The sequence below is a fragment of the Serinus canaria genome, chromosome 3, assembly GCF_022539315.1.
Source record: "Serinus canaria isolate serCan28SL12 chromosome 3, serCan2020, whole genome shotgun sequence".
NCBI lineage: Eukaryota > Metazoa > Chordata > Aves > Passeriformes > Fringillidae > Serinus > Serinus canaria.
Window position 1 is genome coordinate 24804079 of NC_066316.1, and position 72089 is coordinate 24876167.

Sequence of the window (72089 nt, forward strand, 5' to 3'; positions counted from 1 at the left end):
AGATGAAAACATTGCAGCCTCTGCTGCAGGCTGGTCCCAGACAGACTTTCCTAATGTGATGTGCCAGAACCTTAGGGCAGAGCAGAACTCATTTTTCCTTCCCCCCCTACCATGCTGGCAGGCCAATCAGTCACTCAGATATCCCCACAAGGTGCCCTGCATGCCAGCAAAGCTTTGGAAACTTAGGATCTAATTGCTCTCTTCTTATGTCTGCCACTGAAAATGAACCCCTGGCTCTGGAGAGCATTTATTTCCAGCCCTGTGCAGTGGACACAAGGCTTGTATTAGTGGTTCAAAGCTTTGGAAAATACCTAGGAAGTTGTTATTTTCTAGAGTTACTAAATATTCTTGAATTAGCCTCTTGTTCCATGGACTTTTCCAAGAATTTAAAAAAAAAAAAAAAAAAAGTCAGTTTTGCAGCTGAGTAGAAATGCTTTAATTTGGAAGGTTATTCATGTAGTTTTTAGAAAATTATTCAGATACACACACAAAAAAAATCTCTGAAGATGAGCTCTATGGAATCAAAATAGCTCCCAGTGTCTGAAGCTCAGCATTGTTCCCAGCTCTGCTTTTACTGTGTGTAAATACACTGGATAGTAGTCACTGGAAAATTTTATGTACCTATAAAGCCAGATTACTTTTTTTTTGCATTGCTTTACTAAATAAGGTCTGTAGTGGAAAGCCTGGGGAAGGAAGAGCTTGCTGTGGTCAATTTTTTGTGAATTTTTTGGGGGGCCTGCAGCTCTGTTAAGAGGTCCCCATTGACAAAAACTCTTTAGGAAGCTTCTCTTAAAATACTGGAGAATAAGCAGAAATGACAGGATAGGTCAGGCCCTGCTGAATTTTTGATATGTAACAGTTTGGCATTTTAGTCAGATACTGTTAAAATTTAAGTTTGCAGATAAAATGCTGTTGTTGCTGAGTAATATAAGAGCACAAGAAGAGTCCTAAATGTTTTAAGATTCTCTCATTCCACTCCCTCTTGCCCCAGCTCTAATTAATCTTTCTTTCTTTGCCCAAAGGATTCTAGGCTGGAGACAAGAGTTAGGCTGTTTACCCTGGAGCTTTGCATTACATGTGGGTTCTCACAGTTTCTAGATGGGGCTTCAAACTTCTGCTCTTTAATTTTTGTCCAGGGAAAACCAGATACCACCTGGGCTGTTGCCCTAAACAGCTGCAAAGGAACCACACCAGAAAGCTAAACCTGAAAGCAAAACCCTTACATTTTACTAATTCAGTGCAATTACCCAGACTTTAGTGGAAAAGATAAAATGGGAGAATAATTTTAAAATGATGAAAAATTGATGGGTCAGGCCCTGTGTTCATTATCAGGAAAAAATTGCCAAGAAAATTAAAAGAGTTTTTCTTAAATCTTAAAGATTCTATCTGGTGTTTTAACAATTGCAAATCTGCACTGTACATGGGCTAATTATTTTTTTATAAATGTTGGCTCACATGCAGCATTTGGATTGAAATCAAATTTGGAATATGTCAGAATATAGGGTTTTACTTTGGCCCATTGCTAACTTTTGTAATTCCCAAGATGCAATTCAGATTTTCAGAGGCTGGAGAGGGAGAAAGTAGAAAATCAGTGTTAAGGATGACAGAAGGTTATGATGAAGGTTACAGAGTAGTTAGAATATTGCCACTTGTAAAAACATTTTAAAGTGGATAACATTTTACATCATTAGAAAAATATATTAAATGCAGCTTTGAAGGACATTTCTTTAAAACAACTTCAGTAGAAATCACCAATATAACAGGTAAAGTTTAGAAAAAAGTATTCAATCTTACCAATGCCTGTAAGTTCTTTTAAATAGATGTTGTGCACTCTGATTCTCAAAGAATGTGACAGTGATGTTTATCATTTAATTTATGTAACAAATTATAGTGAGATGCACAATAATTATATAGATAGCTAGGATTACACAAAAATATAGTAAGCAAAAATGTGTATTTATAAATGCTAACTTCTCCAACAGGGGTGGGAGGAGGGATTATTTTTTAGTTTGAGAGACTCCTCTTTATTTTGTGCTTCAAGTCAAAAAAAATCAGGATTCAAGATCAAGGAGCCATATGGTGCTTTTTGTTGTTTTGAGTAAATGGTGTTTGGGAAAATAAGAAATTAGGTGGAAAAGATGCTTTGACCACACGAAAGATCCTTGTAGTCAGAAATAGAGCAAATATTTTCTAGAAAAGTGTATTTTTAAGATGTTGCCAAACACCATCCAAATAGAACGATTTTGTTATACAAAACTTAGTTGATCCAGACCCTTCTGCTTGTGGTTCAAAAGGAGCATGACAAAGGATAATATTATTGTGAAATTGAAATCTCTGAAATAGGATGGCAGAAAAGAAGTGAACAGTGTGCTGCCAGAGCACAGAAAGCCTGGGGGATGCTGGGTTGCATCAGCAGCAGATAAAGGCATTCTTCCATTCTACTCAGCACTCATCAGGCCAAACCTGGAACCAAAACTCTTCTATTTTAGTCCCCAGTGTACAAAAATGTGGTGAGTGGGCTGGAGAGGGTCTTAGAGAAGGGGCAAGAAAACAGTGACCAGTGCCAAGGCCCAAGTGAATGGCCTGAAGTTTTGTCAGGGATATTAGAAAGAAGTTCTTCCCTCAGAGGGTGGCTGGGCACTGGAACAGGGTCCCCAGGGAAGGGGTCCCAGCACCAAATCTGACAGAGTTCAAGAAGTGTTTGACAATGTTCTCAGACACATGGTGTGATTCTTGGTGTGTCCTGTGCAGATCTAAGTGCTGGACTTGCTGATCCTTGTATGTCCTTTCCAACTCAGAGTATTCTATGACTCTGTGAGGATGTTGGCCTTAAACATTTCAAAAAGCATATTCTTACAGAATCATTTAAGTTGGAAAAGACCCTTAAGATCAGTGGGTCAAATCCATGGCTGTTAAGTCAGGTATCATCCCAAAGGTCAAGCCACCTGAAATAACCATTGAGTAATAGCTGCAGCTTCAGTTTCTGTGGAAGAGGAGAAGACATCTGTTTTTTCACTGTATAGGGAGGAATTAGCACAGGAAATGAATATAAATGGGAAAGGCTTTTAGAACCGGGGTTTTCTTGTGTGTGTGTCCCTGGCCAATATCTGCTCTTAGGCATTAGTTAATATTTCAAGTGTAAAAAACCACAGCTCATTGCAACATTTTTCTGGCAGCTGACTAAGTTTGTTCAAGTGTGAGAGAAAAGATAGACTTGCTATGGGGTTATTTTCCTGATTGGTCTCTTGCCAAGATTAAACTGTTCGGCTGAGTTTAAATGATAACGAGCTTGCAGCCAGGATTGTGGTCAGGAACACATTTAAGTGGTAGAGTGCAGGGCAAATAACTGCTGTGGTAGAGACAAACCCCTGTCCTGCAATGTGCTGTGAACCCAGTGGCATGTGGCTGGATCCATCCAGGTTGCATTTTAAGGAAGGTGAAAGGTTACACAGGCTGCAAAGGGGAAGGCTTTCAGCAGAGTACAGCTGCTGGAGGGAGGGAGGGGGAATGAAGTAATCCTTTAAAGCAAACAGAGTTGGTTAAATAATGCCATGAAACTTCCAGTTCTCAACAATGATCAGAGATCAAGCTGTGTTTGTATATACAGGGTTGAAGGTTAACCAGTAACTAAAGTCTTCCCTGATTGCCAGAGGTTTACATTTTCCCTGTCACTGATGTTTGCCAAGTGGGATTTTGTGAGATTAGAAATAATACAGCTGGGCAAAGGGGTATATTATAGGGCTTACCCAAACAGAGCTGAGAGGGGGACCACGGTGATAGAACCCACATGGCGGCTTCAGACCGCTCCAAGAGGCCTGATGGCTCCTGTCTCCAGCAAGGGCTGAATGCAGAAAATGTTAAAGCTAGCTCCATAGCTGAAAGACCACACTTCCCTCTCATTTCATGTTTCAAAGCAGTTGCAACAGTACACAAAAATATTGCAACTAAAAGAAGTTACAAAGGGATGTTTTCTTTTTGTTGTCCCAGTGTGTTCTCCTTGCGGTTTGACAGCCCTTCGCACAAAGCTGGTTTCACTCTTTGCAGTCTTTTGTTCTCACGTCATTTGTTGAAAAGCTGCTGATAGTCAAAAAGCAATATAAATAACTTCTCTTGGTAAACAGTAGTAACAGTAATAATAATAAACAGCAAATGATATGTAATTAAAATGGTTTTGTCTAGTAATTTTCAAATAACTGCAATGTGCAAGATTAATTCCCTTAAGGAGATTCTTTCCATTGGCACTTTGTTCTTTTCCTTTCTTTCAGCCAAGCAGAACTGGCTAATTTATCTCCATTCTTTATGCTCCTGCTATTTTTCTTTGAGCTCTAATGAGAGCTTATAAAAGTTTATTGATTAGATATGTGATCTTGATGCCAGTTCATTTGGCTGTTGAACCTCTTTACCCATTGTTGCTTACAGGAAAAATTATTTGCATTAATCTAAATTCTGCTGAGATAGAAATTAGTTCTGATACTAATAAATGATCTGGCAACAAACAGCAAAAAAAGAGTATTGAGATGTATAAGTCTGTTTCCTATTCCAGCATGTCTGTGCATCCAGCACCCAGTGTGAGGTGACTCCAGTTACCCATGGAGCTGCAGGGATGCTCTGGGACCACAGCTGGGAACAGTAAGGTTTTGTGCAAAGGGGTGAACTTTGGTAATAATTTCTTACTCAAACTTCTGAAAGTAAATACAATTTCTCATGTCTAGCAGCAAGAATCACTAAAGGTAGTCTCAGTGTGTTTAGCATGTGGCAGGATAGGCTTCAAGACAGACTTCTGCTAAGGGCAATTATGTTGTCTGAATAACACTCAAGAACGAGCCACAAAATACTGACTCTCATTATAATACAAAGTCTAGCCTTGATATATTATATACATCCCTGGAATATGGTAAGTTTACTTTCTAAAGCACAGCTTAAAACCCTGAGTAAATGAAGTCTTCAAAACATGTCTGCATTTTAAATGTATTAAAGGCAGAGAAATAAAACAGAAGGCAACAAAAGAAGTTACAATATAACTGAACTCCTCAAGAAGGGATTATTTCTTTCAAATGCTGTATAACATTTCTAAGATTCAAATGCCTTCATCTGTACCTACTCTTGATGAAAAAATACTTTGGACTCAGAGGCTAGCACTTGATGCAAATAAAGGCAGCCCACACTATGCCTCAAAAGCATCTTTAAATTTACTAAAATTCTTTTTCACAGACTGTTTGGTTTGTAGAATTCTGAGAACTGACATGCACTATTCATTTGATTCCTTAACCCAAGCTAAACTCCCCTCACTTTTGCCCTTTTAAACTCCTGAAGAAATAATAGTTTGAACAAGGCTCTTTGTATCATGCAGCAAAGGATTGAGCAGAGCCTGTATTGGTACAGGGGGCTTCAGTTCTGTAGTGTCAGCTGAACTCTGTAACATTTTCACCTACTGAGCTTCATGTAACTTGTGCATGAGGCATTTTTGCTCCATTTCTGTAGTATTGCTTCAAAGATGAGAATTTTCACCTCTGCATTTTGTCCAAATCCGACTCTCAAACATTTTGATGCTTTTCCTTAAATTAAAAATTTATTTACACTTAAACATCTCTGTTTCTGTTCTCAGTTAATGCCATGTAGAAACATGTCCAGTCACTTAAATCTCTCTTATCTCTTGCACTTTTGTAGAAATGGAGTGCAATCAGGACCTTGCAAGGCTGTTATGAAAATTCTTATTACTTTTGGGTTGTGTATACTGCTTCCAAAGTGTGAAAGACTTGGCATGTATATCTTTTGTTCCACAGAGTAAATTCCTTAAAAGATGGAACTATAAGTTTTCACTTCATTTTATTTGGTAGAAAACCAGGAAAAAATTCAAGAACTTCAGAATTGTAAGGTTAAAGTCCATCTATTGTTAACACTTTATTTGCTGACCCTCACACCATAGAAAGAGATAAGTAAGTGATTAAGGCTTTTTAAAATTAACTTGATTAAAATGCTAATATCTTTTATCCTAACGGTCTAACACATAGTCAGCAAAACAAAAGACCTATGAAAGCATTTAGCAAGTAAATATTTGTGCATGAAAGACTAAACAAAGATAATGTTAAAGCTTAGTTACCATTAGCTGTTGCTTACAAATGAAAGTTAATAGGTAGTATTCAAAACCAGCTTTCAGAACACTTCAGAACTGCTTTCAGCATTGTCAAGAGAAAAATACCTTTTCTTTAGGTACCCTTGCCTTAACAAAGGAGTATGAATGTTTCAATGTTAGCACAGTTGGGCACCTTCTCTTATTCTTTAGGAAAACTTGTATAAGAAACATTTAAGTGGTTGAGATCCTGAGACCATTGAGAAGGTTGTCACATATTCCTATAATGCATGTTTTTAACCACTTGAATAAACAGCTGTATTTCTGTTGAGACCACACAAGTTACATCTTCCCAGAGCTGGAGTCAAGTTTGTCAGTTTGGCACTCCATGTGTGTGTACTCTTGAATAAATTCTTGACAATAGGATTTTTCATGTGCTGTGGTGCCAGGGGATCTCTTCCATGGGAATAAGTCAATTCATATCATTAATATGGACCAAAGCTTCCAGAGAAGTACTGGGCAAAAACTGACCAGATTGATTAAATTGCTGAGATAAAAATATGCTGTCTGTGTCAGCAGATGTAGCTATTAAGTAATGTTATTGTGACAGTGACTTCAGTATTAGAATAATGTGCATGGAATTTTTGAGTTTATGATTTTAGTGTTAACACTCATGGGAAAAAAAAAGGTCAAATTTCTGAAGTTACTTATTAACAGTTTGTTCAAGGTGTTTCTCTGGGTGGTCAGGGAATTTCTGTGTGAATATATAAATTACCCATAGCCTCTTACAATGGCCCCTTTATATTTTGTAAAACTACTCAAGAATGTTAAGTCTCTTCGTTGTAATCCAATTTACAAAATTATCCTGTAATCTCTTAGAACATGAACCATTCACTTTAATGTGAAACCTCTTATAAGGTAATAGAAACATGATTACACTATGTAGAGAGAAATGTGGCTGGTTTCAGCCTTTTTTTTTTTTTTGTAATCTGGAAGTGAGTTTAAAATGGAATTTAAAGTCTCTTGCTGATTAGTAAATTATAACAAACACACTGGCAATAAATTCATTGATTGTTCTGAGAGACTGTCAGTTAGTTATTGATGCATGCTAGAAAATATTCCCATAAATATTCCCATTTCTTTTAATAGCAAGATTCACAGGAATAAAGATGCTTACATCATGCTTTACAGAAGTAGATCCATGTTTCCAGTTTAGCATGGATTTCACTGATGGAAAAGGCAAAGAGCAGAGCATCATGCAATGTTCATAGTAGATGAAAGAGCTGCAGAAGTCCAGTGACATAGAGACCTCTTGAACCTCTCTCCCCTTTCACATTTCTTTTGAAATTTTCATCTCCACAAATTCAGCTACTTTCAGGTTAATTTATTTTCATTTTGTGTGAGTGACAGGCCGAAACTTTGCCCACTCTTTCCCTGTTTATGGTTAGCAAACAATGGATCCAGTCTTACCTAGCCAGGCTCAGTACTTGAGACACCTACAGAGCAGAATTATTGCTCCCACTTCCTTCACCTGCACAGTGTAAAACCAAATCCCAGTCACCACTGGGAATTAACTGCCTGTTGCAATCCTGTTGTCCTTACAATCCATTATTTCATTTTGTGCAGATGTAACTGACAGCAGCAGCCTTGTGAAGTTTTTCTTGACCATAACTGACTTTGAAAAGTTCTGTGAGTTTGAGGTAAAAAACTTCTCCTTCATCAGGAGTGATTCCTAGTTTTTAGATTTAAAAAGAAAACCACCTGTAGAAGAAAAACTGATTCAAACTCCTGTGTTTCTTTTGTACCTTGTGTAAAGATGCAAGTGCTCATGAAGCTGAACCTCTTTAGACTGCTCAGTTCACTCAGGTATTCTGTGTCTGCAAATAATCCTAAGGCATGTTTAAATCCCTTATAAAACAGCTTGGTTAACATTATACTGTTGAAGAATTTTCTAATGTGCATTTGTGACAGTGGGAGATTTGGGAATTGGTTTATGGAGTTTTTTTAGTCTCCTTGGAAATGTTGGTAGATGAATTAACATCAGGATAGCTGCTTAAGTTATCTTCCTGTTATTGGAGGTGGATGTTAGCTTCTTATAAAATGCTGAAGTTCACCTTTAGAGAAATCAGCTTGCAGGAGTTTAGATGGCTATTATTTTAGGTGGCTATTATTCCTTTCTCTTTAGCAGCATGTAAATTTTATGTTGTTAAAGGTCAGCCTTGAAACCCTCTGAGATGTCAACATGAGCAGCCAGGGCATTTTTGTGACAGACTTTTCTAAGTGGAGACCCTATCATTCATTTCCAGTGGAGGATTCCACTTGCAACTGAGCCAGAAAGAACAAATGCTTTTAAAAGAGCAAGTCTGGTCTAGACTGAAGTACACAGAATGCCAATCAATATAGAGAGGGGTTTGCTCTGCTTAAATAAAGAGCAGTTTTCATAAAGTGTCAAGTCAGAGTAGATAGCTGACAGTAAATCTTTGATCAGCTCCTGGAGCATGTAAGCATTTATGAGGAAATTCTCTGCTTGGATGTGTGTGCTTAAGAATTTACTCCTACAATTTTACACTGATGTTAGCTGCTCATTTTTGGCTGTTATGTATGGGTGTGCAATTTTATTTACCTTCACAAAGATAAAGAGGTATCCCATAAAGGCACTTTGTTTTGCTTGTCTGGCTTTGATATGTTTGATTTGCTGGTAGTTCTGTTCTGCTGTGATCCATTTCATAATGCTGCCTATGTGTGTTTTTCTGTTTTACTGCTAGCTCAGAGCAGACTGACCATGACAAGAGTAGTCAGAAAACATAGTTCAGCAAAATGTTATGTTGATATTTTGAAGTCTGGATCTGTTATCAGTCTCTCTGATTTCAGAAAGATTGTTCTATGTTTGAAAATTCTGACATGCTGTTGAATTACAGGAAAAAAACTCCAACAACAAAACAAAAAACCCAACTCCACCAGGTATGCAGCTGGTGCTAAGCAGCAACCTGTGTTGGTTTATTATATATTTATATATACAAATACATATTTGTGTATATAAATATATAATAAACTAGAAAGAAGTTCAAACCATAAGACAGTATGGAATTCAAATGTCAAGGTCTAGCTATCCATTACAGTACTGGCATCTCTTCCACAAGATCTTATCAGTCACCTCCTTCTGCTTGGACATGCAGGAAAAAAGGTTCCTGAGAGGACATGCTTTTGTAAAATTAGTAATATTGCAAAGTGACAAATTATTTTGTCTCAAGTATTATTCCTAGTCTTTTTTTAATAGGTTTTTGTAATCCATTTGTGTGATTACATAAGATGAAAACTTAGGTTATAGAAATGATGCTTTCAGAAATGTCCCTTGCAGTCTAATTGGCCATTCTATGTCACGATGTGACATTGTGTGTTTTATTCTTTAAAATTATTTTTGGTTCTTTACATTATTAAAACAAAAAAAATCAGATAATTCCACAGGGCTGTTGCGACAAAAAATTGAGACATTTGATATTAATTTCTAGCTGGTATTTATGAGGAGGGACATTTTCTTAGGAGGAAAATAGTTTTCTGATTTATGATCTTCATGTTGAAACATTCAAAAACAAATAAATGGACTTGTTGAAATATAAAATCAATTTGAAGACAGAAAATAATGATTTTGTTTCTGTGAAAAACATGTTTTGGAAGGTTGTAAGGCAGATGCAAAAGCCACGGCTCAGTTTCAATAAATAAATAAGTAAAAATTAAATTTAGCCACAAAGCAAGTGTAATATTCTTTAAATAATTGCTGTCTTCCGGAATTATCCCTTAGGTAGTGAGTAAAATATATATCAATAAGTTGAAGGCAAGAAGGATACAGCAATGCCTGTCACTGAGGAGGTAGCATAACTTTATATAATAAAATTGCTTTGCCTATGTTACAACAGAAGGAAGATTTTCACATATTTATTTTACAAAATATTTTAATGCTGCCTTTATTTCTATGTAATTTTCCCTGCTCTCTGGACAGGTGTTAAATGTTGTGTCCATGACGTGTATTTTGGCCTTTCTCTCATGTTTTCTCTGAGCTGAAAATTGACTGGACAGTGCAGTGTTTGGTTTTGGTAGTTTTTTGGGTTTTTTTTTTAAAGCAATAAATCTGTATTAAAAATGGACAAGCTGTAAGTTTGAGAAGGACAGGGGAAGGAAGATGTCACACATTTGGAGAGAGAGGTGGAAATGCTTGTGCTGAATCATAGCTCCTGGTGGAACTCATTCTTCACGTTGGCCTCCAAAAAACTTCATTTTCAGCACAAACAAGCTGTACCTTTGCATTAGAAATACAATGATAGAAAATTCATTAATATTTGCTCTCAGCACCTCTTCCCCTTCTATAGGTTGTCTTTGCCATTATCTTTGTCACAGATCACAAGGGTTTTGCACTTGACTTTAAAGGCCTTCAGTTGATTTCGAGGAGAATTTACAGAGTTAAGTGTGAACAGTTGTGATGGATTTGTTGGAGCCCATGTTGATGAAATGCTGTAGTGAGAGACACTTTAAATAGCACTAAGCCTTGTTGAGGTGGAGACAGGAGGTACCAATACTTCATGTAACTAAGAAGTTGCAAAGGTTTTCTCTCATGTGAAGATGATAAATATATAAACAATAGGCGTGGCTGTACAAGTGTTTGGTAACAAAAGACATTTTGCAGCAGTCTTACGCTCTGTACTCAGACACTGATCACTGCCAACACAAGCAGAGGTAGCTGGCATCTTCATGCTCCTGTCACACCACATCTGTGTTTTCTTACTTCACATCCATGTCAAAAATATCAGGAGAGCAGGTCTTTTTGACAGTATAAATGAAGAGCATGGGGATGGATGGAGTTTCCTGTTACTGTTGTTTGGATGGAATGATTTAAATCATTTCAGCACATTGTGGTTGGATCTCTGCCATACCTTGGGACAGATGATGTTGGATTATGCCAAAAGATCAGGAAGATGAGAATGGATATCTACTCACTGAAAGTAGATCTTCCACCAATCTCTCTAAATTATGTCCTGTCTTCTGTGCTGGCTTTGATCCCAAATGTGATGGATCAAGGATATTGGCCTCAACTGAATGAATTATATTGCTCTCTGGCTGTCATTTCAGACCTGTTCTGAGTTGATATACAGGGTAATGCTAAGGCAGAGTTTCCTATCTGAGGATTTTTCAAGTGTTTGTCCAAATACTCCATGCCCTAAAGAAGAAAAGAATGTATTTTCCATAGCTCAGGCATGAGTTGTTTCAGGCATGAGGGGCTGCAGTCTCTCATATGACATTCTTTCATCAGCTAGGAAGGTAATCCATTTGTAAAATCTTTGGAGGAAGAATCCCATTCACTTCTTCAGTATTCCTTGAGCAGTGTGGGCATTTCAAACACTCCTGGAGCATACAGGAGGAGCTGGACTTCTTAAGAAACCTCGTGTGCGTGGTGATGTCACCAAAGAAGGAAAATTAATACTTTACAGTAATGTGAATGGATGAAATATCTTCCATTCCAAAAGATACCATATACTTTACATCTCAGGCAGTTAAACTTGCAGGCTCTGGCACAGATCCAGAGATTTCTGAAATGTCTTTTCTTTCATCCCATTGGAGTTGTCAATCCAAGTTGTCCCAATAGCAATGATTTCATATGCCATGCATATGAGACTGCTCCTGTTGTGGCTTATGTCAGCTCACAGGAGAGGACAGCAGCAATATGTACAATAATATGTACAAGTTAAAAAACCAGTCTAATTAAAATTAAAAAATAAATATAACTAGGAAAGTAGAACAGCAATCCCAAAAGCTGTCAGTTACCCAAGGCTTTGGTAGTTACATGGTCTTCTTGAAAGAAAATTCAAACCTGCTAATGAGTAGAATGACTTGATGCTAAAATGTTCCTTCAAACTAGGAGGAAGTAACTTGCTAAATCCCCAGTACCAGTTTCCTCACCATCATAGCATCTTTGGTTGGTTTTTAGTCAATCTCCCACTGCTGGCTTTTCACCTTTTCAACTCAGCGGGTTTGGAGCATGAATCCCTGTCGCTCTAAAATGAGTGGAGGCAGCATGTGCCTGCTCAGCCTGGGCTGCCAGCTGGTCACAGACAACTCAGAGGGGACATGGAAGGTTAGACACATGTTGTGCTTCACAGGACAAACCCTGCAGAGGCCTGCTGCTTAGTCTGAACTCTGGAAAGTTCACACATCCAAGGAAAAACTCTTTTGTTTCCAGTTATCTGAAGTGTTGGCTGAATGCATTTCTTGCTAGATCTGTGTGTATAAACATTACCAGCACCAAGAATGGACTAAATTTGCTGTTTCTTTCTTTCTTCCTGCAGATTAATTTGTAGTATTTGTCTCAGCCTCGTGGTTAGCATGGAGAAAAAACAGACACAAAATGTAGCTCATATTTGCTAACTCTTCTCTACACCTCAAAAACATGTAAGGATTATGATCCCATAACCACCAGCAAATGTTTTGGATGGGCAATCTACGTGCTAGGTTACATTTTGTTTTTTATATTTTTTACAATATTTGCAATACATATAAAAAATAATAATAATAATAAACTTGTTTTCATCCATTTAAACCAAAAGCCTCCTTTCAGGAAGTTTGTTTATTATTTTCAATACTCACCATTATATTTGGTTCTCTTTCCAGAGTACACATAATGTGTGCAGAATGTTCCCTAACCAACTGGAAATAGATTTTTTATTTTTTTTAACAAATGGGGCCTTGCTCACTAAAAGTGACAGCTCATGTCCCATATAAACTAAACATAGATGGGCAAAATCTCCACCCCAGGTAGGTAAGCACAGCAGCATCACAGGAGCAGGGATAGAACTTTCCTTGTCTCTCTTGGACCTAAATTTGATTTTCTACCCTTTGCCCCTTAAAGGCAGAGAGTGTTGTAGCTGTATCACTGCAGTGGAACTGTGTGTATGAGGCAGAACACATAATCAAATAATAAATATAATGGAATTTGTTGGATTGGCTCCGTGGAATTTGGACTCCTTTTTCTCCATGGACCAAGTAACATTTATTGTTGACATATAAATGTGTTTATACAACAATGTCCATATTTTTAAGGCATTTAGTGTTATTTTTTATTGATATAGTGATATTGTGTTATGTTTATGGATTTTATCCATAAAAGCAGTCAGGATATGATTCAAAGCAACGTGTTGTTCTTGTACTTCTTTCTCTGTTGTTTTGCTGGAAAGCTAATGGAGGCGTGAATCAGTGTACCTGGTTGTCTCCAACTGCATGGTGGGGAATGTCTTGGATTTCTCACTCTGCAGAGATGGTTGAGTTCTTGGGAAGATGTCCTGAACAGGCTGGGTTCAATGTCCTAAAGTTTTTATAAGCTTTGGAAGCAAACTAAACTGAGTCTCTCCTTGTCTGTATTCATAATGGGTTTCATGGCTTCAAGACCAAAGCTAAAGAATGGCTGTCAGCAAAGGCTGGGTGCAGATGTTGGTGGTGCAAAGAGGATGAGCAGAAAAAACATTGTGTGGGGCATTTCTCTTGCAGTACATATTGAGGAATTTTTAGGGTTCTGATCAAGGGAGTAGTGGATTAGAAGAACCTACATAAATTACCTGGAGAAATCTAGGAGGAGAAAGTCCATCTCTGGTTTGTTACACTTCTATTAGGAGAATAATAACATACTAATGACTTCTAAATCTTCCTGTACATATGCCTATTTTCACAAATTTATTTTTGACCTCTCATAAAAATTGTATTTAATATGATGGGAAAGAAGTAACTAAGGTAAATTGTATTTAATATGGTGGGAAAGAAGTAACTAAGGTAACAGTATTAGCCAATTAAAAAAAGATAATTAAACATACAATAGAGCACATAAACTATTCAGAGCCCTAGTAAGATCAGTTTCCACACCAAAATGTACTGCTAGTAAGGCATTAGATGATGAAAAATGACTGTGGGTATGTGATGTTGATGTTTTGTTTTATATCAAGAAGTGATTTAACTGGAAGTATGTGTACATCTATGACAAATTTAGTTACCTCTACATATTTGCTGAGGTGACCAATAGTATTTAAACCACTAGAAAAGGATTTACTTAGGTGTACAAACAAGAGTGTGTATTTTTTGCAAACCTTTTTGTGATGCATTCCTTTGATCCAGTTAACAATATGCAGTTAACAATTTACTCATGGTGTGGCTGTTTGCCATGTCTTTGTAGTTTTCTGAAAAGAAACAGGCAAATAGAATTTATAATGACTGAAATATGCAGATTCTGGAAACATTAACCAGCTCCTGTTTGCAAACAAATCTATCACATACTCTGCAGCTGAATACAGCTGACAGCTTAGGAACTGGGATATGACAGGATTGAAATGAAAAAAAGAAACATACAAAGAACAGAAGGGGGTTGTATTAAGACAAATAACTTTGTTTTACTTGTTTGGTTGCTGGTGTCTTACTGATGGATATTTTTTGCACTCTTTGAATCATATAGTTGGATATATTTCCTACAGGAAATAAAGCAGATAAATTTATTTCATATTTAGTGAAAAATATGTTTTTCACATTCAAAGTTCAGTGACGGTTTTCTCACAATCTGAGTTAAATAAGGGACAGCTGATGTGTTCAAAGAATAGGAGCTGAAGCTGAATCCCAGCATGAGTTGAGTTGGAAGTGACACTACAAGGACCATCCAGCTGAACTCCTGGACACCCCAAGAATCATGCCAAGTCCCTGAGAGAATTGTCTAAATGATCTTGAGCTCTGCCAGGCTCGGTGCCGTGACCATTTCCCTGGGGAGCCTGTTCTGGTGCCCAAACACCCTCTGGGCGAAGAACCTTTCCTGATGGCCAACCTAAACCTTCCTAACCTCCCTAAACTTCAGGCCATTCCCTTGGGTCCTGCCACTGGTCACCACTGAGAAGAGATCAAGGGCGTACATCACACAGGGGATGAGAGGGAAACATAAATATGCCCTTAAGGATGTTGATACTACTGGAGAAGGATATGGACAATTAAGGATGTCAAGGCAGGAGTCACTGTATGGAGGTGGAGATAGTTGCAGAGTCAGAAAATTTGAGTTTCCCATAATAATACTTTTAAACAGACATGTTTTTTGTGTGTTGCAAGGGAAAATGTCCTAAAAGTAATGGAAGTGTGTCTTGTATGGTTTCAGACTTTGAATATTGAACCATTAGTTTTTGTTTGCTTGCTTGTTTGCTTTTCGGGGGTGCTTTGTTTTTTTCCAACATAAAACCTCCCCATTCTTGGCATTCCAGAATGTCAGTGAATTTCCAGTGTTACCCAGTTAGAGTGGCACAAACACACAGGAATGAATTCTTCCAAGTAATGCTACCCTGTGGGTCAGTGTAGCAGAAAGGGCTGAACTGTTTTCCATCAAAGATTAAACTGCTCCTCGCCATGGTTCAGTAACAGCCATGCCAGGGACAGTTCCTGCTCATTTGCCAGGGCTGCCTTTGTTCATGCAACATTACTTTTTGTAATGGGGCACTGAAGAAAATGTAAAACATCGAGAAGGGTAGGGCAGAGCATGATTTCTTTTCAGTCCCTTCTCCCCAGAGACAGAAAAACATCAGCATCCATTCTCTTGTTGATTACAAAAAATTTATTTTCTCTGGTGTGGTACTGCTCAGGTACATCCTATTTCTATTTTCCAGTTGGAAGAGCACCTGTAATCCTACAGATTCCATGCTCAGTGGTAAAGTTGCTAAGGATCATATGGAAGTTAAGAACAATTGTTTTACCCTTCCCCACAAGACCCTCTGTTGCATTGCAATTCTGAAGATTCGGAGAAGGATTTTGCCACTGGTAGTTCAGAGTATCAAGGCTGCATTTTGCAGTACACTGATACATAATGGCACATTTTCTCAGAATTATGGGGGTTTTCCTTATTTTTCTCAAATAATGAATCTACTCTATCTTATTAAAAAAAAGATATTTGACTAAGGAGAAAGTAGTTCAGCTATGTGGATCACAAGGTCTCATTGCAGTTATGGAAGGGGATTAGAGTGGGTTCATCCTAGAACATCTGAACAGAAGGGAAGGTGTCTGTGGTATAAGAATTGAATTTCACAATTCCCAAGAAATCTCTTTGGTATTTTCTTCCTGTTTTTTCTTCAAAATCAGGTGTGTTTTTTGTGATATTAATAATTTATTATTTTTATTGATTTTCTTTTGGACTGACAGCTGAAGTCTTACCATGCTTTTATGCCACGTCCCTCTTAAAACTCTTGAGATGCATGTAGGAGTTAAAAAAAAAGAATACATTATTTAAACCCATAGTAATTTTACATTCTTAAGACAGATTTATTCTGTTAGTTCAGCACTCAATCAAGAAGGAATTTTCCTTGTTTTAGTAATGACATAAAAAGAAACCTAATTAGATTTGAGGTTTGGAACATTTCTTTTTGCATACAATACCTATCATCATGAGAATTATAGGTATTGTCATGGAGCCAACAGCTCTCAAAAGCAAACACAAAATTCATTCACATTTCTACAAAGGAGGAGATGGTAGTCATAAACAACAAATTTTTGTTAAAATTATTAGCTGAGGTACCATTTCTTAAAGCAAACTAACCCTTTTTTCAATCATTCACCCAATAACTCCTTTTCTTGAATTGTAGATTCAATTTTCTAGCATTGTTAAATATTGGTCAGAAGGAAGAATATTCCATAAGGTGGATAAAGAGTTCAAAGACAATTTGATAATTTTTCTCTGGTTTGTTTTCCCTACCTTTTCTATGGTATGTGAAGGTGATTCTATATGAATGATGAAATACTCACATTTGTATTATTTCACAGAAATTACAATTAATTACAATTAATTACATCTTTGCTGGCTCAGTTCTTCCTCTGGAAGTGAAATCAGGAGGCTGCAGTGAAACAGCTTTAGATAGTGTCAGGTCTAAAATAGCTCTGTGATCTTCATCACTCCAAAGGTCTGAATGTTCACATATCCAGTATCAAACCTGAAATGCTTTGGATTCATTCTCTGTAGCCTTTCCTGGAACTGAGCTGAAGGAGAGTTGAAGATCTCCCTGTTTCATACACAGAAGGCAGGAGAGCCTGTGCTTCAGATTTAGCCTGTCTCCATATCCAGGGAGAACCCCTAGATACTGTGGGGTAGCTGCAGACACAGCCTTCAGGTCCATCACCCATGATGATGAAATGAATTCCTGATACAGAAATGAATTCTACATTTCCTCACAGATTGTCAGATAGCTTAATGCTGTTAACCTTTTCTGCTGTGTGCACACAGGCTGTGTGCATTGGTTTCACTGCAAAGATGGGGGCACAGAGTTGGATCTCAGACCCCTGTGAGTGAAATGCCACCAGCAGGGTTTGAGGGCTGACATATTTTGTTCTTTTGGTTGCCAATAGAAGTGTTCTGGACAACGATAAAATAAGTCTCTACTGAAAACATCTACAGAGCCTCCTCTGTACATCCAGTCCTTCCTGTTTGCTTCTCTTCAATAAATGGGGGCAATCTAGTTGAGAGTAAATCTTGGCTCAGACTGTAAGAGGAATAGATAAAGAGAAAAGCAGTAACACATAAAAATTTACTGAACTTGAACTAAGGATGTTGGGATATGAAAAGAAAAAACCTTTCAGGTTTGAAGAGGAAAATGTAGGGCTTCACATTATGCTTTCATGGAAAAGAAGCCAGGTCTTTGCTTATTAATCAGACTGAACTGAGGAAGACTGTGCTATGTTTGCTCAGAAGTTGCTAAGGGCAATCATTTAACTTAGTTACACTGGCAGCTGGCTGTAGCTTGTGTACATATGAGCCACTCCAAAAATTTATCAAGAAATCTTCCAATTAATTCACAGAAGTTAAATATTAATGCAAAAGTAAACAGTCTGTTGACTTGCTGTGTGGCTCATTAGTTGGGAGCACAGCGGCAGTGTTGAAATAGTGATAGTTTCAAGCAATGAATGCTAAACCCAGCTCTCTTTTCACAGAGCTGCTATGTATCTGAAAGGGAACATAGTAAATTCCACAGTAATTTGCAAAGGGAAAGTCCAGATGAGATTCATTTAGTTCTTTCTCTGATCATCCCAAGCATTTCTAGCTTTGCAGCAGGGGCTATGGTGGTATTTATTCAAAATTTAAATTATGTATCTTCTTATTTCAGATCAGTACTGTTGCTGCTGTTTCAGCAGAATCACAGAGTGTACCTGAGGCTGGAAATGACCTCTGGAGATGACTGATCCCTAACCCCTCTGCTCAAGGCTAGGGCAAATAGAGCAGGTTGGCTGAATGGGGTGAGAGCAGTGGATATTTTCTACTGCAGCTTCAGCAAGGCTTTTGACACTCAGCATCCTCGTAGGTAAATTCAGGGAGTGTGGATTAGGTGAGTGGGCAGTGAGGTGGGTTCAGAGAGTGTCATGAGCAGTGTCACAGGGTGTAGCTGGAGCTCTGTCATTTAGATGTCCCAAGGGTCAGTACTGGGCCCAGTATTGTTTAACTTCTTCATCAGTGACTTGGGTGAAAGGGCAGGTGCCTCCTCAGCAAGACAGCACAAAGCTGGGAGCAGTGGATGATACCCCAGAGGGCTCTGCAGCCCTTCAGAAGGACCTTGACAGGCTGGAGGAACACGGAAATTCAGCCAAGGAAAGTGCAGAGTCCTGCACATGAGGAAGAATAAAGCCATGGACTAGCACAGGCTGGGGGCTCAGCTCTGTGGAGAAGGACCTGGGGGTCCTGGTGTACAGCAAGCTGTCCATGAGCCAGCAGTGCCCTTAGGGTCAAGGAGACCAAAGGTATCTGGGGGTTCATTAGGGAGAGCATTGCCAACAGGTTAAGGGAGGTGACCCTGCCCCTCTATGAAGCCCTGGTGAGGCAGATCTGGAGAGCTGTGCCCAGTTCTGGGTTCCACAGAGAAAGAGAGACATGCAGCTCCTGGAGCAGGTCCAGAGGAGGGAAACAGAGATGATTAGGGGACTGGAGGATCTCTTATGAGGAGAGGCTGAAGGATCTGGGCCTCTTCAGCCTCAGGAAGAGACGAGTGAGAGGGAACCTCACCAATGTCTGTCAGTATCAGAAGGGAGTTGTCAGAAGATGGATCAGGCTCTGTTTGGTGGTGCTGAGCAATAGGACATGAAGCAGTGGGCAGAAACTGATGCCCAGGAATTCCACGTGAACTTTTAAAGTTACCTTGAGCTTTTTGTAAGTTGCTGAAAATTTAGGAACACAACTGCATTGAAGTTACATCTAAGTGCATTGCCAAAGGTTTTATCTCTTCAGATACAACAGGCCCAGAGGAACCATTTTACTCTTGGAGAAAAGGGGAGAAAGAGAGTGTAGCAAATGATTTGTCTTAGTTTATGTGTTTAGGGTTTTCTCTCTTTACTCTCCAGTTTTATTGCTTCAGGTATCAAGATGTGAGAATCAAGAAGAGACACTGTTGCCCAACTTCTTGCAAAGAACCTGGCGCTTTAGATGGAAACTGAAACCCTAATGATTAATTTCCAATCTTTAATTCAATAAATTTTTAAAAATATATTATTCTTTTGTATGCTGCTTTTACTAATGGTGCCTCAAAAAAAAAAGGATACTTCGTTTTATTTTGACTTGTTATTAGTTGTCTGATATGACCTTATCTAGATGCTTTTATCACTTTACACTTCCCTGATTATTCATTGTCTGAGTGTAACTCAGAAAGGACAACAAGGCAGGAGGTAAATGATAAAGGAAGAAGTCAGATCTTAATTTTATATTTTCCCAAGGGATTTTATTAAATTAGTAGAGTAGGACTTCAGATACTTTATGGAGTAATTTAATTTTTAGGGATAGGCCACCTTTGATGGCATATTTAAATATATGTATGTGTGTGTGTGCATGTGTGTGTGTGTGTGTGTGTTTCTGTATTATAGTAATCAGTCAGAAACATGAATATTTAAAAATTGAAATTAGAAGGAAAAATGAAGAATTTGGCTTCATTGATTGTTGATTTATAAGATTGTCTTGCCTTACTGAAGTTATACTATCTTCTGAACAATCAGCTCCAAAACTGGGTTTATGAAATCATGGATCATTTTCAAATGTTAAAGATCTCCAGCAGTTTCCAAATCTCTTAATGAATTGGAAGACAAGTTGAATTTTATGCAAAACTACTCTCCTTTTCCTTAAAACAGATGAGCTAAAAGACATTAGAATCCTGTCAGACTCTGGAATTAATTTTTGTTAGAGACAACTTATCCAGATTGAGACAATTTTTTTATAGAAAACAAGTTTTGACCTCCTGAGATAGAAATGCTGCAAAGGTCTGAAAAGAAATCTCTCCCATACCCCTGGTCTTGGAAGAAGAGCTATGCAGAGCAGCCTTGCTTCCTGGCCTCTCAACTTCACAAAATTTTTTGCATCAAATATGAGCAGTGAGGTCTCCTGAACTTCCTGTCCTCCTGGAGAATTCCCCACCTGAGCAAAAGCCAAGACCTTCCAGGAAGCTCTCTTGCCCTGCCACTGGTAAGACAGTAAACAACCCCTTCATTTTGGCTGGGGTCAGGCTCTTGTGGCAGAGCACCCTCTATAGCAGACAGACAAACAGGTGAGGCAGGTCTGCTGTCCCTCAGAAGGGACAGGCTCTCACTCTTTCCAAAAAAATTCCATCAGACTTTCTTGTTCTGCATGATATAGCTGGGCAAGCTCTGCCTTTGACTGTAGTGAGCTCCACAAGTGTAAGAGCACAGCTTTGGAGATTCTGGGGCTGCTGACAGTTTGTTTGGTGCTGAGAACAGCATCATTTTTATTGGAAAAGATCTCTAAGATCAGCAAGCCCAACCATTAACCAAGCACTGTCAACACCACCAGTAAACCATGTCCCTAAGTGCCACATCTCCATGTCTTTTAAGTCACTCCAGGAATGGTGACCCCTCCACTTCCCTGGGCAGCCTGTTCCAGTGCTTGACAACCCTTTGGGGAAGAAATTTTTTCTACTGTCCAACCTAAACCTGCCCTGGTGCCCCTTGAGGCCAATTCCTTTTTGTCCTATCACTTGTTACTTGAGAGAAGAAATGCTAAGGTTTGAGAGTTGATCTTGACAGAATGCAGCAGAAATCTATTACACTGAATTTTGTGAAATGTGGTGGCTGGAGGAGCATTTCTTTTTTCAGGGAAAACCCATACTGAAAGTAAGCCTCAGAAACAAAAGATCTGCCCAGCTAAAACAAAACGTTTTCAAGTCTTTTGAGCTGAACCCATCATGCTGGTTATAGATTTAATTCCAGTAATTTCTACTACATATGTTTTTCCTGGAAGGAAATACAGGAAATTGCATGTATTGTTCTAAAAATTGCTTTTCTTAAGCATTTCAGTTGTCTTTCCTGGTGGCTAAAGGAGACAGTTCATCTGCACCCAGAAATCAGTATGTTTTGCTGTAACAAATCAACAGAGTTAAATAAAGCACTGCATTATGAAGCTGCACCATTTCATATAGATCATATAGATCATTTAGATCATTTTATCTATACCCTAATGAAAATATTCTCCTATTTGGTTTTGGGGTGGGTTTCGTTTGCTTTTACTTTTTCCCCTGTAAGTTCATTAAAAATGCTTACTTTGAATTGAAAATGAAACCTATACTCAAGTTTTAAGTACAAATGTCTTATATTTAATTTATATATAACACTTGCAAATACAGTCCTTAGGGAAGAATTAGTACTGACATCATTTTAATTTACCTGAGCTCTCATGCTGGGTCAGGAAAATTTCTCTTTCCTCATAGCTCATTTTAGTGTGTATATCTAGATAAGCCAGAGGTGTATTTTTAAAATATTTTTATATTTGCAACTTGCCAAAATGGCTTTTATACTGTTCCATGCATGCTGTGTCTCACAGGTTTCTGCTAAGCCATACTTATTCTGGAAGCACAAAGCTGAGATGGGTTTTTTGCTCATTTTCAAGTTACTGATTCTGAAATTTCAACTTGAAGAATGAAAGACAATAACATTTTTCATTTTCACATCAGCAATAAGGGTCCAGGAGGCTGTTTGTGCCTTTAATAATATCCACACAGCTCTCCTGCCTTCATACTCTGTTCTTGGTGGCATCTGTGTGGATTCACTGCCTCCTAAATAGGTCCCACCATGCACCTGATTGTGAATTTGGTCAATGGTTTTGCTGGTGAGGTTTTAGCTCTAATCAAACCCTTCTCTGTGGTGGTCTCTGATTTTTTAGCAATGGCAAAACTGGAAGGTTGGGCTTAATAGATGGCCTTGGTGCCTCAAACTGGAATGCTATCTGCTGTCTAGAGTGGAAATAGTGAATTCCTATTTATCCACTGATGTTCCTCATACAGGGCAGGGCCTCAAAGCTGAAACCAAACAAGGTGGTGGCTAATTAGGGATTATTATACTGCTAGCAAAAAATACCCCAATAAACCTCCAATCCAGAAAACAATTAAACCAACCAACAAAAAGCAATAAAGAATTGGAGCAATAGTATAACAAAAGAGCCACACCCACACAGAGTTTAGACTCTGTGGTACAGTGGGTCTACCTCAGACAAACTTTTACCAGGGTAAATATGTTGCTTTAGGAGTTTATGTCACTGCAAATAACTCCTTGAAGCTCTTGAGCTTATTGAAAGCTGGCTTAAGTATCTCTGAATGCAGCACAGTTTGCAGAACAGCCATGCTGAGCCTCAGCAGAGGTCTTCACACCTTTCTGCCAGAGGAAAGAGCACTCATTCTTCTTCCTTCTGAGACAGAGCTGGAGGAGAAGGAAGGGTCTTGAGTTGCTTAGGAGCTGTCTCCTTGGAGGGTAAATTCTGCCTCTTTGATGTGAATTGATAAATTGACTCCTAGATGAACCAGGAAGGTGGAACAAGGGACAGTGCTGTCCCTTGGTTACTCTGGCTGGCACATTTGGTGGTGGATTCCTTTCTCTAGAACAGCTTGGCATCAGCTGTTCAGGAGCAAAGGGAGGTGGTTAGGGCAGTCTCCTGGGAAATGAGGCTTCTGAATGTCTGGGTGCTTAGGAGCCTGTTGGATCCAGCACCCTCACCTGCTGAGTCCTGCAAACCTTAAGCTGCTGTGTGAAAGCTGCAGATTCCCACCCAGCCTTTTAAAAGACAGTGAGCAAGTCTGCATTTTCCAAGGAACCTCATCTTGTCAGTGTGCTCTGGGTATTATTCCATAATGATTAATGTTTGGAATGCCTTAGGGGGCCTAAACATTCCTTTGCCAAATTTCTAGATCCTATCTTGGGAGGGATGTGAGAAATAGGCTTTGAGCTATTTAGACTGTGGAAATTCTAAGCATGTACAAAGCAAACAGCCAGGAAACTTTCAGGTCAAATCAAGAGGAGAGCTGTAAGTTTAAACACCTTCTGGAGTATGGAAATACTTCTAAGAAGTATTTTGGATTTCAGTTTGAACATCTGGGCCTCACTCTGAGTCAATGTTCTAGAAACTTGTGCTGTTTGCTGAATGAGGCTAATAGGCACTGGAGACACTTGGACAATTCTAGATAAACACAGGAAGCAAAATGTCAGCAAGCATGAAGATACCTGGGGTTTTATTTACAATCTGAGATGTATTCATGTTTTTGCTACTTTATTGTGGATGATGTCTATATGTGAATAGTTACTGGGTTTTGATGGACTATTTATTTTCTTGATACTCAGTTTGTACACTCATTTTTCTCCTCGATAATGCAATGCTGTCTTCTCTAAACTAAACTTGAGCTGACTCAGAAGTTAACTGAAACATACTTAGGCACTGAAGAGTGTAAGCCATCAGGAGTTCTTAGAAAGGTAAAACATTTGACATTCTCATGTAGCCATGTTAGAAAATTATCAGAAGATACTTCTAATTTGACTTTTATTAGTGTTTTCATAACTATTGCTTTGCAAGAAGGGATTTTACAGAATTTCACATATCACAGAGAAAGCAAAAGAAGATCTTAGGAGAGATAAGAAGATTGGTCCATCAGAACATTTCCACTTTTTTGGATCACATTTACACCACAGACAGAGGCAGAGTGATTTTAAATTTAATGTGGCTACCACTTCAGAAGCTATTTCCCACGAATTCACACCCATTCACATGAACTCCCTGCATGAAAGCTCTCACCTTTGAAAGAAAAGTTCAAAGTTGAATATGCTTTCCTGACTGAAATTATTTCCAGCTCAGTTTCCCCTGGTTGGGAAATATATTATCACATTCTTGTCTAGTTCCCACTGTTCTAAATGTATCTAAAGAGCTTTGTTTGTTGAGGTTTGTGAGGGTTTTTTTTCTCTTTTCATCTTAATGATCCTGTCTTTGGTCAGTGGAAATCAGGTGCTGTTTATTCAATATCTGAAACACCCACTTCATGGGATTCTGAGTGTCATTACCTCTGCCCATGGCTTTTGAAAAACAAATCTATTCTGATTTGGGATTGCCAAATGAGACTGTCTGGGGTCAGACATAAAGGAAGCAGGAAGAGAGCAACAGTGAACAAGGAAACATTAGTATGAAAACAATTTTACTTCTATGAATCATAGAGCCTGTGGTGAAATTAATTAAACAAGGTCCTGGGCACATTCAGGGAAGGAGTTGAAAGGTAAAATACCTCTGTGAAGGTGAAATAAGTTCACAGTATTATTTGAAGTGCTCTCAAGGATGTTCCATACGCAAGGAAAATGGGAAAAAAATGGAAGTTGGGGTTTGTGGGTAAACACAGCATATTTTATTTTTCTGTTGCACAAGAGGAAAGCAGTTAGACTTGTAAGCACATTAGCCCAACACCAGGGGATAGAAAGACAAACTTTTATGACTCACAGATGGGAAGAATGAACTGATACCAAAAGCTTTTCCATTTTTCCCACTGCATCAGAGACAGGAAAAGAGTCTTTGCTACAACCTTTGGATACCTCTTGTTTGCTTAGAGCAGGATTGCTGCAGCAACTTCCATGCAAACATAGACAGAACTTCCCTCCTTTTATGTCTCAGATATATTTTAAGTTCTATGGCCACAATTTTGAAAAAGATATTAGCCAACAGATCCTTCATTTCACCCCTGAATCTGGTGAAATGAAGCTTCAACTCTGTAATTAATGAACAAAAATCAAATTAAATGACTACAGTTACAGCCATGTACAATTCTGACAATGTATATTTTTTTTCTACAAGAAAAAGGTATAATTATGCTTTCTGACTGCAATTGGGTTTGCTTTTTCTATTCTAAAATTTAATTTTTCTCTTCTTGTAATGTTGTAGCTTTCTGCCCTGGTTTCTACACAGGTTTCTAGTTTTTGCAATGTAAAATAGGCCTGAGTTTTCCTCTGCATCTAATGTTTTTTTTTTTTTTTGGCCACTGCACAAAAACTTTTTTTCTTTTTTAATTTATCTGTCTGTGTTCTTGCCAATTTTTAATGAGTACATTGCGGCTTACTATTAAAAGTGAAGAACAAACAAAATCATGTCCTAAAACATCCTGTTCTGGCCTGTACAGGTTTGCATGTAAATTTTAGGCAGGAATCTTTCTTCCTGATCTAAATATTAGTTGCTGCAGCAAAGGGAGAATGTTGTTACATTTCATTCAGTAAAAGAACCATAGAACTGTCCCATATTTTGACATTTTCAGTGAAATAGGGGGGAAAAGTAAGTCTTTTGACAAGGTTGGCATGAATGATTTTGACACAGGCACATTTCATTGCTGCCTGACAGGCAGGGAAGAGAGGGAAAAAGACAGGCATTAGAGGGATGATGGGACAAAGCATAAATAGAATGTGGTTTGCTGGCAGGTGAACTTTCTACACCAAATTCTCTAGTGGTGTAAGAAAATGGGACAGTGTTGGCTCCTGCCTCCATATCATACACTGACAGAAATATTATTGCATGCTTGGCAAAAAACTATTTCAATAACATGCTATAGATGAGTATTTTTACTTTCTCAGAGATTGTTAGGTAAAAAAACTTAACAAACAAACAAAAAACCCCACCCTTTTAACTGATCTTCCAGGAGAAAAGAGCATTAAAATAAAAGCTATCAAATTAGACTGTTAGAAACCTTCCAGTGCCATTAAAGCTGGATGCTTATTCATTAAACCTCAATAATAATGAAACACTTGGATTTGATGCATTCCTAGCAAGGCATGGTGCTCCAGGAGCACTTCTTGGATTTTTATTTGGTCATTCTCTGAGGTCAGTGACACTGAATGTCTTGGGATATTTTATGTGTGGGGCAAATCCTTCTGATGTCTCACAGGGCCAGAGAGCCAGAACTGCTCACAGCTGCTGGTGGAATGGGGTCTGTTCCTCTGTTAGGGCAGGAGCTGCTGAGGGATGAGGAATAGAGCACTTCATTAAACTGCATTGCTGGATGAACACTTCTCAGTTAGTTGAGATTATGGCCTGAATATTTTGGACTTTGTTGTTAGCTGATTGCTTAGTCAGATGTGAGAAAAACTGAATTGTCTTCTTCTGACTGTGGAGTAGCTGTAAGGAAAGCTCTGTCTTTGCAAACTTTGCTTCTGTGAGAAGAACATAGTTTCCAATGAGCAGTTGCAAGTCCAATGTCAGAAATTCCTGCAGACCTGCTTTTGACTGTGGCTCATTTACATGAATATTCTGATTTTGTATCAAAGCAGTAAGAAGGGACTTCTATCTATAGGAGTAAAAAGTCCATGAATGTTTTATTGTTGCGTGTGACCAAATGCAAATTGCACAAATAGGAATCCTTCAATCCATTATATTTTGCAAAACTCTCACTAAGTAGATTGCTACAAAATACTGCAGGCTTCTTGCCTCTGGAAGAATTTTCTCTTTTTTATTTTTATTTTTTATTTACAGACTTTTTTATTGCAGAGCTATTTAGCAGCAGGAATCTTAATTTTCTTTTTGATTTTATGTTTATATGTTCCCAGTTTTGGGGCTATGCTTGAATAAGAACTATGATATACACATTTCAAATTTTAAATTTGATGTTAGCACTTGAATCCAAACTTTCTCAAAGTTTTTGGATGGTGGCAGAGTGTCTTGGTGTTCTAGGCCAGTCACATCTGTAAGTTAGAACAAGGAAATGAAAACTGCAAGGGATTATTTTCAGGAAATATTTTTCTAGCAATTATTTTCTGCTTCTGCCCACCCCTCCTTCTCCCAACCAGTCTGTAAGATCAAGATCTATTCAATTTTCACTGTTTCAAAAAACTCTTGTCAGGCACTGGGGGAGATGGGAATGTGCAGGGTTTCACTGCACACCGATTTTAAGACAAAGATAAATGTAGTGTTTTTTCTTTTGAAGGCAGTGTGTTTGAAATCTGAATCATCCACTGCCAGTAAATGGGACAAAACCAGGACAAATGATGGAATCAAAGCCTAACATCCTTAGCACAACCTTAAAAACAAATAAACCTGAAAGGGTGCCAGCATGCATGTACTTGCAGGAGAATGTTTGCAGCTCCCTTGCTCCTATTCCTTGTGCTGACAACTTCCAGCTGGGTGAAATATTTAAACTGGGCTAATATAAGCCTACTGCTAAGCTGTACAGTGAGAATAATACTATCAGTTACACACTTAGGGAGAGCTGAGGAAAGTCAGGAGTAAAATACAGTTTTTAAGTTTTTAATTATGCTTAGAAAGCAATAAGTTTTTCAGGTTTTGGAAGATGTTTGGCAAAAAGCCCTAAATCTTCTGTTCAGCACGTTTCTCTGCTTTCTCCTAAAGTTGGTCTTTATCAACTAACTTACCAACACTTCAGATTTTCTCTTTAAAGTATCTATCATCTATTTCTTATACCAGCAGCAGTCCTTGAAGTTTTAGGCTGCTGCTCTAAAAGTCTGTGTTTATAGCCAAACCCCTTTCAGAGGCCTAAGCACATAATGAGATTTTAATGTAAACTCAGAGATGGATACTTTCAATTCCCTTCAACGCCTCAAACTCCCTTTATTTCCTTTCATCCTTGGAAGAAAGGCATTTATTGATAGAATTGTTTTCTTTTATTTTAAGGAAGTACCCAACTGATTTTACAGTTTATTGTTGGTGCACCTGAGTGCAGGAAGCATGTAAATTTTTAAGATTCTGTTTGATGGCCAGTCTTAATCTCAAACTGCCCACTAGATTTCAAAGATGGCTCTGGTGGGCATAAGTGTGTGCTCATTTATATATTTATATTTATTTCTCCATCTTACTTTTCATTTGCATATGTTTTCCTATCTCTCTATATGTATACTGAGAGATAAATCTTTATTTTTATATATATATATATGTATGTATATATGTATTAAAATAGTTTTAAATCTGTATTAGGTTTCAAATCAATACAAGAGTGTACAGTTACAGTAAGACAGCAAAACGTTTTGCTGAAAGCATGTTTTACCTTTCAAACATTTCATTTTCATTGGATGCAATATTTTTTGGGTCTTAAATTTCAAATTAAAAATCATTTCAAACATACAAAAGGGATTATTTTGTTTTGAAACTGTCAAAACAGATCACTTCAGCGATTTTAGGAACCCTTTTCTGAAGAAGACAATAATTAAAACTGTCTTTTCAACTTTTAATTTCACACAGCTGAGGTTTTCTGGCAAAATAAAATAAAAAGAAGAAGAATAAATTATGAAAGTGTGGCTTTTCAGGGAGACCTCTGCATTATTTTGTTAACTAATGGACAAAATTGTATATAAAGAATAATTATAATTGTCAAATAAGTTGGAGTGCTATTTTAGCTGCAAAGAGGCATTATTGAAGATACAAAATGAAAAACACCCATCCAGTCTAGATAAATATTCATGGTTTAAGGGACTTTGGCACAACTAGTTCCCAACAATGGATACATAATCAATATAATATACTTCTACACTTAAACCATTTTGGGCTATGGAAAATGTAAATATAACTATCAAATTTTTTGTGGTAAGTTCCAGTCCTGACTGGAACATTATAACTATATTTATGTGGTGAGCTCTTGGTAAAGAATAAAATGTATATTGTACAGTAATGTCTAAATTAGTTCCAAAATGTGGGGAGTGGTTTTTTTATTTATGCAGATACTTAAAGATACGTTGGGTCTGTGCAGTGGAAACAGGGTTATGATGATATTTGGGGATGTTTCAGGATGAAAAGGGTCAAGTGCTGGAGCCCCCACATGCACCCCAAGAGTCTGCATGTTGTCACTGTTGAATTAAATAAGGGTATTTAGGACAGTGGTATGATTAGGGAGGGAGAACTGCTTTGTTTTTTGGCTACGGGGCACTCACAGTGCATAGCTGGTATGTTATTTCACATAATTATTCACTGGAAACATGCAAAATGTAAGAGTGATCTGAGCAGAAACTGTAAAATGGATCTCTCTGTAGCAGGCACAGGGACAGTGTCTCTGCTCCTCTTCTGATGAATGCTTTAGAAGCATTTTGCACAACCTGTGAGCAAAAAGACAGAATGATTACTGCAATTAGAACACCACAAGCTGGGCCCACGCTCAGCAGCCTCTAACAGAGATCTTTTTTGATAGTTGTTTGGCATTTACTCTTTACATAATATTAAGGGCTGTGTATCTCACCCTAATTAACCTAAGAGTATATTTAAAATACATTGAAAATATATTTAACATAACAGTATATTTGAAATACACTTTTTTTTCCCCCTCTGAATAAGTACTTTCCAATGTGTTTTGCATTTCAGTCAGCACATGCTGAAATATTGCAGTTAGTTCTATTTTTCCTGTGTTCTGACTTTGGGTTTTATTATTTAAAGGTCTTTTAATCAAAACACTTTACTGCTCTCCAGCATTGACCAGACAGCTTTTCCAGCAGGTCCTGTTGTTTTTTCTGAAAGGAGGAAAAATTTGTAAAAAAGTTTAGTTTCTTGAATGCAACCCTGCTTATTTACAAACGTTGTCTAAGGGCTGGTTTCTGTAAGCAATGGAAGAATCAGGAAAGAAAAAAATATTATTTCATTGTTTCCAGTGTCAAGGCTCTTAAAACTTTTGCAAATGTATTCCAAACATTCTCTAACTCCAAAATATACTCTCCAGACTTCTCTTAACAAAAATATTCTTTGATTTCTCTGAAAAATAAGCTGGAGTATTTCTTGCTTTATGTTCATCCTCAGAATTCCATGAAAGAGGTGCTTGTGAGAGTTATGTCAGGCAGCAAAGTGGAATCCTGGGGCCATTTCCAGGCTTGGTGTCCTCTTCCCCACAAGGCACACAGTGATGTTGGCCCAGCAGGAGACTGGGAAGGTCCTGACCTCCCCAAGCTGCTGGAGTGCTGGGAGACAGCAAAAGGGAGCAGCCCTGTGAGGGACTGCCTCATGCTCTCTGCCCTTAGCACTCTGCTTTCACTCCTTCCCAGTCAGAGCATCTTGGTAATTTCAGATGAATTTTTCCATAGATTGTTCCTTCATCGCATTAGATTTATTGGTTTTTGTTAAGTTTTTACAAAAATAGGTCGTTCATTTCCAAGAAGAAGGCTGGAGGACAGTAGGTGGTTTTGACAGTGTTTATTTTCTTCATTTGTTTTTTTTTTAAGTAGCTATTTTGAGTACTGTCCTCGGTGGTTTGGAGATATACACTGATATTTGGTAGTGAAGTGCCTGCCTTTGATTGTGCTCATGAAATTTACCCTGTTTATGTTAAACTGGAAACAGGGAATCAGGAGGAATTGCCATTGTCATACATGCTAATAGGATTTTACATCTTCTATTTTGTTTGTTTTGGTGACAACATTACTAATTTTCAGAAGACTTTATCAAACAAACCAAAAGACTTCTGCACAGGAAGATATTAATTGATGCTAACTTTATTCTGAACTAAGATGCAACAGCTGAGAGACATAAAATTAATATAGAAACATCTATAATGTATAAATATCAGAAATATTTAATTTTTTCCCAGTTCAGCCCCACAATTACATTGATGATGTAAGCATAAGAAGGTAACCACAGTACAGAAGGAGAGAAGATGCTGTTCATCATGCAGAAAATTTTGTTTCAAGAAATAATCTACTGTGGAAAACTGATTTGGTGTGTGTGCTCCCACGCTTGCTCTAAGAAACCTCTCTGCAAAAGAGATATTTTTCTCTGTTCAGTTTAGCAGAGATTTTTACAAGGAAGGATGATTACCCTTTCTCAAAACTGAGCTTGAAATGGATATTGAAAAAATTAATTCTGTAACACTTTTTTTGCTGCCTTGGACAGAGTAAGAATAATGTTGTTATTAATAACAAAGAATGTGATGTATTGGTCCAAGAGTGGAATTAAGTGAGAATGAAACTCAGAGGTCTGAGAGCTGTTCCAGAGAAGTCAAAGAAATAATGACAATCCATCTAAAATTAATTCCTACATTTTTCAGGCCCCCTTGCTATTTCCTAACCTTTTAACTGAGCAGATGAACCAAGAGCCAGCCTTACTAAGAAATTTCAGACATCTGCTTCCACTTAAAATACCTCTTGTGTTTCCTTCTTTCATCAAGTTTCTTAGAGAAGGGAATTTCTCTCAGCCGGTGTTGTGATCTACGTGAAATAATCGATAGCAGCATGTGATAATCTGCTGTGTGATAGACTGACACAGACCAAGCACAGGATGGATCTCTTGTTTCTATAAATATTTTACACTTTCTCAAAGGACTGAACTTTATGAAGGCCTTGGAGACAAATGCCTGTAAATGTAACACTTTGCTTTGCTCAATTCCAATTACGTTTGAAAATGTAAAAATTTCTCTGGCATGTGAACTCTCACGTGCTTTGTCTGGGGAGAACATGATCCATGAATTCTGGCTTTTTGTAGAGCTTTAATTCTCAGTTTTAATTCAGAAGAAGTTACAGTTAAGCTAATATTAATCAAAACCAGAGATGTTTTTCATAAAGTTGCCACTAAGGTATTTATGTCATTATAAATATTGGGGAGAAGGTTTGTGCAGGAGTGGGAGAGCAGCTTGGCTGAGGAGTTAATCTTATCTTTAGTCCTTTTGAATGAAGACATGTAAGAAAGCAGATTTTATGACCCTTTTTTTCTCTAAGTAAGGCTCCAAGTTTAGACTTGGTTTTATATCAATGCCATGTAGAGATGGTGTTCTAAAAGGGCCATCAGCCTGATCCAGTGGTACATTACTCATGGGACTTTTTTACCATGTTAAACCCTTCAGTCACTAAAAAGCTTCTTATGCAGTGTAAAAACAAGGAAAAGAAAAACCAATCTTTTGGTTTTGATTTTTTCAAATTTATTTCAATAGGAACTGTAGCCCTACCAGTGGCATGATCCCTTTGATCCATGCTCCTGCTGAAAAGGATGGTCTCATCCTCTCCTTACCACAGCCTTTGCTCAGTTTTTCCACCATTACTGTTTGTTCTTCCTTGCATTGAGCTTTTCTGGGGGAGTTCCAGGGATGGAAAGAAATTGGGAAACAATGCTTTTTTACATAATGACTGAGAGCAATGTGCTGGAAATACACAGCTTTGATACTTCATTGGGAACTACTTCATGACAGTGTAAGAAAAAATTAATTCCACTTTATTCAGATAAAAATTTGGCAGGAGAAAGGCTAGGTAAAAGGCTGAATGATGAGAATGAGAATTGAAACTGTATTAAATATGTCTAGAGAATGGCAAGTGAAAGTAGGAAGTGCAAGTGCTGCAACTTGTTGAACTTATCTTTGTCACTTACTTGGAAATAGGACTGAGCTGCTCAGTAAATAAGCAGCCCCAAAAGTCCTACAAATCTAAAACTCAGTCTAGACAATGATGTAAGAAAATATGTCATGGTAAAGAAGAAAGCTTGGAAAGAAGTAGCTTATTCTTTTATGAAATGGGTTGGGTAAGCAAACAAAACCTGAGACACTATCCTAAAGCATTTTGTTCTCTACAGAAAATTTATTTGGGGGAGAAGAGAATACTAAGAGGCATGAGGTTATGTCAGTGTATCCCAGATGGACATGAATTTGTCAGAAACAGGGTTCTGGACAACATCTTACAGTAAAGGCACTGGCACACTGGAAGGGGCTGAACTATGGCCTGATTAAGTCTCTAAGCATCTCTAAGCTTTATTTCTGAAATCTTAAAAGCTAAAAGAATGCAATTTAGCCTGACTTTTCTGAAAAAATTAGTGCTTAAACACCTTGAGGAGATCTTTCTGTCTATTGTTGTGGCTCCATTGACTTGGTTTAGTTGCAGATATCCAGGGCCAAGGTCAAATTATTTTGCTGTAAACTTGGACAGAAGAGATGAGTTAGAGTTAACTACAGAGTAATTGGACATTGAAGATACACACACATTAGATCCTTACAGTGTGATGATATTGGCTTTGGATTGTCTACTTAGAGAAAATATAAAGTTGTTTTGTGCTTTTAAAGTAATTCTGAGCAAAGCCCAGTGTAGCTTGCTGAAGTACAGTGATCTTCCAGTGGCTGGAAAATGGGCTGTACTCCATAATTTTTCCAAATACTGTTATTCTTTACAAGAAGCCACATAGGAGAAGGATCAAATTTAAGTATTTATATATGAAATAAGTTGTAGAGATTCAAAATGACTTTCAAATCAAAACCAGATTTATGAATCACTGTTGCTTCTTGATTGAAGACTGCACTTTTACAGACTCTTTGTGCCCATCACTGAGGTTTTGGTACACAGATGCTGCTTTATAAGCTTGGTAACACCTCTGATAGTAAATTAGAGGATTGGCTTTTCAAGTCTATTTGAAGTCATGGTAAGTTTGTGATTTTTTTTATATTCTTCTTCTCTTTTTTAAGTCATTAAACTGATGTAGTAGCACAACACATCTAAAAATCATTCTGACCTAAACAAAGGGCTGAGGAAGATACAGTGAAGATACATTTATAAATTTGAATGCTGCTTGCCCTAAACACTTACTGGCCATTGCTCCAGTAGCTGTGCCCAGGAATTTTTTGGACTTGCAGAAATATATAAACTCAGACTTTGAATTTCCTTTAGATACAAGAAAAGAGATATAGTTGCTGCAACAGAGTGTTCTGCACACCCACACATGGTAAACAAAGCAGTAGGAGAAAAACATGCTGCTTGGCAGGGGTACCAGTAAATTGCATAAGCAAAAGCTATGCCTGTAGCCACCATAAAAAATTAATTTTCACTTTAAGATGCCTGTGCTTCAGTTCAGTCAATATAGAAGCTAAAGCACAAATGCCTTTAATAAGATATCCAGCATAAGGGAAGAGGAGAAAAAAAAATGTTCTTGTGCCTCTGTTTTGTTGCTTGTATTTGGATTTGAGAAAAAAAAGCTTTGCTTTCTTGCTGTAAAAAGATTTGCAGATGATTTCTAGGCTGCTAAATTGCACAATGAGGCCATAACACCAAGCTTTAAAACTGGCAACACAGAGGTCATTCAGATGCTGTGCTATGGCAGTGTTAGTGTTACTCTGCATCAAATCAGAGCTGCATGGAGCAGTCCACATGTGCTGTCCTTGGGTATAAAACAGCAGGCTTTATTCAGAAATTTGGATGCAGCAGATACTGTCTCTGACATTCAAGAGAATTCCCACTTTTCCACTCTAGCAATAGTCATAAACTGATGTCAAGGCTTGAAAAATGAATTCGGATGACACTAAGCGTTCTTACATTTCATCATGCCATGCTTAGGAAAGGGAGAGGAGGCAGGCAGCTGATAACCACTCACAAACAAACTGAGATGTACAGTTAGATGAAGAATTACAGTGAAATGTGCTGGAGTTAATGCCTGCTTTCCACTTCAGGATGGACAGCAAGTTCCTCAAGAGTATTCTGCTTCTACACCAGTGAAATCTGTGTACAGAAGGAAAAGTTAAGGGCTTGTATCAAGGATAGAGCTGCTCACTGAAGACAAGATGTAGCAGGCCAGAACAAACTTAGCAATTACTCAGTTCCCCAGAGGCATTAAGTCAATTGTTTTTTCCTTCAGGAAAGTGGATTTTACTTGCAGATCAGTAATTAGGCTACACATAGGGCAAGTATCCATTAATTTTCAATTATCTCCTTCAATAGTATATAAAAGTTTCCTAATTGCCCAGGAGAAAATTTCATAAGAGGATGGACAGCATTTTCATGGATGTGAGAGAAGTCTCCATCCTATTGCTGGTCATCTTTTCTCAGGCCTTGCTCTCTAACATCTGGACTGAACCTGCTGTTCCCAGAGCAGCATGGCTGTGTGGGGTATGAGGAGGTGTCCAAGTGCAGTTTGTCTGCCTGGGAATTGTTCTCCTCCACAGCAAGGAGAACTTGCTGGCTTCAGAAGATGTGAATAAAAACAAATGGAAGAGAGCAAAGCTCTGAGGATTATTTTATTTTAAAGACAAAAGCATTTCAGTGTTGTGCTGTTTTACTGAGTTGAGAGGAACTTGTTCTACAGTTCATTGTTTTGTTTTGTGTGCTTGTGACCATGTGGCAGCATTTAAAGCAAAACCCACTGGGGTAATGTCCTGGGCTGTCCTGACAGAGTGATACCTTAAAAGAAGTGACAGATACAGTGCCAGTGCCTTGCTGAAGGCATCCCAGTTATCACTTCATGGAAGTAGCAGTATCTTTGACCAACAGCTTCAGCTTACTGGTTTTATTGTGATTCAGATTAGAACAGCAGATGATTTCCAAGGACCTAATTGCACATTTTGCCTGTCTTGTTGAAGGTGTCTAGACATTTGTGTGTTAGTCCTTTGTAAGTTAGCTAGCTGGGTTATAGAACAAATTCTTCCTGGAGGTTAGATTCCCTTGTCTTCTGTTAGCAGGTACAATGATGTATCTGCCTGCAAGAGATGTAGGCAATGGCACTTCCAAGGTTATGTCTCAGTGTCCAATTCAGAAAAGGGAACTAGTGCTCCAAACAGTTCTTGATCATTTAACTTCTTTCATCAACACAGATTTGAAGGGTTGAAGGCTTAACTGAAAAGAAATTATAGAAGCTCCCAAACAGCTGTGAGCTCTACATCACCTGCCCAAATCCCATTACTAACTGGTGTGTCAACCTACAAAATAATGCTGCAATTGCTGAATGACTCCGTGCTATTTTTCCATCAAAACCATCTCTTTTTTTTTTTTAGCTTTCACAGCTGTCTCTTGCTGTCTTGGCATTACTGCTTGTCGATTAAAATTCTTGGCACAGAACAGCCTTTACTTGTGGGTACATCATCCTTGTGATTATTTCTATTCCTCAGGGGAACTGAAAGCACATAATCTCTGATTTGTAAAGCAGAGTTCTTACTAGAATCTCATTTTATAGTATTTATAATGGGGGCATAGTAGTATGTTCCTTTGATTTTAAAGAATCTTTTAGAAAATGTGCTTTCAATAAGGTGGTTGTGAGGGTGGTTGTAGCCACAGACCAATCAAACCTGGACATGGATGGTAAAGTAACTCAGCTTCTTCTCCCAGCCCACAGTTTGGTTTGCATTTTCTTTTTGATGCATCCTTGTGAGGATGAAGTCAGTCCTCGATTATTTCTTAATGCACCTTGATTCTAAACTGGAAGTCAATGGAAGTCTTTTGAAATGTGTCTCTTGCCCACAGGCAGCAGTTTGAGCCTCTCTTTGCTCTGCCAGCAGAGCACAGGTAGCAGGAGGTGGATTAGCATGCCAGCCAGCAAAGCTGCTCTATTGGGGTGCTTCCTTTGAGGTGTTTAATTTAAACACCCAGCTTTAAGACAGCTCTCATTAGAATTACACAGTGAACTCATAAAATATCTCAGGTTCAAAAGGCTGGGAATCAATAAACACTTTCCTTTTATTTAAACCAGAGGTTTAGAGTTATCTATGAAACAAATTATTACCTCTCTGAACCAAAAATTTGTCATTGTAAAATATTAATTTCATTTGCCATGGCCTTTCTAGTCTACATAAAAGTTGGTTAAATGGTATGCAATAATTTTCATAAAATATGTGAAGGAAGCCACCTTATGAATTAAATTTATTTAGTCAAAGTCATAAAAGATTAAAAAATTATCCCCAAAAAACCTAGCATGGAACCATACATAAATCCAAGCTCATTAAAAATGTAGTTTTGTTGAAAGAAAAATGTTTTGCAGGAAGATTTTTACTTAGGAACTGATTATGCTTATGTATCAACCCAAAAAATTTGCACAAGCATAAAGACCTTTTCCCAGTCTAAGCTCAAGAGAAGCATAGAGAATTTCTTATTCTCTGTTGCAGGGTACAAAAATATTTGTAATCCTGAAATTTATTAAGGATGAGAAATCTGATTCTTACATAGATGTAAAATTATATAAGTGTATGCCTTCTCATTAGACTGTTCTGCAGTAAATTACTCCAGTCTTAGAGGCTGCTTTAAGAACAGATGCATTAATAGCCAATTTAGATTACCAAGCTGTTAAAAACATGGTTTGAGGTTTTTTTTCCAGTAAAAATGCTTCAGTACTCTAAACCCAGTTCTACACAATAAATCTTACCTTGGTTTTCTGTGGTGAAATCAGCAGTTCTTGGATGAGAATGTTATGTCCAGTTCTTGCTTTTGAAATAAATAAACTAGATGTTAAAACTAGTTGTGAAATACTTTTGTAGAACCACTTAATTTACATGTTCTGTCTCCCACTTGAAAAAAGAGAATTGCAGCAGCTTCCTATTATGTCAAATGTTCATAGTGAGAAAATATTCATTATTATGATGAAATTAAAATAAGATGGAGAGTATTTGCTAATGTATTTATGGCAAACAGCACATATATGTAGTTTCAGCACCCAGGGAAATATGAGTCTGGAGAAGTTGAAGTGTTTGCTGCTGGCAAATGTTCTCAGGATGAATTTCCTCATCAAATTATCAATAAATGGGCATTTTGATGACATTGTCTTTGGAAATATTGTGACTAACATTTTTGAAATATTTTAATTAAAACTCTACACAACACAACTTGCTGCATAGAAACTAATGAAAATTGTATTATGCCTGGTATTAACTCATTAGTTAATACTCATTCCTAACTCATTACTCTAGTCAGTTATCTGCATTCATTTTTGGATGTGTGTAGCCAAGGTCTTTTGAGTTCCTAGTTTTGTGCATATGTATATATATACATAAAAAAATATTTGTAATATTTGCTGTTGTGTTGTAAACACATCCTGTCTCTTTTACCAGACATATTTCTTTTGTCTCCTTTGGAGCATCCATATTTGAGTTACTAGTCTCTATGTGGGAACCAAAAGGAAAAAAAGGTGACAAAGTCTGTTACCCATAGAAAATAGACACACAAAATAATGTTCACAAGCATATCTTGATCAAGTATTGCACATTTTCCAGTGCATGTTGCTCTATGTGCAGATTGTTTTTTGTTACATACAACAGCAATGGGGTTTCAGACTTATCTTTTGAGGGCATCAAGATATTAAAATATGTGATCCATTAAACACAATATCTTTGTAATCTATGCAGTTATTACTATAGAGGTTTTAACAAGGAAGTCTGTTTTTTCCCCTATAAAGTAAATCTTCCTCTTCCTGAAATTCCCCACTTTCCATATTACCATCTAGTCTTATGTAGGCAACATGGGCAAAGTAATTGTTCTCCTGATCAAATTTGCATTTCATTTCATTTGGTGTTAGAATAGTTTAAAGAGTCAGCAAACATGTTGTATGTTCCAGACCCATTACCTACAGAATGTTCACTTTTTGGAAAAACTAAAGCTCGGAATGGTAACTTCCTGAAGTGTTTATTTTACTGAATGGAGTCAAACATAAAACATAAATGGCTCTATCATATAATTAGCTGAGTTCCCCCTGTGGTTCTGTAAGCTGCAGCCAGGTTTTTCTCACTTGCTTTTTCCAGAGGAATTCCATTGTGTAAAGCTCTGCTATTGTTTCATTGAATGGAGGAACATGGAAAGAACAACCAGTGGGCAGCTTTAACCTCACTTCACCCCACACTGGTTTTAAAATTCAGCTGATGTTCTCCAGTAGAAAAATGAATGCTAATATCAAACAGCTTGGAAAGTGAAAGGAGTGGCTGCATCTACCAACTATTCAGAGTAACCCACTGCATTTTAGGGTAATGCACCATAAATCATGGTATTTAGTGGCCAGTTTCTGACAGGCAAAGACAGACAAGTATTTCATGTATTTCTTCATGTCTTCATGCAAACACTAGAAAGGCCTTGCCTCAATGTGAATCATGGTCAAGTCTTACAGGTATTTTCTCTTCTATCTTGGAGCCTCATCTTGCCACTGTTGAGGTCAGGGAGAGTTTAGTGATTGAAAACATGCTTGCAGTGGTACCGTCCCTCCAGACTCTTAATAACCAATTCAAACAGCTAATAGCTCAGAAGGAATCCTCTTATGTCTGTCCTGCTTCCCCAGTTGAACATTTTGCTCAAATTAAAGTCCTGGCTTCTTATCATTCTTAATTGATATTCTTGATCTCAAAGTAGGCTATAAATACTGTCCTTTGCAGTCTGTGATTTACAGTCCTGCAGTTCTCACTTTCTTTGCATGTCTGCTTTTCTTAAAAACACATTTTTCCTTTTATATATAATAAGTGAATGACTGGATTCATTGATTCCAGTTTGTGGTGACATCTGGAATTTACTGAGCAGTTTTAAGTTTCCAGCAAGGTTCTTCATTTCTGAAAGTAAACTGAAAGCCTGCAGTGATTTTGGTGTTATGACATATCATAGTTTGCACAAAGGCAAGTGCAGTCCAGCCTAGACAAGCCTGGGGCAGCTGATTTTGAATCAGGGCAGAACTATGTCAGTAGGGCATCAGGGAAACCAAAAAACAGAGAAAATGCACCCTTTTACTTCTCTGAATGATCTACAGTGATCAAAGTTTTCTAGTTTAAATCTTACTTGAGTACCTTCACATGACATTGAAGTAATTTGTGTGAGAGCAAGCTAATGCCATTTAATTTCCTCTGATATACACATGAACTTTGACAGTGTTCAAATAACAACTCTCCCATTTTTCCCTTGGACAGGCATCTTCTGCTTTTGCACTCCATACCAAAAGGAGCAACCTGCTTCTGCATCCTCACTAATGCAGTGGCTCGGATCCTAGTCAAGTGTGAAGTCAGAACATAACCCAGTTCTCTTTAAATCCATGTAAAGATTTCACATTATTGTTTCACCTGCCAGAGATGGGATTTAAAGCTCAGAAAAAAAAAAAAAATGTTTTCAGCTTATATTTTCTTCCTTTCTGCTTCATGGCTCCCTTCTAATGAATGAAACAAACAAACAAACAAACAAAAAAACACACCAAAAACCATGACATGCTGAGTAAATGTTACAGGAAAAATTGACTTCTGAAACATATCAGCTGCCTGTAGTGACAGCCCAGGTCTCAGCTCAAAGAAAGTTGTCCTGATCATCACAGACTCTTTGGAATATGTCCTTCCCACATTCCTCTGAAACCACAGGACATCCTGCACCATAACAATACTAACCTGTGGGTTGTTAACAGCCAGGAAAGAGGGGAGAGGAGTTGTACTTAAAAAAGAAACTATCAGACCTTTCTTCTGTGCTCCAGACTCTCAAACTGATTCCTGAACAGAGTTCAAAACACTCATCTGTGTTTTCTACATTATTTGAAGCATGCTTCAAATGTTATGATATGTAGACTAATATGTGCTGTTTATTTCAGTGACACTTTTATCTTGATTGTCCTTCAGGGTTTTCTGTGAGTCTCAGAACAAACCAAGCCTATAGAAATAAAATCTACAAGTAAAATAATACATCCTTGGCAGTTAAAATGCAGGTGTATGCTGTGCTATTTACTATTTTTCAGGAAGAAAGTGAAAATGAATAATTAATTCTGCTAAGTTCTGTCAAAAAATCCTAACTAAGGAGATGTACTGGGGTCTTGGCACTGCTAGCATTCAGGGATCTTTTTGAAAAGCAAATTGTACTTCTCAAGACAGTGTGTACTCTGTTCCCTTTCACTTGCTTAAGAAGAGGGCACATCAGAGACTAAGGAAATGTACATGGAAATGCATCCAAATCCAGTCCTTCTATGTTTGGTGAATAGCAACTGTTTATGGGTGCTATTTACTTTGAATATAGAGTCAAGGAATTCTCACCATTAAATAACAACTCTCTGAGGTGTTTTCATGGTACATGAGCTTCACCACCTAAGTAATACTTTCATTTAAACAAGCATGTTTTCTATTTATTATTTAGTTTGTTTGCTGTATTCATTATAAATTTTTAATATTTTTAATGTTTATTCAGAAAAAAAGTTTTTCCTTCCTCCACAGAGGGTAAGTTAAAATGGTAATAGTAACTCAGAGAAGGGGGCAGCAAACCGGTAGTTTTAATAAAGTCAATCCTTCCTAATGGGAATTAAGTTTTTCTCATAGTTTTCACATTCAGTTTTTCTTGAAATCTTTCTTATAATTTTCTTTTTTCCTGTTCCAAGGTGGCTTTCAGCAGTCTCACACTGCAGTGCAGTCTCTACTGTCCCTGATGCCAAAAGACTGATAGAATCAGAGACAGAAACCCTCTGAGACAGTGCAATATTTTACTTCACCAAAATGAAAACAAAATCCTTTGCTTGTAGAAGGGTTTGGTTTTTTTCTTACAGGGGCTAGAGACATCTTGGCAGCTATGCTGCTTTTCTTGTGATTTGTGGTATTGTTTATTATGAAAACAAATTGCCCATCTACTGGAGGATATTGAGCCAAATTTCTGATGTCAGTGAAGATACCCTGCAGCTTAAATGACGTTGTTATAGTCCATGCAGGAACTTAAGAGGCTTATAAAAATCCTGCAGAGAAACATCCCAGTTTTGGAGCTTTGGAACATTTTTAACTGGGAACCTTGGCAATGTGGAGTGAAAGTAGCATCCAGCTTTTGGGTTGAGCTTCAATTTTAAGTGGAAGAGGTAAAGCTTCACTGATGTCTGAAAGCAGAGGTCTCCAGGAGCAGAGGACAGGAATCAGCTTTTAGTGAATATTGTCTCACCTGTGGTGGATCAGCACATTCTTAAACCAACCACAGTCCAGTGCCTATTGCTTCTCTCAGCACCAGCATCACCACAAATGCCAGGAAAATCATTCCTCCAATAGAGGGAAATCTCTGCTCCATCTGGGCCTTTTGCTCTGGCAGACACAGTTGAGTGCTAAGAGAACAGCACAGATCTTTTCTAGTGACTCCTTTGCTTTTGAGACACAATGCACTCCATGCTCAAGTCTAATGAGAAACAAGAAATAACCTCTTCTTTCCACAGCTGTGTAGAAAACCAGATTTCCTAACCACTGATAATAATTCCTGCCCAGGAGAGGAAGTGCCAAGCCATAAAAAAAATCCATCAGAGCTTTCTCAAGTACCAAAGAGATGAAATAAGGCAGGACTGAAAAATAAGGGAAAGTTTTGTTAGTCTATTCCATATTGTGCAGGTAATTTTGTAGGAGCTTCAGGTGAGGGGCTGCTTCCCAGCTCCTTTTTGGGTGAGGTTCTGCTGGTCTGCATGCTGGGTCATGGCATGAGGAGAAAACATCATGGAGAAAACATCTCTTAGTTGTGAGAAATACAATGTCTTGGGCACTTGAACTAGTACTAGCCATGTGCCACTGCTGTGGTTTGAGCTGCACCTCTGTGACCTAGCACCATAATCAGAGGGCTTGAAGAGAGCATTTTTGTAGGGAGCCTGGCCTTGCTGGGTATGCAGTTTTATTAGGCTGTGACAGTGTACTTTCACAGCAGTTCTTTCAGTCAGTCCCATTAAATCTGACATGTTCCAAACCTTTCAGCTTCACTCCTTTCAAGTCTGCAGAACAGACTTCTAAGATTGACAGAGTGATAAGGAGACAGCACTGCCCTCTTTCACCTTGGAATATGGAAATGTAGAAATAATACAGACTGTTTGTGTTTCATGTCTTCTTAAGATCTGTATCTTTATATATATACACATCTATGCATGTAATTTGTGAATGTAATATGCTTTATTTCAAGAACATTTGACCTGTTAGCCCAGTTTGGAACCCATACAGGCCACAGGGCTCCATTAGATTGCTTCCTGCTAGCATCATATAAGCCCTAGTCTAAAATTCTTTTTTTTTTTTTTTAGTAGAAAGGAGCTTAGACCTTTACTTAGACCAGTAAAATAATTATAGTTTCACAAGTGGGCTCTCCTTGGGTAAATGGATTAGATATGTTTCCCTCTCTTTTTAAGGGCAAAATTATTTTAGCTGAAAATTGCATAATTCTGTTTCTTTTACCTAAGGCAAGTTTTGCCAGTGAGCCATTGAAGGTATGCATTTAAACTGAAAACCAGCATTTCTGGCTGGAAAGAAAAGCAGCATTATCTCTGCTTTGTTTGCTTTGAGTGGGCCAGCAATGGTTTAGCACAAACATGGGAATTCAGCACATGGGTAAGGGGAGAGAGAGTTCCCAGGAGAGGCAGAGAGATGAAGTCCACATATTAGGCATGGGTGTATATTCTTGGCTCTGAAGGTTTAGGATACCTCACTGAGCAAAGCTGGGAGGTGTTATCTCCTCTCCAACACATCAGCCTGTTTTGCCTGGGTGAAAACTGACCACCATTCACAATAGCAAGTCTGGCTCTCTGTGAGAGGCAGAGGGCAGGGCTGGCTGAGAGCTCTTGCTGGAATGCCTTTAACCCCTCTGAACCTCATGCAAGAGAGGTAGAACCCAGCTGCCATCAGTGCTTCCCTCTACACTACCAGAGGAAACTTGTTCTGTGAAATTCAACTGACCAGATAACTGGCAAGGGAGAAGAAAGAAAGTGATAATACATGCACTGTGAAACTTTATCTTAAATTGGTGTAGCAACACTGAGAAGAGGTACTCATGTTACTGCTTTTATAACTCCTGTAAACAGGTTAAAGTTCTTTGTTGCTGAAACCATATGGAAAATGAATTCTTTGTCAAAGAAATTGATACTTCACTGGGCATGCTGCTACAGTTTAAATACCTTTAAAATGAAAGTTGAGAGGGTTAGAAAAACCTTTTCTAAAAATATAGGATGCAGGTGATTTCAGCAGAAACACAGAAGTAAAATATGTAAAAGATATTTTTGCAAATTCTAATTTCTTGATATTCACACATTATTTACTTTCCTGCTGTTAGCACCCTGTGAGGTGCAATGTTGTTCTCATGTATAATGCAGGCATCATCCAGATCCCTATGAAACTAATGGAAAGAATCCCACTGACTTCAAAGACCTTGGAGCCAAACCCTCACATAAATTGCTAATTAAGCTTGATTAGTGAGTAAGGTTCACCAGTGGAAAAAGTTTACCAGATTTATAGCCTACCTGAATAATGGGTAGTGGAAATGGTGAAGGTCTTGCAACTTCATTGCTGAAGTTCTGTTTCTCCACACCACAGCATGAGCTACAGTCCTGTGTTGGTTTTCATCATATTAATCCCCTGCTTCATAGAAATAAGGTAAATTTTCTTTCTAACATTAATTTTTTACTGTTTACACAAGGCAGTCTTCCTTTTCATTAAAACTTTTGTTGTGTTCCCTTTGAAAAACAATGACACAAATTAAGGGAAAGGGAGTAAAATTTACATTCATGGCATTAAATTTAAAAAGGAAGAATTATGCAGAATATCAGGGGAAACTTTTGTCTCTTGGAGAAAGATCTGTTAGAGTATGGAATTGTCTCCTGCAGGAAGCAGAGGATGCCATGTCACTTGAGGGAGTTTAAAACTAGATTGAATGCAGCACAGAAAAACCCAGGAATTAAATGAAATTGGGAAATGGGCCTGCTCACTAGTTTGGCCTTTTGTGTCTCAAATGCCTAGAAGATTTTTAAGAGTTTACAATTTTAGGAAAGCCTTGTGGACTCCCAGGCTTAGCTGTGGTATTGATAATACTAAACAGTTTACATCAGACATTACATTAGGCAGTTTTCAGTAACCCACATGTAAGGCTAACCAGCAGAATCTTCAAGCAAAAAGAAACCAAAATAAGGTGAAAACAAAATCCTTGTGGCCCTGAAAGGGTTCTTAATATGCCTGGACCTTCTGATGTTCCCAGTTTGTGTCACTGTGGTGTAATCACTTGGCTGTCCAAGGTGTTGGGTAGCACTCTGACCTGCTGGTATGAAAAGCAGAGGTTGAGTGAGGGCAGCATTTGGCTGACAGTGCTCACTAATAACAAAATTCCCTGGTTATCAATGCTTTAGTAGATTAAACATATTGTGTGTGCATTGAACTGGCCACAAAAAACCCAGAGCCCTTCTAGAGATAGCTATAGTTTGCTAGTAGGTTTTTTGGTTCCACTGATTCAGTTACTGAAAATCTGCAGCTGCCTGACTTATTTTATTTGGTTAACAGACTTTGCTGTGTGTATTTGACCTCATTAAATGGAGGGTGTATGCAATAAATCCTACTAAATATGCTGTAGATAAGAATATTACATACCCCAAAAATCTCTCTTAATACACCATGAAAATATTATTTTCATTAAAATGAAAAATGCTGCTGTAGAATGCATATTGGAATGAAGAAAAAGTTATTTTCCTCATGGCTTACTTAAAATTATTAAGGTGTTCTTTGAAGGCCATCACAGCATGCCTTAGAATTAATCAACAAACTGTTCCTAAACATCATTTGCCAGGAATAATCAAACAGGCATATGTTCAACACTCAGGAAACATTTCAGAGGATTAAAAGTTAGAGCATGGAGAGGAATATGAAACCCTAAACCTTCCCCTGCACTCAGACAAGCAGACAGCCACATCATGAGCAGCTGAATCAGACTTCAGGAACTGCTTGCACAAACTATGAAAATGTTTGGCAAGATAAAATGTACCCTCAGCTGGAAGAAAATGATTCAGTGGTCACATGGTGTCCCATGGCCATAGCTTTAAAACAGACTTTCAGAAATATACTCCAACATGTGGTGGTGATCACACAGATGAAAGAGGGCATTGTACAGATGGGAATTCCAGGGTCCTGCATGGAATTATGAAGGAGAGCGTTTATGGTGCACTTTTAGGACAACTGGGGAAAAAAAAAGTGCCTTTATCAGTCAGGGCAGTGGTTATGGAAGCTTTGTTTTCTTGAACACTCTGAAGTACTCCCAGGTACACATATGGAATTGGAGATTAATTCATCTGTCCCTAGATGCATTCCTCATCAATGAAATAGCAAAATAAAACAGAACAAAATGGAAAAGATTGCTCTGGAAAGAAAAGCACATTCAGTCGAAATCATAACAAACAAAAAAAAATTTTGTTGGAGTAATTGAATTATTTTTGCATGCCTGTGAACCTGAACTGCTCCCCTAAGTTGTTTTGCCAAGTTTCTTGACTTGGCCAAACAACCCTAGATATGTATTGGGTATATAATGAAGAAATATTATAAAGCTTGTGTAATATAGAGCTCCTCACTACCACTTTATATTTTTTTTCCTGTAAATTTATTTATTTATTTATTTTAAACAGTGGGGAGAATATGTGTTTTGATCTTTTAAATATTCTCAGTTACATAAATTATTATTTTTGTCTTCGTGAATTTGTAAATTCAGGGTTCCTTTTTTATGGGAGGCCAGTTAAACCTCCAAGCAGATAAAAAATTTCCTTAAGATTGACTGTAGCTTCAGATTGACATTCCTTAATGAGTCTAAGCCCCAAATCCTGCCTTGCTGAAAACAGTCTAAGTTCACTGAGGTTTCTAATATTTCAGCTCAACTTTTAGATGTATAACAAACCCTCAGACCAGGCAAGAAGTCAAAATAAGCAAAGATCACTCTGGGGTTTTTTCAGTGTGTTCTCTGGAAACACATAAATCTCTGTGTAGGTTTTATCAGATATATTTTCCCTTGGATCTAATGTAACTTTCTGATTTTTCTCATGAAGTTCTGTACTGGTATAAAGGCATGGATGTTTATGTACAACATTTGTTCATTAAGGTTGTAAAAACTAGCTTTCAGGATTAATTTCTTAGGTGATTTTTCTATATTTTTCAAAAGAAGAACTGCTTAAATGCTTTTAAAATTAATGGTACAATTTGAGACAGGACCAATTGTCGACTGAGGTGGAATTACATCAAAGATTAAATTAGCCCAGTGTTAAAATTATTGGTGTTGGGCCAAAGACTAAAATTTTAAATGAGTCCTCATTCAGTCGTTATTCCTATTGATCTTTGGCAGGTTTTTCCTTGCAGAAGTGAACAAAAGATGTGAGTTTGGCTCTTTAAGCTGTGTGTCATTAAAGTAAAATTGTTGACCTTTCTGGTAGATGATCACAGTGACAAAGTCAGGTTTCTTTCCAGGTTGGATGGCTACAAGATTAAACTTTGAGGATTTATAATTACAGCAAAAAGTAGTTTTGCCATAGCATCCAGACAAAGATAGACCTTTTCTATACTCTGTAAGTGCTAAGTTCAACCTGATTTTATGGCAGAAGTGATGATCAGTGTCCCAGTCAGCCACCCAATGTAGCCACTTTGCTCTGACATATTTTCATCTCTGCTTCTTGGACGGTGCCATCCCAAATTACAATGGAGCATTTAATTATGTAATTTCATTCAGCAGATTTACTGTTGCTGTCTTTGTTTCTAATACCTTTAATTATGCTTGGACTTCATGAAAAGGCCACAGCAAAATGTCTGAGGAGCCCTATAACCTGGTTTTCCACATTCCTGGCCTTTTGTTTGTTCCAGGATTTGTAACACCGTAATTGATAATGATAGGTGGCAGATGAGATAATTGGTTTTACTGTCATTCCAGGAAATTAGTTTACTTGCTCTCGTGGCCAGAAGCAGATTTCATCAAACTGTTTTATAAGTATTTTTTAAGGAATAAAAAAATTATTAATAATAATTTTTTAAAAAGACAAAAAGACAAAAAAACCCCAAACCTAAGAAAAACAAACAAAAAAAAATCTAAAAAGAGAGAAATCCTGCATAAATGAGCCAAGGTAATAACTGATAGTGATAAAAAAACTAAGGCAAATAGGCTGCTAGTGCAACTTGGCAGCACTGCTTTCTCTGTGCTACTATTTCCTCATAAACAGCACTTACACAGTTTTAGTCATACTACAATATTATTGCTTGTATGAGCATGGCTCTGGTGATTTTTTTTTCTGTAGTTTACAACATTTCTAAGGTACATGACAGGGTTGAAACATACCTTTACATCTGTGGTAAAGATCTGCTTGTGAGAAGCACTGAAGGACTGGTACAGAGAACATTTTTCATTCATTTAATTTCAGTGATACTCCTTGCAATGGCAATTTAGAGTAATCTTGGGCCATAATTTGTAGCACACCCTTTTGAGAGCTGACTAAATTCCCATTGATTTTTCAATTCTGGATGTTGCCAGAATATTGCATGAAACTGGAATACCCAGGCTCCAGTGCCATTTTGAGGTAGAAGAGGCCACAAAATGTTGATGATGAATGTGCTTGTTGTGTGTTATTGAGGAAAAACAAACTGTTACTGCTTAGGAAAAAGAAATTTCTCGGAAGTCACTAAATCAGATTACAAAGGAGATGGAAAGCTAATACTTAAAAGACAAAGAACTTGTGAAGGGTAATTGCAGAGCTAGTATATCCTATTTGGAATAAGCACTTAAATGTGTCAGCAAGACTTGTGGCAGCATCTGCTGAGCACATTTTGATGCCATCCTTTATAGCTACTAATTTTTACAAGGCATAGCCATTTCTGAAACATATCTGAGATTACAGTGCTGCAAACAGCTGAAAAATCTATCAGTTTCTTGACACTGAAATGAGCTGGACTTTTCTCTTGCTTGTCTTTCTGTCACTCTTTCCACCCTTCCTTTGTCTTTATTGAGTAGTTATCAGCAGGGTTATGAAGCTGGATTGATAGAGGGAAGGATCCAACCAGTTTTAGCTATTTGTCTGTATAGACCTTGTAGGAAAACATGTAGGATGGAGATTGAGTGGAACCTCATTCTTTTAGTAAAAAATGTGTTATTAGAGCTGCTAACTGCATTTTGTGTATCCAAAGAAATGGTGCTAGCTGAAATATTCTGGGTGCCCTACACTGATAGCAAGATGCAATGTGAAGGTCAGCATGGGCTGACAGGGAAAAAGTATTGGACCTGAGTGTGTCAATACCTTCTGTGACATTGTGCCCTGAACCTGTGCATCCAGATATCTGAACTGCACACTGTCACTGACTGACTGTGTTGTGAGGTGCAAATGGAGATTCATCAGAGTGCTGAACCCTGAAACATCTGTATGAGGTAATGCAGGGACAAGAGAAAAATCAATTGTTTCAAGGAAATTATAAGAAATTAAAATGCCTGGGATACTGGAATGTCAAGCAGAAACTATATGATTGGATTAATATGCAATATTCTTGGGATAAAGAGATATTCTAATGTGTAGTGATCTGGTCAGTCATCCTTCTCCTGCTCATTTTCAGAGAGGATGTTCTGAAAACCATCAAAGTACAGTAAAAGCCATACCACATTTCAGGTAGGAGCATTTTGAGAATCATTCTTCTGCGTGGAAATGTTATGACAAAAAACATTTTCAGACTCCTTTTTTCTAATGGAGTTGGAAAGTCCTTGGGAAATGAGTAATTCTCAGAATAGGCAGGAATTCACTTGGGAAGTTACTAATTGCTGGACACTAGAGAAGTGCTGGCCCATCCATTATTCCCTGGTCATCAGCAGTCCTCAGCAGAGATCCATGTGATGAATGCAGTGAGCCTGGTCCAGACAATGAAGAGTGTTAGCAAGACCTTTGCAGAATTTGGGGAAAATGTCTGGTTCTTAGTGTTGCACAGAGGTACAGAAAGCTGAAGGAGTTTTGAAGCTGTTGATGTTTCTTGGGAGATGCCCATAAAAAAAATCCTGGAGGTGTGAGAAGGCAGCTGATATATTATAACCTGCAGATCAGATGCAGAATAGCTAAGAAATGAGGAAAAACTCTGTTTGTGTCTAACAAGTTACACTTGGGCAATAGATGACAGAGCAGCATTCACAGTGAATAAATCATGTGGGCTGAAAAGGATCTTGGACTTTGTGAAATGCTTGTGGCCCTGTCCAACAGGGAGTGCATGTATGTTAGTTATAGACTCTAGTCCTTGTGGGCAAGCTAAAAAGCTCTATCAAAAACCGAGATTGTGAAAATGGGCATTTTATATGTTTATGCTAGGGAATGTCAGAAATATGAGGAAGAGAAAATTCTAATGCTGTTAGAATTTAATATACATATCCTATGAATCATCTCTTAGTATGTTTCCCAAAAAGTAGCATATTACTTGTTTATGTTTACTTCAGACAAGTAATAAATTTCTTTTAGCTGTTTAACTTTTAAAAAATATTTTTGTCGGCTTATAGCTCTGTTATAATAAAAATATGCATATTAATTTGTGGGAATAATATATATATAGTGTGCTTGTCTTATCTAAACTAAACCAGTTGACAAATGTCTTCAAAATTTCTGCCATCTGAGATCATATTATTGACTTTGGTTTTCTATGCTAGGTTCCTTAATATAAGTTGGGACCTACATTTTTTAGTTTATGACTCAGACTGTTCATTTAATACATTTAATTGAATTCTAAATTCAATTAAAGAGAACTTATAAAAAGGTGTAATCATTATATCCCTTTTTAAAAACCCTTCTATACCTCTGAAAAAATTGGCATTTCAATACCTCTTGTGTTTCTTGCAGTACTGAATGTCAGAGGACTTGCATTTTAAGCATGGTTCTTTCTGCTTATAACTTAGTGGTTCTATTCATTGATTTCTTGACAGTCTCTATGTCTTTCATTTTCTTATTGTTGTTATTTAGACATAAAAAGAGCATAAACAGAATATAATATACATATATGTACAGGTTTTGGGTTTGGTGGGGTTTTTATTGGAAAGTGCTTTTTTTGTTTTGTTGGGTAGAGGGGTTTTTTTTGGTTTTGTTTTTTTGTTTGTGTTTTTTTTTTGCTTAGTAGTTAGTATTATTTCCCATAATATCCATAGTATTAAATCTATGGATAAATATACCAGAAAAAAATTGTAGACTACTCTTAAGACATGTCTGCAAAACATTTTGTCACATATATCAACCTATGTAAAACTGAATAGATCTATGTTAAATGGTTTTCCTTTTATTCTTCTGCCTTTTAAGCAATTTCGGTTTTTTCCTTTAAAGAAGGTAACTCATGTTTAGGAAATTAAATAGAAGAAATCCAGGACAAATTCCAAGACAGGATATATTTCATGTGAAGAACAGCCTGTGTTCTAGGAGCATCTTTGCTTTTTTAAAACTCTGAATCGTTTTTTGTTGTACATCTCTGTCCTCACAGAGCTAAGATTTACAGCCCTCATTAATGTAATTTATAAGACTGAAAGACAAGCCTACTAAAGGTTCTGCAGCTGATCCAGTCAGAAATATACAGATAATTCAGATTTGTCCAACCTGGTCTTGTCAAGTCAAGCAAAACAAAATCAATCAGTGAGCAGAAGTGGGAGTACTTAAGCTGAAAAAGTCTTTTTTCTGCTAGGGATGTGGATCTGGGCAGCCTGTGCCTTTGCATTTCAGAGAAAATACTGCAGGAACTGATTTGGGTTTTTTTAAGTGTTGAAAAACTATGAGCATTCCTTGAGAAATCCCCTTCTTTCTTCCATCTGTGCTGCAGTGAAGAGTGGCATGATGGCAGTGCTTGGGAATAGCTTTCTCCAAGAGAATCCAAGTCAGAAAATTGCTATTTGTCAGAGAATCACATTTCCAACTCTCAGCCACTAATAATACCCTACAAAAGTGTTCACTTTCAGTTTTCAATGACCTCTTGTACTTGCTGCTGCCACAGAAATTGTCAATTGACACAACTGGTATTTTCCCTCCAGCTAAGAACCAGCTATGACTGGGAGGCACTGGTCAAGGAGAAGAAAGCTGAGTCTTTGGACAGGGAATCTGATCACTCAGGCTGTGGATTCCTCCCTCCCTTACTTCCCATTTTGCCTGCACATGCATCACCAAATAACACAATTCCAAGCCTTGGTTGAGCTGGGGTGGAGGTGGTGGAAACTTAGTTCTGCTACCAAGGTTGAGTTTACTGCACTGAGCAGGGCCTGCCTGCAGACAGCTTTCCTTGGAAAGAATACACCAGCTTCATGTCCAGTGAAGCTGCTAAAAGCTGTGCTCTCACTGGAAGGATGCTGGAGAGTCAACAGCCCTAGACTTCCTGCCTCACATGGATTTTAGCTGAAAGCTCTAGCAGTGGTGTGTGTCAGTGTGCCCAGTGCCATGAGCTAGTCAGAGACATGTGAGCCTGTTTGTGAACAGTTCATTGAGCAAGGAACTGGTTTTTGCTTTATTAGCCTGGTTTTCATGCTTGTCTGGAGTGATATACAACGAGGTGTTTTCGGTTGAAGAGTTTTGAAAATTTGTAGTAACAAAATCTTGTTTGATCTAAGTAAAAGCAGGAGTGATGCACTGCAATTTATGTCTTGGGTCACAAAGATTAAAAAAGGAAATTCTTAACACTGCGTTTACCTCCTGGCACTGCAAGAGGAAGCAGAAAAGGCAACATCTTCATGAGCAGCTGCTTGGCTCCCTTTGCTGGTGGCTCATTAGGATGCTGTGTAACCAGAGTCTACACAGGTGGACATTTAAGAGCCAAAAATTTTAATTGGTGTTTTTTTAGATCTATGTACTCAATGGTCTCTAGGAGCTTGACCTTTGGCCAAAAACCAGTCCAATATTTTAAGTCATTGTGGGCCTGCAAAGATGCTTGTCTTGCTAGTGACTAATTTATGACTTGTTCTCTCCACAGTTAGTCATAGCACTGCAAGTTTCCATAGTGTCAAGTGGCAGCTAAGAGAAGGAACTAGGGCAGAGAAAAAGATGGGGAAGAAAAATTAAAATGGGAAAGATTTATTTCTATACAACCTGGACTGAAAGAAAAAGAAGCAAACTAACCTGACAAATATACTGTAATGTGAGGTTCAGGCAGGTAAACTGCCAGGAACTGTTGGGGTTCCAGGGACTTAGGTGTTTTAAAATCAACATTAGTACTCAGGAAAAAAAAAAAATTAAAAAAATGCCAAGACCCAAAATATTGGTTATCATGAACACCTTATTAATGAATTTATGTTCAGGGTACCATGGATCAAGCAGCAAATTCTGCCTTTGAAGAGCCCTGGCTGGGTTCTGGTGATCCTTTCTAAGATTAGTTTGGTTGAGTTTGGTGGTGGTCTTACCAAAGCATCAGGGACAACTAGAGAAAATCCACTGGGATGTAATACAATATCTTTGGACTGATAGAACTCAGAGGAGGAATTTTGAAAGGGGAATTAGTGAAGACCATAATGAAATAGCTTATGGAGAATACTTATGGAGAATATTTTGAAATGGTGAACAGTAAAATCATAGCTGATTTATAATGTGATGAGACGAAGGTTTAGAAGTTTCACATTTGAAACAGATCTAAAATGCTGCATGAGGCTTTCATGTGATCAAAAACTCAGACATCAGATAATTTAAAAAAACACTATTTAATGCAACTGTTGCTTTCATAGGTCTTCCTTTTCATGCTGTGTTTTCTAGTGACATTATATTCTCACCCAGCGCAGGAAAACAACATATGTTAAGAGATTTAGTGCTTTAGTTAGGTATATCCTGGGATCCCATCAAAAAACTCCAGAATTTTGCATCCCCAAAAGATACTTTCTTGCTGCAGAAACTGAGTATATTCATAGAACAGTCCAGGATTGAAACAGCTCAGCTATGCCTTTTGGCCTTTTGCTTTTTTTTTTTTTTTTTTGGTCTTGTGCTAAAAGACAGCTTGCTTCAACACTGCAGGTTTATGAGCATATACTGGAAACACAACAGAACAAGCTGGAAACATTTTGGATGAAAGGCTTTTGTTTATTATATGTATGGAAGTGCCAATAAGTCTTCAAATGGATAGCAACCAACACTGAACCTCAAAAAATTCAGACAGTTCAGTTCAGATAAGCATCCAGAAATTAGTTTCTTGAACCAAAACTTGTCCAAACCTCTTTGGTCTGGAAGTCAGAGTGGAAATGTTACATGAGCAGAATTTCTTATGAGTTTTCCAGTGCTCATTTCCTTTTGCCTGCAAAGAGATATCATGAGAACAACTTCTTATAGTGTGATGTGTCTGCAATTAGGTTCCTGCACTTGGCTGGAAAACACCCCAGCAGTTAACCAAGGCTGTTTTGAAGTTGTGTAGGGAATAAATTTTATGCCAAGTCCAGCCCTAATAATCACATAGAAGAGATAAACCATATACTCTTATGCAATGAAATATGCATAGCATTAATTCCTTTGCAAGATTTTAAAGCCACTTCCTTTCTTCTTGTGGCACTAAATCCAACAGTTTCATTTTAAAACTGAACTTGGACTGAAATTGAGTTCACTTGTAAGTGAATTTCAAATTAAATCTAACAGTAGAAAATTTGCTAATCTAACATAATTGTTTCTGCCCTTCTGTGTTTCCATGTCTGTTGTACTGTGTAATCACATTTTGACATACATTCCACATTTTGGTCTATATTCCACATGATCCTTTCTATGAAAAACAAAAAGACAGCTTTTTCAATGGCTTTGCTGTGAACTAGGCTAGGAGAGCTGGCCAATGTTGGGAAAACATATGAAAAAGATAAAAAAGTGTTATGTAGTTAGTAAAATATGTTCCTCTGTCTCCTTTTATATTAAAATCAACAATTTCAAAGTATAGGAACCTAAAGAACACTGGACTGAGCTGTTGCTGTTGGATATAATGTGCTTGGCTATAATTCACACAGTTGCCAGCAGTTTCATGCAGACCTGTGCAGCTCCTTGGAAGTTCAGTACCACCTGCAATTCAAACGGAGTTTCTTCTAGCCACAAAAGAATCAAAGGTGTTCCAATTACTAAAGGTAACACTAGTCTAACTAGATATCAACCATTCTGTTCAAAAGTAGAAAAAAAACTTATAATTCCTAAATAAAGAAATTCTGGCAGAGACAGCGCTAAATCAAAGTAAAAATGTTGTGTATTTTTCCATTGAGGTGTTAAATCACTTATCTGTTACAAAGATAGAGGAACAGCAAGCTGGGCAGGAGAATTTACCCTTTACCCATCAGCAGCCTTTTCCATACAAACCTGTATAGCTTCTTCTGTTTGGCTTTCAAAAGGAATGAAAAAGGCTTACTCATGTTGCTTGCTGTTTCAGTCAGAAAAGGGTCTTCAGAAGTACCTAACTGCAGAGTTTCCAGAAGTTTTGAGGTCACTTATATACCCTTGGCAGCATAAACTGTAGCAGAACAAGACCTTTAAGCACCTTCACATTTGAAAATTGAAAGTCAGCTTTTACATACCATTTATGTTTTTTTCAGAATTTCACCGATAAAGGCAAATAGTTGGTTTCATTTGTTCAAGTCCAGGTCTCCATTTTCTTTGTGGCTTCATTTTAATTCTGCATATTCCCAAGAATGCATCTCGGTTGTATTTGTAGGCAGCCTAGATCACACCAGCTGTTTTGTTTCCCAGAGCTTTCTGTAAAAGAGAAACATCAGGAATACTTTATAGTTTACATTTTTTGTTGCCACTAGTCTGAATAATATCTGATGGACACATTCTTTGGAACTTGTCAGGACAGGGAATCATCCTTTATTTCAACTTATTTCTGATGAAATAGCCCCCAAAAGTAACCACAATGTCAGAGGTTAAGGAAACAACTCTGTTTAAAGAAAAAAAAAAAAAATCAGAAGCGACTCAGACATTGAGAAATACAGTTATTTTTTCCAAATTCTCTCTCATTGTTTGGTTTCTTTCTGATTCTGTTACACTTAAGTCTTTGAATTTTTTCTCTGAATTGTTACATATAGTATCCAGAGTTGCTTCTGCCTCAAAAGCAGAAAATCATCCTGAAAGTAACATTGTTCATTTAGTGGATCTTATGTAGTCTAATCACTCACAAGGTTATATTCTGTGGAGTGAGGAGTTTCACTGACCAGCTATTTGCTGAAATCTGAAAAAATCACTGTGCTTGTATCTACAGAATTTCAAACCACAACTTTATTCTTTATCTCCACTGTTCCTGAATGGATGGCTTATACACAGAGGGGAGAGAGGGCAGGAATAGCTCTGTGGGCTTTCTCCAAAACTGAAACAGCTTTAAACTAGTCAGAGTAAACAACAAAAAAACCAAGGAGAGCACAAAAGATGGTTAAAGAAGTGTTAACCCCATTGAACCCTGCATAGAGAATGGAACTCAAGGTTGTTAGGGTAAGTCCCACAGAGAGTGACCAAAATGTGCTCTGTTGCCCTCCCTAAGTCATGTCCAGATGAAATTCTGACTGGCCACTTCTGTAGGTGTGAATTTTCAGTATCTGCTTTTGAATCTGCTTTTATGTTCCTTCCATGCTGTTTTGGAATGAGCAAAATGTAATTTTAGCTCTAGTTTCCAGAAAATAACCATTCTTGATAAGAAGCTACACCAGGTAACCCAGGCATTACAAAGAGCATGGCATCCATGTGAATCTGCCTTCCTACAGATTATTTCAGTGTCTCTGGCAATCTAAAAACCCAGGGAAAGATTCATACACATTATTTCAGAAAAAAAACAATTGGTGGTCACTTGAAAATTACACTAGGCAGCAATAAGAATTTCAAGTACGTTTTCTCTTCCAGAAAAGGACATCAAAGAGCAAGGGCACTGCTCTCTTTTGTCATTTCCTTCAATAAAAAAAGGAAGGGGCAACCCTAGGTACTTGAATAATTTTAATCAAAACTAAAAAAATGTATATTAATCAGCTCTGAAGCTTGATAGAGCCCTTTCTTCATGCAACTGTTTCTTAATTAAACCCTGAATGCAGGAAAAGAAGTTGGGAACTTAGGTACAACATATGGTCAGGTAAAAATACAACTGATGAGATTAAAAATCTGGTAGAAGCAGGTACCAAAAGAAAGACTTACAAAATGTGTCTCTTTTACTACAAATACAATTCCCCTTTTATGTGAATAGAGAGAAAGAAAATGTAAATAGCTGTCTGGCCCTCATAAGAGTATCTCCAAGAAGTGCAGTGATGGAAAGAAAAGGCAGGGATCTGAAGAGCTAATGGTAATTTCATCATTGTCCCTGCCAGTTCAGATACACACATGATTAATTTTAGTATGACTCTCATTCATAAATGCATTGTTTTAAGACATGCAGCATTTTGGTTTGCATATGCCTTCCTCCCCTACAAAAAACTCCAACCAACCCACCAATAATGACAAAACTCCCACCCAGATAAAACCCTTAAAAGCAGCACAATTACAGGACTATTTCTTCTGCAGTAGAAAGGGAAAGCTCAGGGCAGAACCAAGAGTGTCAGATGTCTTCATTCCACTAATCCCATCATACTGAAATGTTGTATCTTAGCCACTCAATTGAAATGAAAACTATAGATTACCATTATTACCTGTACAGAGTCCAGTTTGGTCAGCCACATGCACCTGAGTAATTGCAGTGCACTTACTTGGGCCATTTATGTGCAGTGTAAAGACAAGTGGAAATGCTGGTGGCAAAACCAGACCCATTAAATGTAAGTGAATCTTTACTTGGCAGCAAGAGTTGTCAATTCAACTATGTACAATTCCCCACCTACAAACCATGCTTCTTTCTACCACTCTGTACTTCTCTGTCTCTGTAAAGGAAAATCTGCCAGGCTTGCAATGTGTATAACCCTGCACACATGGCAGCTTTGTGGTGGATCATTCCATGGAGGTCCTCTGCACATCCTCAGAGCACCAGGCCTACTTCCAGTTCAGCATGTTTGCTTCAAAATCTCATCTGTTTTTGCATATGATCCTGAAATAGGGGAAAGGAAATATGTGATGTAGTTCCCTGTAGCATGAGTGTGTTGTTTTGAATAGCCAGGTTTCCTTTCCATGCCCCAAAGCACAATTCCATGTGTTCATAAAAACAGCATTTCTTATTATTTTGGATTCACCCTGATATGTTGAAGGAGGAATATTTTTTACATAATTCCCTTTATTGTGACTCATCAGAAAGATCTGCATCCATTTGAGATAGAGGCAAGAATGAAGCCTGTGTGTGGATGATGACTCAGATGAGCAAAACCAGCAGTTTTAGCAAGTTTCTTACTCCCACTCATAGAAGTTAAGAGTACTGGAATTAGAGGAGAGTTGACTGAATGGTATTCCTTCCTGAGAACTGCAGTTTTCTAATTATTTATGTTAACTTGCAAGAGAGGATAAAAAATTTCACATTGAAAAACACAGGAGCATTGAAGAAAATAAAAAATAATCTTCGGTTCAGAATTCTGTCTTGGCTAATTAATTTCTTTCTTTTAATAATTTAATTTATAGCATTTTTACCTTTCTTGTCAGATTTTGTGACAAGGAAAAATATTTCTTAGAACATACAGAAATAATGAGACTTTATGGCAGGGTATCTGAGACAGGCATGTGACTAAACCAGGAGTTCTGGAATCCACAGACATTATTATTACTTATCAGTTATAAATAGAAGTTACTGACATATTTACAGACAAAAAATTCTGGGTATAAAGCTTAACTGTGGCAGTGTGAGCATTTGGCAGTTCCTGAAATGTTGCTTTAAATTTAGAAACCAAGGTTTCTCATTGAAGTATGGGTGAAGTCACCCAGGATTTGTAGGATGTTGTAGGATACAGGCAGGATGAAATGTCCAGCATTTACACTGAGATACCTCCAGGGGGACTCTACCTGGGAAACATAGAGAGATCTGAAGGATTAACTCATGTAATTTCCATGAAATCAGCTGTATAAACCATTTTGAGCAACATTACCCAGAGAGGCTAAAGTGCCTGTTTAGGATCTAGACTGAATCCAGAGCCACTATGGCTAAATGCCCTTCCAGGATCATGACTGCAGCTTTGTTTGAGGTCTTGTATGAAATGAGAGCAGTCAGCATCCAATGCTGCATTACTGTTGGCAAGCACTGGAGAAGGCTGCCCAGGGTGGAGGAGGAGTAGGGAAAGCCCAGATGTTGTGCTCCAAGCTCAGCTGACTGGAGCTGCCACTGATGGGGTAGGACCTGTGTATTTTGAAGGATTTATTTTCAAAGCTTTTCCAGTGGCTCCAGTCTCTGAACAACTTCCAACACTGCTACTGTCACCTTCTGTAAGCAATGAAATTGTTCTGCTTGTTAAAAAAAACCAAAAAACAAAAAACAGTTGAAATGAAATTCATTGCTATTGGTGGCTGAAACTGAAAGTGTGGGTGAACTTTCAACACCAGCTCTGTCTTCTTACTGGGAACTATTTTTACTCTCACTGGGAGAAGTTTCAGTGGGAGGAAAAAAGGATGCAGAAGGTAAATAGGCAGAGCACAAGGAATATGTGAGGCCCCATTCCTCTGTATGTGTTTGATGGGCAACACTTTAAACATTCATTTTCTTTACATCTTAAACTTTTGTAAGAAGGACTGTGCTAACAAGTTGGTAATATACCATTTTACAGGCATGGAAGGAAGACAGAGAGCACAAAAGGCTAAATCTGCCTGAAAAATGTATTTATCATTCCTCAAAACCAGAAAATTTAAAAGGTCGTGATTTGTTGATGATTTTTCTATTTTCTTCTTTGTAAGTTTTGATCAGCAGCAAATGGCAAGCAGGATTTAAAAGAACTAACTCAAATTATTTGCACAGGTGAAATTCTTTGCTATCCCTTAACTTTTCAAAATTTAAAAAATGCAAGAGCTCAATGCAAATAGAAATGCAAGGAAAAAAATTCTGTGTCTGGAGTGTTCCGAAAGAGTTAGAAACAAAAAGGAACTTCTGCAGTCAGTGATTTTTTTTTTTTCCATATTCATAAATTCAAATTGAAAACTGGGCAACAATTCACTTCAGTATTTCTATGATCTCAGCCTGTAGTTCTGTTTCTTTTTCCATTCTTTGGCTGCACCAAAGCCAATTTAGTGCTCTCTGGAATAGAAAACTTTGACGCATAATAGAATGAGACTATCATGTCAGTTTGGACCAGTGGGTGCTGCATAAATATTAATGATAATTAACAGGACTTTGGTTTTGCCTTTAATGTCCATGAAGGATAGTAGGGCAATGATTTCACTTCACCCTCAGCTGTAGCATTACTGATTTCATTTCGTATTTTGGTAAAGGAATAGGAATCCTATTATCATACTTTACAATTGAATGCTATAAAAATAACATCAACAAAAAGTAGCCTCTGCTGAAGACATAAATTTTTTACACATTATATGCTTTATACTTATTAATGATGATAGTCCTTATTTGTAGTTTCTGCCAAGTGGAATTTTAATGTTTTAATTATGTTGCTTAATATTGGAATCACTGAGAGATAAAAGTAGCAATTCTTTTTCTTAGAGCTTTTTCTTGATTTGATATTCATGTTTGTTCCATTTGGAAAAATAGAAGGAAAATGCTTGGAATATCCTATCAATGGAGACAGAGCTCTTGCCCTGGTTTGGGGAAGGACAGCTGGGCACCTCCAGGCCCTGCAAGTCCAGGTTCCCAGCAGCTTGCTAAATGGGCTGTCAACAGCCTGGACAAGGTAGCCAGCAAGAACCCAAGTTTTAACATCTGCTTGGCAATGAGGCTCATTCTGGAGGCTGCTTAGGGTCTCTCACACTGTGCTGGAAATTAAACCATGTCTGTGAAAAGTTCTAAAGTGGCCAAATCATTGAATTCCAACCAAACACTATTGAGTAAGAACTTTTCCAACCTGCTCTAATTAAGAGGCAATGGAATCACCACAGCCACAGCCGTGCGTGTTTAAGTTCTGACCTGTAGTTGTCTCCAGTGTTCCAGTTTGAAATGATATGTGGATATGGATGCAGGTCCACAACATATTCTTGAATCCAGGAAGTCACTCTTTCCAGCTGGGAGAAAAAAAGGAAAAAAAAAGCCAATGTCTATGACCTGTTTATAGTTCTATCACCTCATGATTTTTTTCTGATGAAGGTATTTTTTTCGTAAAAGAAGTATTTCTCTCTGCCCAGATTTTCTTTTTCTAAGAGATATTGTTTCCTGATGAAGAGTTTTTAAAAAGTCATGCAAATTGTACTGTTCAGCCTGACTAAAAAATTACTATTAAATATGTCTTAAACTTAATATTCCCTGGAAGATTAACTACCTTATAAATGACATTTTGACAGATTGTTTTAGCTATGAAGGGTTATGCATATGCACTGAATTTTAAAGTCTGCCTGTTAACTCTCAAAGTGAATTGAAAGGAGTAATTTATTTTGCTGATATTTAGTATGTTATGTCATTTCTGAAATATAGAGATCTTCATCTTGGGAATATAAAAGATGCTGTAGAACCAGCAGTGCTTAGAACTCCAAATACAGCCACTTCCTTTGGACTGGGATATCAAAGGAAAGTCTAAAATAGAGAGATAGATTTTTAAAAGTGCACGCTGAGTTTTTTATAAAATCTGCCTGCTTATCATGAAAGACTGGTGGGTGCTGGACAGTTTGTAAATCACCATGGTCATATACATAATGGTAAATGAAAGGTTTTGAGAAGTTTGTTCAGTGTAACACTGACAGGATGATGACAAGATCCAAACCAGAAATATCATCTTGATTCACTTGACTGTATTTCCTAGAGAGGAGCTGATCTGTTTCTTTATATATTTACTTTCTTGGCTCCTGTGTTACAGCTCTGGCCAGGTGAGGGATGCCCACGGAAGGCACAGTCTATAGGCAGTGTGTGCTCCTGCACAGAAAGCAGGGCCTGTGTGAACACCTGTGGCTTCAGCTGCTCCCCCTCTGTTCATGCTGTGAGCCCTTTTACTTGGGCAGTCTTTCAAAGGCGTCGTTTGTGACAGTCATATCTTTGCAGATACAGCAACACAAATTGTCTGGCATAACCCTGGAGAGGCTTATTCATTCCTGAATCTGCTTCAGGTATGGACTAATCAGATAAGGAGATGAACCTCAGCAAAAGGAGAATGGTCACTGCAGTGACACTGGTTTCCACAAAGTGGTGACTTGCAGTGTTCCAGGCTGCAGGAAGAGGCCCTTGAGTAGGCTCAGGGACATTGTTTTCTGTGAGGGAACTCTGCACAAGGGCTCAGATGTAGCCTGTTACTCACCTTTGTTATGCATGCTTCAATGGATTGCTATTTAGAGGAAAACCAAACTTGTTCTTTTTTATGTTATTTTGGCTTCTCTCTGCCTGACTTATTCGCATGTGGTACAGTCAAGGAGTTCTCTTGGGAGTGCCTTGCGTTGTAAAATGTCCTGGAGATTATCCTGTGCCTGATGTAATCACAGCCAGCTGACTGACAGCAACTAGCAGTTCCAGATTGTGCATCTGTCTGCTTAGCAATGGCTGAGGAGTACACAGCTGGTGTGCATGGGAAGGACTGGCCTGTGTCCTAATTATTCTGAGAGGGAGAGAAGCAGCCACTGGGATTTGCCCAAGCCTCCCTTTTTCCATGATGAGATGTAATACTAACCCTTTCTGAGTGAGTCACTACAAAAAACAGCTGGGGGACACACAGTTTGGAGGTGAAGCTGGATGGTCTGTGGTGTTCTGGGGAATGATTTGTAAATGATACCCCATGGAGCTGCATGGATGAATTTTGCAAATATTGATGGTCATAAGAAGCTATTTAAAAGTTTCATATCCATCCCAGGGTGGACCATATGTTCAGTGTAGGTCTGAACAAAAACAACACTAGAACATTAGTGAGTGTCACAACTCTGCGTAGCTTCAGTGCATCTTCCTGACTGTGTCAAAGTATTTATCTACTGCTTATGGCTAGTGTGGGAGCTGTGAAAACATCTGATGGCTATCTCACAGCCAAAGGATTTACAATGGGAAAGCTCAGTCCTATGATTAGGTGGCCCTGCCAAAAACAATGATGGGAGAGAGCAAACACTGCTGACGCCCAACTGAGTCTTACCTAACAGAGCCTTGGAGACTCAAAATATCTCAGATCAAGATTCTGTCATGGTAACAGCCTGAACAAAGTAAGGAACTTCCAAAAACTCTCCATGCCACACAGGGCTGTTGGTTTGTGTGAGCCAAAGACTGATGACAAATGATTGCTTGCCAATGCAATTCAAATATACACTTAATATTCACATAAATAAATGTGACTATTTAGTATGCTGTTTTTGCTAAAGTCAGAAATATTTTTGAAGCCTCAAGAAATGTGTATCCCAAACAAAAAGAAGTCATAGCACTATGGAAGGTCTGATGGAGATGACCTTTTTCCAACACAATCTGGTTTTGTGCAGAACTCAGATCCAGAAGAACACATCTGGATTTTATTAATAAATAGCAACAGTCATGTGAGCTGACTGTGCTTCATGCCAGACTTTGTACTACAGAAATAATAACTTGCCATTTGCTGTATGCTGGGGGCATTTAGGTCCTGCCTGCCTGCCTGGTAAACTGCATTTGTTTAGGATCATTATCATCTGTAATGTCTTCACCTAGTGTCAGTTTTGCATGCCTTTACTAGCATTTGATACCCAGACTTGGAGGCATCTAGAAATGTGTCCAGGTTTGAAAATGCTTTCCTAGAAAAGAACACTAGAGCACATTTCATTTCTTTAAGTAACTGATACGTGAAAATGTTGAGTAAACAACCCGGTGAGCCAACGTGAACAGAAGTCACAAGTTGGTCCTTAGCCTGTGTCACGTTGGTAGAGAGCCCTGCCTCAGCCTAGAGATGAACTCTTCAGATTAGGAATAAAGGAATTGTTAGTAATCATTCAAGATGCATTGATTGTCTCTCTCCTGCAAATTAGGATCAGCCTGACCATGCTCAGAAACTAATTTTTTATCCTGAGAAAAAGTTAAGGGCACTCAATAAAAGCTCTGGAGTAAGTGCCATCTGAAGTTTTGTTAAGCCCACTGCTTCATGAGACATTAGAAAGAAAATATTTTGTTTTCTTGGTTTGTTTTGGCTTATTCTTGCTTGGATCCTTTACAGGACTCCACAGCAGGGAGCTTAGGATGGGCAGTGTGCCAGGTTTGCAGCCTGTACCATCCTTCAGTCCTAGGGAGTTCCACTCAAAAGGTATAAATGTGTTCTCTGCAGGAGACTGACAAATGACAGGGGAAAGAGAGGGAAGAAGTGAGACTTGTGTGTAAGCAGAGAATTCATCTGTAGCTGGACTCACAGGAAATCTTTTAGGAGAAGTCATGAACTGTGGTACTTCTGGTGATGTGAGCCCATAGCAGAGCTGGGAAATGTGTGGATTTTCTTTCTCTTGAAAAGGGAAGTTGGGTGCATGACATGTTGTAATATCTGTTGATTAGAGTTTCCTATTTCACTGAGGGTCTTCTAGAAGGGGCTTTCAAATGTCAAATGTTGTTTTAACAATGTATTTTATATATTTGTAAGATGAAAATAGCTGCTGTGTATCAAGATAGAGTCAAGGAAGAATCTTGCTATGATAGTCACTGCCAATGTAGAGAGGAGTTTTTAACCTTTGAAAGCCCCATTGTGAAACTGCCTCTACACTGTGCCATGTGGCTTAGGCCCACTCTCAGACACAACCTATTACTTCTGGTTCAAATACATGTGAAAAATAATAGATGCCTTAAACACTGAAAGAGATTTTCATCATTCTATGAATGGCTCACTTCATATGAATGTCTATAAGCAGCTTTATTTTGTTTATTTTGTGGATTCGCCCTGAGTCTCAACCTGGAATCCATTCTGGCTTTGAGGAAGCATCCATGGCAGTCTATTGATGGCAGAGAGAAGGAAGGAAAAAGCCATTTCAACATTACAGGAAGAAAACTCTAAAAACTAGCCACATATGGTACTTGTGCACAGAACACAAGACTCCATGTACTTGGCGGTGTAGAAATTAGTAGAAAGAGAAAATGAGCTGAAGAGATGACAACTAAGAACAAAACCATGAAATGGAATCTCTATGAGAAAGCTTTGGCTAGAAGAGCTCTGATGCAACCAGTCATATATTGTGAGAAAAACCCACATGTGAACGAGGGTCTTTTTACTGCTCCTAAATCACATGGAAAGCTGAGGAGAAATTAACTTGAATTACTGGCCCCAGATCACGCCAAATGGGTTTAAGTGTGAACTTTTTCTTCTTTTTTTCTTTCCAAAAGCCAACCAAGGGCCTTAGAAACAAGAAGACTCTTTCCACTCACATAGAATTTAGTAAAAATGTCATAATAGCCAAAATTGCCAACTCTTAAAAGAAATATATACTATTTCAAGTTTCAATAAAATCTCAATTGATCTTTAAGATTTTCAATGAACGTGCCAAAAGCCCCAGCTGCTGGGAAAACTTTCTTCACCAAAATGTCAGTGTGGTTTTCCTATGTCGCAGACTCAGACTGAATTTCTTGGGAACTTTAGACAGTGCCTCATCTTTCAGCCTTGATACTTCTCATTAACAGTGATTGTTTGTCCTGCACAGTGAAGTGCAGTAACATCTTCATTGTTGTCAACTTTGTAAGATAATGAGAACTCCTTACTTCCTATTTTCTGTCATGAAAATAGACGAACCCAACGGTAATGCGTAACTGAAAATGTTCTTGGATGTACAACTGTGGTGTTATTTTTTTCCACAGACATTAAAATCCCAGTGCAGCACTTATGATGTCTTCTCTGTGGCCAAGTTCAGAGTTCTTTTTGCTCCAGAATCACTACTGACAGTCAAATAAAGGATCCCAGTCAGTCTCAAAGGTTTAACTTAACAGCTTTCTTGCTTCTGGTTTTATTTTGTTAGCAATCCAGTTCTAAATTGCAGTTTTATGTTACATTTCTTCATGTGTTCAAACTGGACTAAAGCTGTTCTTGTCTGTATGGCTTCAGTGAAGGAGCATGGTGTACAATAAAACTCATCTTCTAAGAGATAAAGCAGTGGATTCTGAACTGAATTCAACTGCTCAGAACAAGACCTTGATGCTCTGATAGACACCAAAACATCAGCTTAATGTTCAGTAGCAGTTTTCCAAGCAAAGAAAATGCTTCTTTAAGGATGACAAAAAAATGGAAAGAGCATTATGCACAGTTCATTCCCAACCTGAATGATGCTTAGTACAATACAACACCTCTGAGGAATGATTATGGAATGATTATGTTAGAACTTGAGAAGGCACTGAGAAGGATGACCAGAGGTATAGAGTAGCTTGCAAAGGAAGAGTGATGGAGAAGGCTAGGGTTACTCCAGCCTCAGGAGTGAAACAAAAGACCTCTACAGAACCTTTAACAGCATGAGATTTGACAGTGATCAAAACTGATCACTATCTCTTTCAGTGTCAAAACCAAGGGCCAAAAAATGAAGCTGGTAGGAGATGAGCAAAGAATATTTTATTAGCTAGAGCCCTGACTGTTTGTGTGACCAACAAATACTGAGGCTGTAGCTTCTGTAAGATTTTTTTCTATAAAATCTAAGGAAAATTCTTTATTTCTTGGGCTATACAGTAATGGGATCTGCAGTGTGTATGAGATGACCAGAGCTATACATCCTGCTAATTGCTGACTTTCCAGAGTCTGAAGGGTCAGTTAGGAATGTAAGTTTTCATGTCTGTGTCTTCACAAATTTATGGTAAAATATCAAACTAAGCTGGTGCTCTGAAATAGAGAGCTGTGGAGCAGGAGTGGATTCTGCAGTATGTTTCTTGATCTCATAATCATAACAATGCAATGTCCTGATATTTTTGTTTCACTTATTTTGCACACATTCTGAAAGGTTCTGGGAGTGTTTGGAACATCCTTTTGTGTATGAAAATATGAAAAAGTCAAGTACTATTAGAAAACATTTCTTCATCTAGTTGCAAACGGAATATTCTTCCTAGCAATGAAATCAACATCTAAAATTATCATTTGGAGAGGGGAAGAAATGGGTTCCATATGGGCATAATTACGTGGTCTTCTTCTCTTGAAGCAATACAGAAATCACTACCCTGATGAAAGAGACAGAAATAACTTGTTTATCTAGAATATATTTGGGAATTTATTTGGGCATCACAACACTAACACAGGTCAGAAGGAATCTGACACAGATGTTTTCTGTCTTGATTATTGGTTATGAATGTGAACAGTAACTTTCAGCTTAGAAAAGCTTACCATAAATCCTACGAACCTGTTTTTTGAGGCGTCACCTCTTATGGTGAAAATATTGTTCTGTCTCTGCACTCATCCCAGTCCTTGGTTTCCTTAGTGAAAAATTCAATCAAGGTGCCAATTGTGGCAGAGGTTTTAGTGGTGTGGATTCCTGTCCATGAGCTCACCAGCTCATTGACCAACCATGAGTTGGTAATGACCACTTGGTAAGTGACCTACACTGGGTTTGAACTGCTGACCTTCATGTGGAAGACTCTGAATGCCACTTTTGGTCTTTGGAGGATTTAGTTGCTAGGTTTTGTTCTAAAATAAACTCTGTTCAGCCTCAGACTTCTTCCTCAGGCAGTGTCATGACAATAATCTTTTCTCTGTTACCTTGAACTGCTTTGTATCTTCTTCAGTACTAAGCTGGTCTTCATCATTTCATTCAGAAATAATCTTAATTAACAATTGATAGCATATTAGAAAAATGTATTTTTCAGCTATGGGAAACATTGTCATGTTTGTGGAAAGAAAAGTAAAAACTTTTAACAGCTATATTCAGTATCCTTGAGAAAACACCACACATTGTAGCATGGGAATGGCCCTGAGTTCCTTAGTCCAGCAAAAGCCCAAGTCAACAAGACTTGTGCCTGATGAACTACCACAGGACTAGCCCAAATATTTTGATGTTTCTGGCTGCAGAAGTACATAAAAAGGATAAAGAGACCAAAATAATTCCAAATTTCAGAACATTTAGCTGGAGCTTGCTTATGTAGCATTTTTTTTTAAAATAGCTATTCTGGAAGATTGAGTTGTGTAGCCCTAATTGAGCCCAAATGTGTACCAGGTACATAGATTTAAAGCACACAATGGTCCAGTTGTTTGGAAGCACATTTTAAAACATGGTATTGGATTTTAGTGGGGTTTTTTTTCAAATTTATATATTGACTTCAATTACCACTCTTCATATGGAATTTTTTAATTTCATCATCAAAAAATAAGGAAGGCAAACACTAGAATTCTACAGTGTTCAATATTCATGAAATTTCTTAAGCTGACATTATTTATCAAGACATGAGATTTGTACTTATTTGCCCCTCTTTTCATGACAGAATATTTACTTATATATAAAGATAAATATTCTGTCATAAAAATTATGGACTTTGTAAAACCTTTTTTGGGGGGAGAAAGAGGGAACACCTATATGACTTTGGTGCAAATTTCAATTAATATTATCAAAATATTAATATAAGAACTAGATTTTGTGAATCTCACTTAATAGGTATTCTTGAGAGCTTTTCACTCCTATACAATACTCGATTCCTGGTGTAAGGGGTAAAATTTCACAATCTTGCTTTATTGGCATCAGGGTTATATATCCAGATATCAAACTTCAAAGATAAGTAAGCAGTCCTTTCCTGGAACACAGAACGTGATCAGACTGAATGCAATAAATCAGTGGTTCATTAAGCAATGATCCAAAAAAAGCCAATATGAAGTATTGAGTAAAATAACTCCCTCCAAGAAAGAAAGTGAGTTCTTTTCTTCTCAAATGTCTGCTAGTTTGTTAAATACAGGAAGGATCTGGGCATAAAACTTTTCTCCTCCATATGAATTATAACATGGATACAGTGACTTCCCAAAGATTCCAATTCTGCCAATTTTGTTGCTAAAAGTTCTTGACCTCTTTCATGAAAATGGCTGGTTTTCAGCATCTGGTCAAATACTTAAAATATTTGTATAGAATAGCCAGGAAAATACATTTTTTAATTACAGATCCATGAAACTCTTGTGGTTAAGGAGGAAGAAGATTCAAAAATTTGTACTGAAGTCAAGCTGGCTGACTGATAAAGTGAAGTGAGAAAACTAACAAACATATATATTTAGTTGTATATTTGTACATTTTTATATACTGTACAAAACTGAAGTTGATTTTGTGACTGTTGTCCCTGACTTGCAAGACTGAGCAAATCTGGCAAAGACATGGACATATACTGAATTTTGGTTTCCAATGTAAGATCTAGGGATTTTTCCTACAACCCAAAATGTCTATCCTATGAGGTTTTGTGTTATGCTTTCAAAAACATTTTCTATCCTACATCTGCTATGTAGGACTTAATCCAAGTGTGGTAAACTCCTCACAGAGAAACAGATTGCAATTTTTATTTTAATATTTTTTCCGAAAACAAAAAGACTGTAATTTGTCACTTTTTTTTGTTTCAGTAAAATTTTGAATTTTTAGAAGGAAGTTTGGTTTTTCTTTATTAATGATTTGACCAGATAATGGCTCTTCTCTCCAGAAAGTCTCTGCATTTCTCTGCAGAAGAGAACTTCTATGACAAATTCAAAATCTATTTATGATAAATTTTTAAAAAGTATGTTTGACCCTTTTTTCCAAGTTGCTCATTAAAATGTTCACTGTTTTATGACCTGCCTCAATGTGGTAATTTCTGTTTAATTTAGCTTAGAGACAATTGTTTTCTTAACCAACAGAGAAACTGCATGTGTAGATACACTGAACACAAGGAACATCACTCACTTTCCTTCATGAGATTGTAGGGTTTGCTCCTCATGGAGAAAGCACTGAATTTTTCCTTGTTGTTTACTCAGTATTTTCCTCCCAATTTTTCTTTATAAAATGTAAGTTTTGATAACTGTGTGTAGGAAAATGCCATGAAAATTTGGTTTCTGAGGGATAAAATGTTTACAGTGTCTCACTTCAAGGTGTAAATATTATGCAGTCAGTGCTAAAGTCTCTAATTTTTATTTCAGCCACATGGCACCAGGTTGATAGTGGCTTAAGGGGCTCACTAAAGAGTAAAGCTGAATGCTGGCAAAGCCTCTGTTGAGCTGATAGCTCAGGTGAGCAGCAGGAATTAGCTGCTGCTGTCGAGGGGCAGTGGCACAGGAGGCAGAAGCCTGATAGGGAATGAACAGAAGGGAAGAGATACTGAGGGTTGGCCTTATCACTCACAGAACTGATAGTGTAGCAGCCACTGGTGATATAAACTTGAGTGTTGGAGTGCCTTTGCTGTAACTCAAAGGGAGTAAATCCTCACCAAATCTTTGCACTGAACTGACTTGCAGAGTTGAAAGCACCTTATGTCACTCTGTGCTGCACAGAGCCCTCCCCTTCAGGGAGAGCATCCTCCCCACACAGGCTGGATCAGGCTCAGCCAAAAGTGAGATCATGGTTTCCAACCTCATCCTTGGTTTTCCTATCAGATTGAGCAAGTTACTGTCCTGATTGATGATCTTGAGGAACTTTCTTTTCTTTCTTTGAGTCTATTTTCCATGGGGAATGTGTAAGAAATTAGAGATGTGCTGTTGAAATATTGAACATATATTACATGTTATTAGATGTGATGCTGCTCTAGCAGGGTTTCTGCATCCTCTAATTTTTTTTTCAGATAAGACAAGGCTTTTGCTGAAGCATGTAACCTTTTTTCAGTAACATGGACACAGCTTATATATTTTTCATTTCAGTCCTATAAGGACAGGACTAGTCCACGGGGTGATCATATGCATAAAACACTTCAAGTCTAGCTCTAAATCTGGGCAGTGCTTTTGGGCTCTTTTGAATGAAGTGTGTTACAACTTGTAACAGTGATCTGTAGGTTGTTGTGTGACCCAGGAAGCCAAGCAAATGTCATCTGAATGCAGCTCATAGCAGAGGGTTGTACCTGGAAACCATTGTTACAGCTTTTACTCATCTCAAGCTGTTCCCAGCTCTTCACAGCTGAAAACACTTCCATTGACTTGAGTGAGGCTAGATAAAAGGAGTATGTCTGTGTTTAAGATGGTAATGTAACAAACACATAAATTATGTGGTTTTCAACAATGAAAATAATGTTTGTTTAAAATATCACAAGCCTAAAAGTGATTCTGCTAGTGTTTATGCTTGATATTTCATATAATACAAACCTGTTTATATTATAATGTCTTCAGTTACATTTATGGTTGAGCAAATCAGAAAGGTATAATCTACTAATGTTTTAAAGAAAAATACTCTGAACTAATTAATCATGATTCACCAAAGATAGGTTTATAATAAAGAAAAAATTATAGTTAGTTAAATATTTTATAATATTTAAAATTATATACTTAGAACAAGTACCATGTTTCCAATTGCATTATAAACCACCCAAAACCTAATTTCTTTTTAAGGACTGAATGCTGCATTAATTTCTGTGAACTGGAAAACAGATCCAGATAAACTCCAGTTCTCAAAAGGTAAAAGCCTGGGTTTATATCTCATTTACATCACAAGTCCTGTAAGTCAGAAAATGGACTGTGTAATGGGCTGTTCTACTGGGAACCCCATCTTCAGTAGCTGCTGTCTATGTCTTGGAAATGGTGTTGCAAAATTTGAACAATTTGATTTCTACTGCATGTGTTTGAAATATTTATAAATTGATTGTAGGGTAACTAGGCTGTTATTGATATTGGCTATGTAGTTCTTCTCACTTTTGCAGTGCCATACTTTGTCCTGCCTTTTGTGTGGGATCCTTCACTGGGTGAGGAGGAGGACTCTTTCAGTGATATTATTACAGAATTTGCTGCAACTTTTTTATCAGGTTCAGTTTTTCCAATAGGGCATTGATCCTGGACAGGGAGGGAAGGGAGCCTTTCATTTTATTTTAGCTGGATAGCATAAGTTTTCCAGAGACTTCTTTACAAGCCCAAAGAAAAAGTGAAAGAAATTCCCCTTATTACTTGATCTCAATGAATAGGGACATAACTTTGATGTCTACAAGGCTAAATAAATGGATTTTCCTCCATGACCTGAAGACTTTTCCCATTATATGATCAAAAAATACTACAGTAATTTATTTCTGCTGACAACTGTGTACAACATCATTTTATGGAACACTTTTCTAAACAGACTGTTTTTTTACAGAGCTTTAAGTTAATATAAATTTGCTGTATGTCTGTCACTTGACCTGCAGGTTTCTTCTGTTTATATATATATATATATATATATATATATGCCTATTTTGTTAGAGAGTTTTATATCAAAGCTTTTAAAATAACAGAGATTTTAGCATATCTAATCTTTAGGATATACAATTTCATTCTTGAAAAATGTGAGGAAAAGGATGTATCGAAAATAAAATATTTGAAGAAGAGGAGGCAGGCATTAGTGGTCTCCAAGTATCTTTGGCAAATCATTCATCCT

General features: G+C 37.7%; 1 long non-coding RNA gene across 1 annotated transcript; it reads right to left on the minus strand.

Annotated features, from left to right (window-relative positions):
- Positions 1 to 23931: 23931 nt before the first annotated feature.
- Positions 23932 to 55473, minus strand: LOC115484929 (uncharacterized). Its single transcript, XR_007777315.1, has 4 exons — positions 55211 to 55473; positions 49499 to 49591; positions 37404 to 37462; positions 23932 to 29425 (listed from the first exon to the last, which is right to left on the minus strand). It is a non-coding gene; the product is annotated as an uncharacterized LOC115484929 (long non-coding RNA).
- Between the last annotated feature and the right edge of the window lie 16616 nt (positions 55474 to 72089).